General features: G+C 44.4%; 1 protein-coding gene across 1 annotated transcript; it reads left to right on the top strand.

The window, feature by feature from the left end:
• Positions 1-26,438: 26,438 nt before the first annotated feature.
• On the top strand, positions 26,439-51,868 carry LOC148474999 (protein kinase C theta type-like). The gene is made up of 6 exons (XM_088457877.1): positions 26,439-26,588; positions 41,566-41,657; positions 43,240-43,375; positions 46,342-46,533; positions 49,397-49,525; positions 51,719-51,868. Exons 1-6 carry the CDS (start codon positions 26,439-26,441, stop codon positions 51,866-51,868), a joined length of 849 nt encoding a protein of 282 aa, XP_088314003.1.
• Positions 51,869-72,089: the final 20,221 nt, after the last annotated feature.

Here is a 72,089-nt window from a genome sequence, read left to right as displayed (position 1 = left end):
GGGAGAAGCTTTTTAAGATGTGAGACCACCTTTTTTCGTTTAACGGGAGAATTAAGACCCCCCACGTTCCAAGAAACTATCCCAAAATATTTGTCAAAACAAGAGGATAGGACTCTTGGGTTTGTTATAGCTGCATTAGCCAATATCCTGACGTGGATGGATGTGTTGAATCAGAGATATTGTAAAAACCACCTCCTCCCCGTCCCAGCAAGCAGGGAGGTACAGGTGTGAGTACATTCTGCAGTTCAAGTAAGGTAATCTCGTTATAAGAGGGGGGAAGGCCAGACAGACATCTTTATAGACTAACCTAAAAAACATACATCGCTTTAACCAACTTTTTCTCAAATTTTCCATTAGTATCCAAAACCAAGCGAGCACCAATAAACATATTGGCGATCGCTGAACATAATTTTAAATAGATTGTTTGTATTTATTCACTATCATATTTCAGAATTGTGAAAAATAAAACAAAAACAAATTCCAAGTAGCTTGTTATAGTACAAGTATATGAAATCCATGAACCATACCAGGTATATAAGAGTAATTCAATTAATCATGTGGAGGACTGTCTTGACGTCTGAACATACGTGAGACATGTTCTTTAGCTTGATTTGAATCAGTAAAGAACAGCGTACGGCCATTATTTTGGAATCTGAGTTTCGCTGGGTACATTATAGCAAAACGTGTGTTATGATTATGTAGTATCTTACAGACCTCCGAAAATTCTCTACGTTTCTGAGAGACAGATGCTGAAAAATCTTGAAATATCAAGATACGATCCCCATTAACTAGTAATTGAGAAATTTTGCGATAAGCGCGTAAAATATGTTCCTTCATCCTATAGTCCAGGAATCTCGCAATAACTGGTCTGGGTCTGCCTGCTACATCCTGTCTTTCCGGGCCAATTCGATGAGCCCTATCAATATGGGAAAGTAACGTGGCATCTGATATGTCAAGTGATCCCATCACTGAGGTAATAATGTATTCCGATAGCTGTGAATCTCGTATTGTTTCCGGAATTCCTATAAACCAGAGGTTATTCCTCCTGTGTCTATTTTCCAGATCATCTATTTTAGCCTGCATGGCTTGAATGGAATTTGTTAATGTATCTGAAGAATTTTGGAGCGTGTGGGTCTGGTCCTCTGTATCACTCACTCTTTGCTCCAGTGTGTTAATTCTAGTAGTGTTTGCCTCTATTTTAGTAAAAGCCGTATCAAATGATGTTTGAATGTTTTCAAGTTTTTTTTCAATTTTTTCTATTTGGGGCATAATCAATTTGGAAATCTCCTGAACCATTTCCATAATTGATGGGTGGCCACAAGGAACATCATCGTTAGAAATACTAGTTGATGTTTCCTCCCCAGTAGGGTTAGGTGGGGGCTGGGATTTCCCAGTGGATTTGCCAGATCTACTCATTCTAGTATTTGCGTTAGATTGGGGGGTTTTATTTGAAGTATTCTTATGGACGTATTTGTCCATATCCAAGCACCCAGAGATAAGACAGTAAATATTGTAGTTGTCCTACACACCCAAGGCAGTACTCAATACTAGTTAACTTAAAATATTCATAGACTCACAGTATAACAATTAAGGGGTTGAAGCTACCTGGATTTGCACAGTAAAGCTATAACCATAACAATCACATTGTGGTTGTTAGTTTAGAGTATATCCTGTATATTGTCAACAATTCAGCATTGACTTAGTATAACCTATATGCAATTATTCAAATACCAAAGAAAAGAAAATAATGTGATGGATTAGCATCAGAAAAAACATAATGTAATTATAAAGTTTATCCACTGGGTGGAGACAGAATCAAAGAAATCAAAACATTTACAATGTTGAATATTTTCAAGAAAAGTCTTTTGAGTATTAGCACCGGGGTGTGGAATTCAATGGGGATAATGACAGGGGTCACAAACAATTGACGGCACTGATCACCCCTGACCAGTCAGGTCTGAGTAAACAATGATCTTTATCACAGACTTTTTTTTTTTTTGATCCCTGAAGTCACTCAGATTGGGTAGTCAAAGCGCTGGGCAGCGCACACAATACCTGACCCCCGACTTCTGCTGCAATCTCTGGAGTAACCCCCAACAGTTCAGCAGAATGTCAGAAGCGCAGCGGTTCTACAGCTCTTCCTCGCTCCTCAAACAAGGCGGTTGGTTGTGTTTAGTCTCTTCGCAGACAAGGAGCCGCTCTCCCACATTTACAGCTGGCAAAGCTGGTAAGGGCTATCAGTAGAGACAGCGTCTGTGGCCTCAATTAACGGCTGGCAGCACCACCTCCACCCGCAGGTCAGGGGCGATTGGCGTAGATGTTTAGTCGCCTCACAGATAAGGAGTTAATCTCCCACATCCACAGTCGGCTCAGCAGGTAAGGGCAGTCGGGGAAGGCCGTCCTCAGCGTCCACGGTCTCTGTTAGCAGCCGGCAGCACCACCCCCACCTGGGATCAAAAACAGAGCAGTCCAGCAGGTCCACAGCGGAGGTAAGAAGCGGGTACACCCGGCAACAGGCAGCCGCCGATCTGATAATAGATATTGACACTCACGCAGGTCAGGGGCGGCTGGTATAAATACCTGGACGCCTCGCAGATAAGGCGCCGATCTCTCAAGTCCACAGCCGGCACAGCAGGTAAGGGCAGCCGGCGGAAGCCGCCTCCAGCGTATGCGGTCTCAATTAGCGGCCGTCAGCACCACCCCCACCTGGGATCAGAAACTGAGCAATCCAGCCGGTCCACAGTGGACGTATGAAGCGGGTATACACGGCCACAGGTCAGGGACAGTTTATCACTGAATGTCCGCCATGTGCGTGAAGCGTTCTTCCGCACGAGAGGCCCTGTCAGCTCCAAGGGGACCCCGGTAACCTTGTTTAATATCAGTGATGCCAAATCTGCAGCAATTCAGGCGTTAAAGTCTCACAAGGGAAACCACTCTGGTTGTCAGGGCGTGTTCGCGCCGAGCAAACTCTCGGCAGGCACGCATGCCATTAGATTAATGGCTGAATTCCGGGGAAAATACTTTAGACTCCCTGGCAATACAGATATCCCTGGATTCCTCAGGCAAAGAGGGATACTTTGGTGAACACAGTGTGGCTTAATTCTGTGTTTCATGTCTTGATGTTGCAGGATTTAATGTCCTTCACAGGGAGCCAGGTTAAAACGCGGCTATACTTGATGCCCCGCCCACCGGAAGTTCCGAGTCAATCTTACATTTCAGGAATACATATCTACCCCAAGTATCGCATTGAACCTGCTCTAAAGTAAATGGAACAGATTTACGCACCAGTATGGACACGGCCCTAGACGCCGAAGTATGTGATGAGTGATATGTCCAACCAATCCAAGGCTTTTTTAAGGACATCAATTTCCCACCAATCAAATGAGTTTCCATAAGGCAGATTATATCAGAAGCATACAGTTTCACCTGCCTGAACACCAATGATCTCTTGACTTTGTCATTCAACTCTCTAACATTCCAAGTGAGAATATTAATATGTGACGCCATCATTTAATACCGTACTGAAATAATTTATGCAACCATGAAAGCACACAACAAATGTATACATACCAAGGATAAACCATCATATTTGAAATAAAAAAAATACCCCATACAAACTAGTATGGACCCACCCCTTAAAACACCCCCCACCTGTATACCACACCCAACCTAGGCATACCTTGTACCTAAATACCCCTAACCCTTACAACTAAACTAAACTATGCAATATAAATAAGATATTACCTTACCTCAAACAAGATAAATGGAGCAAAATATATAATGACAACAGAGCATAACACAGGGAGGCCTCCGTACACAGATTCATCCTCCGGGAGCAAATAACAAAACCATAAATATTGTGTTATAGAATAATCTGGTGAACAGTCAGCAAAAGAGTAAAAAATATTCTACCCATAAAGTACTATATAGCCCAACAACAATATTAGCTTAGTAAATAGATTATACAATGTATATTGAAGAGCAAACAATAAAAGTATGAAATCTTAACTCGCTGAAAAAGCCATGAGAATACTGTAGGTAGATGACACCAACAAAGGTTGGCCCTCAATAATATATACCCAGACTACATAGACAGCGGAAGCATTAAAACATAAAACACATTAAATATATCAGAAACAAATTAGACATTAGCCATATGGAAATGTAGGATTATTAAAGCTCAGGATATCAATCATTAGCCAATGCATCCCTGGCTGGTCTGTGGCGGTCAAGCCATAGTGCCGCCTCCCTCGGTGGCGTGAAGAATTTGGTTTCACCATCGGCAACTACACAAAGCTTAGATGGATATAGCATTGCGTAGGAGATATTAAGATCATGAAGGCGCCTTTTAATTGCAAAAATTGGGCCCTGTCTTTCTATATCTCTATGTCAAAGTCAGGGAATACAGAGATCCGAGTTCCGTTCCACTGTAAAGGACCATTAGTATGGGCCAATCTAAGAACAGAGTCCCGGTCATGGAAATGAAGGAATTTCGCTATGAAATTCCGTGGTGGCGCCCCAGGTGGCAAAGGTCTAGACGGCACAATGTGGGCTCTCTCGATTGTTATATATGTAGAAAAAGAAGTAGAACCGTGTCTAAGAGCCATTTTTCCAGGAACTTTTCAGGATCAGTACCCTCCTCCTTCTCTGGTAACCCAACGAATCGCACATTATTTCGCCTGAGCTGTCCCACCATGTCAAACATTTTCCTCTGTATGGATGTAAGCTGCAAATCAAGAGAGTTAACTCGAGCACCCAAAGTTGTTACTTTATCCTCCAGAGTGGATGTACGGGTCTCCACCTCACCGACTCTCTCACGAACACATTGCAGATCGTGATGTATAATGGATAGATCTGACTGCACTTTGCCAATCTTTTCTGAGAGCCTGGTCTCACAAGCAGTCACGGCTTCAAGAACTCGCTGATGCCCAGCATCAGAGGACTCAGCTGAAGTCACCAACTCTGCGGGAGATGCAGGAGGAGAATTACATTTCTGATAAGTAGAAGTGGATTGAGCTGGAGGTACTCTAGAGAACTTCTCCAGCTTAGCCGCTGCAGCAGAGAGTTATGATGTTTCACCATCATGCAGTATATATGAGAGGCTCCAACAGAGTATATATATATATATATATATATATATATAGCAGACCACAGTAGTAATAAAGGAGGGTTAAAGAAAGTTCCTTTTGTATATAGCTCAGAGTCAGGTTAAACTGGTATCAACAGCAGCTTACAGGCAGGATATAGTAAGCACAGGCTCCTCATGCATGTCTGTACAGAATTGGAGGAGCGCAGCAGCAGCATGTAAAGGAGCCCTGCACATGACTACCACGGCCAGCAGGGAAGGACTCACCAGCAGCCCCGTATGGGAGATTCCAGTCAGCCCTCCCCCTGATCACCGGAGATGAGCTGAGAGCAAAGTGTGGAGGCGCCGCTAAGACACAGAAGATGGCGCCGGCATCTCACGTGGACAGGCCCCATCGCCGCAATCTTCAACTTTCCGGGTAAGCCAGTCTCCGCAGCCGTGACAGGACGGGTCAGCGCAATCTGCACACCAACTACCACCAGGTTGCCGAATAATAAGCCCGGGAGAGCAGGCAGGATGTGGAAAGTGGATATTTGGGTCCGGAGAGCGCAACAGAAAGTGTGCTATTCCATGCTCTCCGTGGCCACACCCCATCATGCCAACTGATTACTTCCTCCCACTCCTGCCTCCAAGATTTTGCACGCGCTGCTCCCCACCTTTGGAACCCTCTCCCTTTTCCCATCAGACTCTCCACCTCTCTAAAATCTTTCAAACAGGCTCTCAAGACCCACTACTTCATCAAAGCCTTCCAGCTCTCATCTTAACTTGCTGCTACATACTCCTTCCTCCTTGACTACCCCATCTGTGTCACCCCTGTTTGTTTGCCCCCTCCCCTTTAGTATGTAAGCTCAAGCTAGCATGGCCCTCTACCCTCCTGTGGTTCTCCTTACTTTACTTTCATCTACTTCTTACTCCCCAGTAGGGAACCTAACACTTGGTTGTTTATGCTCTGTAGCTTATCTGGGTGTTATGGTCGGTAATGTAGCAATATATATTATCCATGTCCTTGTCCTGTATTGTACAGTAAGTCACTGGTCAACCTATTTGTTTATGTACTTTGTAAGGCGCTGAGGAACACCTGTGGCGCCATATAAATAAATGATAGTAGTAATAATAATAATAATAATAATGGTTGATGTGATCCATTGTGGATCAGAAGATCGGCCAATATATATTGTATAGTCCAGAGTTTGCTAAACTCTGCCATCACAGTCCAGGTTTTTTGTTTTCAAAAACATTTTATTAAATTCTCTCAAAAGGAATCTTGTAATATATAGAGTAATACATTTTACATAAAATTGTCAGAGTTTAAACTGAGTGTTGGTTACAAAATTACAGTATCAAAATCAGATATTCTTTTATATAATACAACAGAAAGAAAAATTACACAAATAAACAAATATAGAAAATATCAATAAAAAAACAAAAAGGGCAAAAAAGGGCATAGGCAAACGCAGGGGGGGTTTCCGTCTGCCTGGAAACCCCCCTCTCTAGCACACACTATGACCACATTAGTAATATAATAGAATGTTACTAGTGCTGCATGTTCTCAGTATCACAAATGAAATGATTAGCACCAACTGTGGATCTTTCAAAATGTGTCAGCCAGTAATAAATATACCTGTCCACCAACTAGGAGATGTGGAAAACATGCACTGTTATAGACCGTCAATAGGGTTAATTATTAATACTGTGTAATAATACACTATCCAGTACATAAGGAGACCAATATGTACATATATGTCCAGGGCAGTGCTAGGTTCCTCTGCTGCTACCCCAGACTCCCAGACTTGCTCGAATGCTCTGGAATGATGCCCACATCTGAAAAAAACCATTCTGCTCAGACAGGATGGACCTTCTGCCGCATATAATAGCTTACTGTGATCGCTGGTCCTGTATATGCTGGAATTATGCAACACAATATACTTTGTATGTAACATATTAAAGCTGGATAAGTGCTATTTATATCCCCTTCATGGACTGGCCACACTCGCTCCAAAATCAAGTATTTGGAAACCCCCCTCTAGAAATCCTGCGTTTGCCACTGTAGGGGTTGTATTTAGGAACACGCAAGAGGGAGGGGGAGGTATGTTAATAGACTATGGCCCTGATTCAGAGCCGGACGCTCTGACCAGAGCGCTCGCTCTGAATCAGGGCCCACCTCCATAACTATGGAGCGTCCTCCAGGACGCTCGTATAGCTGTGGGTCACCACCCACAGCCTATACGAGCGTGCAGGATGGTGGTCGCGATGGTCTTGACCATCGCGACCATCGCCAGTGCGACCAGAAGCCTGCGGTTGAGTTTTTCAACCGCAATGCCAAGAGTGATTTTGGCTCTATCAGTGGTGCCGGCTTCTGATGGTAGGCATTCCCTTGGGAACGCCTCCGTCTGGCAGGCATGCCCCCGGCACGCCCACTAAAGGGGGCGTGCTGTCAATCAACATCGACAGCACGCCCCCTTTGTCTTTCAAAATAAATGATTCGGAGAAGAATATTTTTCAGCTCAGCCAGAGAGGGTGTAGACCTCTTGATCCAGTATTTCAGTATCAACTTTTTTGCAACAGTGAGGATAACAGTTATGACAGGAATAACTTCTTTTCCCAACACACCCAGGTCCCACATCGACAAATTTACCAACATACATGTTATTGGATCTCTAGATAAATCAAATTGAATATCTGATTGATATAAATAATAATTTTATGCCAAAATATTGCTATCTTCCCACATTGCCAAAAATTGTGAAAGAATGTAGCTCCTTGCATTTTACACTTTGGGCATTTGCCGGTTTCATCTGGAACAATATGTGCTCTCTGAGCCTGTGATATAAATGCTCTGTGTATTGTTTTGAGATGTGTTTCCTGCAGTGAAGCAGTTTGTAGATATTTAAATACCATTAAATTATGACTTAATAAGGCATCTAAATCTGAGATATCAGCAATATCAGCTGTCCATTTTTTTTTTTTCATCAATAAATGTTTATTGAATATCTTGCAAAATGTTTATAGGGGTACAGAATAAAGAAAAGGGTATATGCAGGTAAAAAGAAAAATAAAATACAAGGGGGGAAAGATTGACAGTACATTCATAGACATTAATCATAAACAACCATAAATATAAAAGCACATAATGTATTAGGTGTTGTGGTCCTTCTGTGGAAGCTCATTAAGACCAAAAGGAGAAGGACTCTGCTGGTTTGGGGACGATATGGACACAGCCGCACTTCCTCCATTCGTAACATATAGATACCAGGGGTTCCACTTCATAGTGGAAGACGAAGCGGCCACAGAATAAGTGACCTCTCTCGTCTCCATCTCAAAATGGAATTGTGTTTTTGTTATAACCTTAGCAAATGGAGGAGGAGAAGGGGACTTCCAGTGCTGGGCTATAGTGGCTTTAGCGGATATCAGTATATGGCCAAGAACATACCGAGCAGGTTTAGGAACAGAATTTGGATACCAATGGAGAAGAGCAAGGGAGGGGTCTAAGGTCAATTGGAGGCCGAGTACATCATTAATGAGACTGAATACTTCCTCCCAAAAGGGGCGTATAAGGGGGCAATCCCAGAAAACGTGGAAAATAGAGCCTTCAGAGTTACAAAGGCGCCAACAAAACTTAGAGACAGTGGGCCATATTCTATGTAACCTAGAGGGAGTTAAATATAATCTATTTAAAAGTTTTACATACATTTCAATATGGTTGGTACATGTGGATATAGAGAAAGAAGAAAGATATATACTCTCCCATTGTGGAAAGGTAAAGGTACGCTGGAGATCTGTTTCCCAGTGGAGTTGGGCAGGGGACTTAATTGGGAGAACTATGGGAGATAATAAAGAATACCAATAAGATATGGCTCCACTAGATGAGGGTTTAGAGAATTTACTCAAAATATGGTCCGGCGGTGTTTGGTACACCGTGGGACCTGTACTCATCTTGGTATGTATTAATTGTTGGTAAAAAAACCATGCAGAAGGTCCTAGTGAGTATTTAGCACAGAGATCTATGGGGGTCATTCAGACCCACTCGCGAGCGGCAGTACACTCGCAAGTGGGTCGATGTTCCCCACTGCGTATGCGCACGACCGAGGGAGCTCCATCGTGCGCATGCGTGAGACCCGGCGAGCGAAGGACTTTCCTTCGCTCGGAGTGTCTCATCAAAGGGGGCATGCTGTCGATGGTGACTGACAGCACGCCCCCTTTGGTGGGCGTGCCGGGGGCATGCCTGCCAGATGGAGCGGCCCCACTGACATCACTAGTGATGTCAGTGGGAGTGATTTTGGCTCTGATAGAGCCAAAATCACTCCTGGCCTTGCGGTTGGGAAACCCAACCGCAGGCTTTCACTCGCAAGTCTGATGGTCGCGATGGTCAAGAACATCGCGACCATCTTTTTGCACACTCGTATATGCTGTGGGTGGTGACTCACAGCTATACGAGCGTCCAGGAGGACGCTCCATTTTAATGGAAGTGGGCCCTGATTCAGAGCGAGCGCTCTGGTCAGAGCGTTCCGGCTCTGAATCAGGGCCAATATATGTTAAAATTGAGGATGGGGAGAAAAAGTCTGCCAAAGACTCCATACCCAGACTTATCCAGTAGGACATATGGAGATTGGGCAATACTATATTTAATGCTCGAAGGGAAACAGTTCTAGCAGGGAGGGTAAAATCGAAATGGGTTGAGAGGTTACAGTCCCAAACTTTTAAGGCATCTAGGATTGTTTTAGATATCAAGGGGAATCTCGGTCTATGCTGTTGGGGTAGCCAAAGAAGATCGGGGAGAGGGAATCGCCGGATAAGGGCATGTTCTAAGTCTACCCAAACTTTAACAGAAGGGGGAAGAAACCAATCACATATTTGAGATAGAAGGGCCGCTTCATGGTATCTATTCAGATCAGGTAGGTTAAGGCCACCCAGGCATTTAGGCCGAACCATACGGCTATAAGCCATTCTAGAGGGCTTACCCCTCCACACATAAGAAATCATCAGGCGGCGCATCTGCTGCAATAATTTGCGAGGAATAGCATAGGGAATGGCATGGAATAAATACATCAATCTTGGTAATAACATAATTTTGAACGCCGCTATGCGACCCAACGAGGATATCTCGTGACTCATACAAGCAGTGGCCAGGGAAGATAGTTGGGTCAAGAGGGGAACATAATTTTCATTAAATACGGCATTAATAGAGGATGGTATGTTAAATCCTAAATAGGATATAGAAGAATTTTTCCAAACAAATGGAAAACGTCTCTTTAAAGAGCATAAGGATAAAGGTGCAATGGTAATAGGTAAAGCTATGGTTTTCGTAACATTCAATTTATAGAAGGAAGCAGCACTATAAGTATCTAAAATAGTGTAAAGAGGAAGCAACGAGATCTCTGGATCGGTTACAAACAGCAAAACATCATCTACAAACAGACATAACTTGTGGGAGGTATTGTGGATGGAGAGCCCTGGAAACTCAGATGATTGGCGGATTTTTTGTGCAAGGGGTTCGATGGCCAACACATATATCAGTGGAGAGAGAGGACACCCCTGTCTGGTACCGTTAGAGATCGGGAAAGGTAAGGAGAGAAACCCATTACTAAAAACACGGGCAGAAGGGCCAGAATAAACGGCATTGATAGACCGAAGGATGTCACCCTGGATTTCATATCTACACAACCTGGCGCATGTAGTCCCAATGTAGCCGGTCAAACGCTTTTTCAGCATCAAGAGAGAGAAGGAGGAGTTACAGCTTATTAAACGTCACCCATTCAACCAAGTCTAAATCCCTGCGGGTGTTATCGGGAGCCTGCCGCCCATGAACAAAACCCACCTGGTCAGGATGGATCAATTGTGGGAGCAATAGATTCAGACGATTGGCTATCAGTTTAGCAAAAAATTTTACGTCCATGTTAAGGAGCGCAATGGGTCTATAGTTTTTACACACTGAGGGGTCTTTACCAGGTTTCGGAAATGGTGACAATTTGTGCCTCTACCATTTCGGATGGGAAAGAACCTTTATCAGAAGCTTCTGTGAAAAAATTTAAAAGAACCGGGGACAAGGTCTCAGTGAATACAGAATAGAAAGAATTTGAGAAACCGTCAGGACCAGGGGCTTTGCCCTTGGGTAGATTCTTAATTACTTCCTGAATTTCCTTCAAAGACCAGGGGGAATTCAGGGACGCCAGGCCATCCGCATCTAAGGTAGGGAAAGATAAATCATCCAAAAAGGAGGAAATTACATTAATCGAAGGCTGAGGGATTGAGGAGTCATCGCATAAGTTATATAATTTTGCATAATAGTCCGAAAATATGTTTGCTATATCAAGGGGGTTAAGACATTTCGAACCAGAGGGGGTTAAAAGGCACTTAATTCTGTTACGAGCTTGATGCCCACGAAGCTTACGCGCTAAAAGACGAGAGGCTTTATTGCCTGCCGTATAGAATTTATGGCGTAATCGGGTAAAAGCCACTTGCATTCGTGACAAAAAAAGTTTTTGGAGCTGTGATCTAACCTCTTGGAGTTGTTTGCGTAGCACTCTAGTAGGGTGAAGCTGATTTTGGGACTCCAGGGACCGTAAAGTGGATTCTAAGCCAGTTTGTAATTCGCGAGAGCGAGCCTTAAGTTGAGCTCCTTTTTGAATAGAGGTACCACGGAGGACCGCTTTTAAGGTGCACCAGTGTGTGAAAATAGAGGTATCAGAGGGAGAGTTAGTCTGAGTATATAACATAAGGGAGTCGGTAAGGGCCTTCAAAATCTCCGGGTTTTTTAATTGATACTCAGGAAGACGCCAGGGATGGTTGGGAGTCAGATGATAACCTATATCCCAAATCCATAGGACCGGCGCGTGATCTGACCAAGTAATGGGGAGAATTTTAACCTTTTTTGTAGATTGGAGAATTCTTTTATCTAAAAGGACAAGGTCTATTCTGGAGTAGCTATTGTGAACTGAGGAAAAAAAGGTATAGTCTCTCTCATCCGGTAATAGGGTGCGCCAGGCATCATATAGATCATACTCTGCCAGCAATTTCTTAAAAGCCAGCGAGGGGCCTATATCACGAGGGGTGGAGGAAAGGCCCTGGGGGGAAGATCTGTCTATTTTAGGGTCTAAGACCAAATTAAAGTCGCCCAACACAATAAGTGCTCCCTGTCTAACTTTAGATATCTCCTCAAAAGTTTCTCGTAGAAAGGGGATCTGGCGAGAATTAGGGGCATAGAGGGAAACCAGGGTGACAAGAGTCTCTTCAATTTTACCAATAAGAATGAGAAATCTACCGTTCCCATCCGCTATCTTCCTGTGTAATATAAATGGGGTGTTAGCATGGAACAGTATGGCAACACCATTACGTTTAAGTGGACTATTAGCCATGTAGCATAAAGGATATCTGTGATCCTTAAATATGGGTGGAGCTAAGGATGAGAAATGTGTCTCCTGAAGAGCCACAACATTGGCCCCATGTTGGTGGAATGTAGAAAGGGCCAGATGTCTCTTATGAGGAGAGTTAAGGCCCTTGACATTCAATGAAAGGACTTTAACCATTAGGCGTAATAAGATATTGTGTAAGTAAAAATGGCCCAAATGTACCTGTCATATAACGAAAAAGAAATAAACTAAAAAGAAAATAAAACAAAAAGATAAAAAAAAAAAAATGGGAAGTAAAACCAAAACACGTAAAACAGAAGACAAAAACACATATAGAGAATATAGAACCCAAAAGACCCAGTATATCGGGCCTTAGTAGTTGCCGCGAAAAAACATTACGGCAAAATAGTTAACATGTGGGGGAGGACTGTGTCATTCCTCATCCCCGAGACCTATTCTAAAACATAGTATAACAAAGACCAATAAATCACATTTACCATCCCTCTCTTGTCCTAAATACAGAAAAATAATCATAGTAAAAAACTGTAATTTTAAAGGATGAAGGGGAGAGGGAGGAATCTATGGTCATAATTCTGAAAAACATTTACTTTAAGCAAAACATTAATCTGAAATTGTAAGGATACAACAAACCTTACACCGGGAACACTCACATCGTATAAAATGCAGCAGAGAATGTTCACTTTAATGAACCAAAGCTAAATATACAAAAATAATAATGTTCTTGAGGAAGGAACTTAATTGTAGCAAATGCTAAAATGTTCCAAAATGGCCCAATGTTGAACCGCTCTTGGCCAGTAGGAAACCAGGAAATATTGAAAAAGTCCTAAAAGACCAAAATGACCAAAACGACACTGCCTCATCCCACTCGAGACCATTCCGGTTGTAGAAGGGGACCCTGGGAGTATGTTGGGATCGAGACAGGTATTTCCCATTCAGCCAGTAATTTGGCGCCAGCTTCCAAGGAGGAGATAATAAACGTGGAGCCATCCTTTCGCACCAAAAGCTTTACCAGGAAACCCCATCTATATTGAATATCATTATCCCAGAGTGCTTTCGTGAGAGGTTGGAACGTTCTTCGCTTATTAATAGTGTGGACCGAGAGATCAGGAAATAATTGAAGGTTATTAAGAACTTCCGTATCCTCCGATTCGCGGGCAGCCCTTAATATATCTTCTTTGATGTGGAAGAAATGAAGCCGTAGAAGGACATCTCTAGAAGAACCTGCCGGAGCTGATCGGGGCTAAGGTAGGCGGTGGATGCGATTGATCAGCAAATCACGAGCTTCCACGGAGGGCAACAATTTTTTTAAGATATTCAAAGCAAAGTTCTGGAGGTCGGCATTAATTATGGACTCCGGGATGCCTCTGATTTTAATATTATTCCTCCTGGATCTATCCTCGAGGTCCGCCAATTTATCTTTAACAGCAACCAACTCCGTTAAGACAGAGTTATAGGATGTCAGCAGGTCATTGTGGGAGGAAACTAATTCTTGCATCTTAGTCTCCAAGTTATTCGTGTGATCCCCGATACCGGTCACTTCACTGGTCAGCTGTTTAATGGAGACTTGAAAGTCGGAGGTAAGGTCCGTAAGGAATGCCTGAAGCATTTGATGGAGTGTACGGACTGTCAGCGGAGTATCAGTAGTTAGATCAAGAGAATCTGCAGGGCTAGGAGTGGGAGTGGCTTTGGTTGTCAGTGAAGATCTTCCCGCAGACAATGAATCGGCGGTTTTCTGGGGTACAAATTTGATTGGAGGCGCAAGAGTGGCTAGCTTACTCCGTTTGTTAGGCATGATGGCTTCTTCGGTAATTAAGTATAAACGATGATGAAAAGGCAAATGGTTTCCGTTGCGGTCAGTGCATTAAGTAAACATGAACTGTAGAGGTCTCATAGGGATGGAAAATAGATATCACTGAAAAAACATGGCAAAGAATATTTGTACCTTGCTGGTAGAGGAGTGTTGAGGAAACATTTATTCAGCCTCAAATAGCCATATCATATTTTGGTAAGGCAGCCATGTAGACTGCATGGAGAAGTGGTGAAGACAAGGCAGGATATGTGCTGCTTGCAGGTGAGCAGTAACTGGGATGCCCAGATCCAAGATGGCACCCACCGCTTCCCAGGGAGATCTCCAGCAGCCACCAAGTCCAGCAGCCCCTGAGAGGGAAGGAATCAGCCCAGCAGGTCGACAGGCAAGCGTGAAGGCTGTGTCAGGTAAGACCTCTATGCAGAGGAGCAAGGCGGCATCTGTGGGAGTGACGTCACCCGGGTATCCGCCGGGCTCCAAACCTGAATCCGCGGCCTCTGATCGGCAGGTAGGCCGCGAACCACCGGGGGTCACAGCGCACCAACAGAGTCAGCGAGGACTCAGGGAACACGGAGGGCCACGCAGGGGGAATTCGGAGCCTCCAGGGAGGGAGTCAACCAGTCGGCGGTCACAGCTTCAGCCGCACTCGGGACCCGGGCAAGGCTCCAAACTCAAGGCAGCGGCTTCTGGGCGGCAGGTAGGCCACAATCCACCGGGGATCACAGCGGCCACAGGGGAGAAGGAGATCCAGGCAGGAGGGCAGCAGGAACCCCCAGTCATACAGGAGCGCAGCGCTGGTCATAAAATAATAGGATAAAAAGCACTTTTATATGTTAATTATCAGGAGCTCCAGCAAGGCACGTCTGTGCTGAAAGACCATCAGGCCACGCCCTCAGCTGTCCATTTTTTAAGAGTGTTTTCCCAAAATTTACCATACTGAGAATATCTGAGATACATATTATAATATCTAAGTCTATAAGGACTGGTATGGGAAAATGAAAAAATAGTCTGCAAAGGGTCAGGTGTCTCAGCGTTGGACATAGGTTTGGGCATAGAATTAATGAAATGTCTAATTTGCAAATACATGAAGAAATGTCTGTCTACTAACTCATACTTATTTTTTAATTCAGAAAAAGACATCAAGACTCCCCCCGGATCAAAAACATCTCTGATCGATACAATGCCAGCCTCTTTCCATCTCTTATATACATAATTTTGCAGGCCTGGAGTAAAAGCTGGATTTCCCCAAAAGGACGTAAACCTGGAGGAGCAAGTATTTCTTTGTAATTTGATATTGGTGTACCTCCAGGAATGATATGTAGTAAAAAATAAAGTACTGAAAAATATCTGTGCTGGAATGTCTTTTTTGGGTGAGTGAAGTAGTGCCCCCGGGGAGAAAGGGAAAAATAGTTCTACTTCTAGGTCAAAATTTACAAATATAGATCTACACCAAAACCAATCCAGAATATATCTAAAATGTGATGCTCTACTAAATGATTGTAAATTGGGTAAATTTACCCCACCTTCAGAGTGGGGCAGCTGCATCTTAGAATAAGCTATTCTTGGTTTTTTATTATTCCATTGAAATTTTGAGAATAAAGAGTCCACATGGGAAGCATCTTTCTTTGTGAGGTCCAAAGGAAGCATCTGCAACAAATATGCTAGTTTGGGAAAGGCAATACTTTTAATCACAGTAGTTCTACTTAACAAAGACAATGGCAAATTCATCCAACCAGACAATATCTTAGAAATGGTTGATAATACAGGTCTAAAGTTAGCCGTGTATAAATCTATTAATAACCTAGCAATCTGAATTCCCAGGTATGTGAGAGTAGTTGTGACCACTGGAAACAGGGAAAGTATTGGGTGCAAATCAAATCCTGTTACATCTCCTGATAAGGGAAGCATTTCAGATATAGTATAATTTACTTTATAACCAGCAAACTTCCCAAAATCTTCAATTAAAGAGACAATTACTGGAATAGATTCACTAGGCATAGATATTAGTAGAAGCATGTCACCTGCGAACAGTGCCATCTTAGCCTCTACCTTCCCCACCATAATACCAGTAAAAAGTGAGGATTCTCGTAGAGCAATCGCCAGGGGTTCCAAAGCTAGTGCAAAAAGTAGGGGCGACAGTGGGCGACCCTGGCGTGTACCCCTCTTTATATAGAACGGTGAGGACAGATATCCATTATTCATTACCTGTGTCATAGGATCTGAGTATAGATTAGCTATTAATTGAGTGAACTCCGCCGGTTCCCCAAACCTTCGCAATAACTCAAGTAGGTGGTCCCACATGATTAAATCAAATGCCTTTTCGGAATCAGTTGATAGTATTACATTGGCATGGTGAGAACCAGTGAATTCCACCCATTGCATAACTGAAAATACCTTCCTAATGTTTGCAACAGACTGGTGGCCGTGGATGAATCCAGTTTGATCAGCGTGGATGATGGATGGTAGGACTAATTTAAGTTTATTTGCTAGTAACTTTGTGAAGATCTTATAGTCCGTGTTTAATAATGATATCGGACGGTATGAACTTGGGAGTTCTGGATCCCGACCTGGTTTTGGTAGAACTCTGATGGTGGCAGAATTAAAATTTTGTGGAGGACTATTACCCATTAGAATTGAATTATATATTACCATAAGGGTTTCAGAAATTTTTGAGGAGAGAATCTTATAGTAATCATTAGAATAGCCAACAGGACCTGGGGCTTTATCATTTTTTAGAGAAGAAATGATTGCTATTATTTCATCTGTGGTTACTGGTTTTATCAAAGATAGAGCCTGATCTGTGGACATAGCCGGTACATGCAAGTTGGACCAAAAAGCTGTTTTTTTTACTCATCCAGGACCGGATCAGAATATAGTTGAGAGTAAAATGATTTAAGAATTGCTATCATCTCTGCATTGGATCTGACCAATGTACCGTCATCTTTTTTTAAGGCTTTAATAATTGTAGGGGAGTGATGTCCTTTTATTAAGTTAGATAATAATCTACTTGATTTATTCCCATGGGTATAATATCTCGATTCTTTACTGAAAGTATATTTAGACTCCATAGAGGATAAAACATTGTCAAACTGGGCTTTTTGAAGATAATATGATTGTTTGGATATCAGATTAGGATTACTTTTAAAATCTTGGTATGCAGATGTAAATTTTGCCTGGGATTCCAAGTAATCTGATCCTATTTGTTTTTCTCTATGTTTGCAATAAGATAAAATAGCACCTCTCATCACAGGTTTGGAGGCCTGCCAAAAGAGGAACGGGTCAGTATGTTCACAATCTGAGTTATTAAGTTTAAAATCACTCCATGTGAACTCCAACATATTACGAAACTTAATAGAACTAGACAAGTAAGATGGAAAACGCCACTGGCGGATAGGATCCCTGTCTGTAGTACCCAATATCGGTATCCAACACAAAGCGTGATCCGATATATGTATTGGTTCTATTTTAGAGTTTATTACTCTGGAGAACAAATGGTTGGAGATCAATAAGTAATCGATGCGGGAGAGAGTGCATGAGCCGCAGATAAGCATGTAAAATCCTTCTCCACTGGATGGCACACCCTCCACACATCTACCAATCCCAGCTGGTCACATACATAGGGCACACCAATCTTTGGGGGGGAAGGTCTTGTTAACATAGTATTTCTGTCTAATACATTTGAGGTAACTAAATTGAAATCTCCTCCAAGAATAAGAGGTGCATCTGAGCACATATGTAATTTAGAAAGAATATGTAGAAAAAATTTCTTGGATTGTGAATTAGCAGCATATATATTACATAGAGTAAATCTAGAATTATTGATTGATATGTCTGCAATAACATATCGGCCACGTGGGTCGGTAGTAGTTGAGTGGACAATTATATTAAGATTTTTGTTTACCAAGATGACTACCCCCCTAGCCTTAGAAGAATATGTGGAGGAGGCTAAGACTGACCATCCCAGCATGTTTAATTTAATCACTTCAGGAGGGAGGAGATGTGTCTCTTGTAAGAAAACAACATCAAGTTTAAGTTTTTTCGCATAAAGGAGGATTTTCTTTCTCTTTATCGGGGAGCTAATCCCACCCACATTCCAGGTACCATAAACAAAACTAGTCATGATGAAATATGGAAGAAGCGTAGTAACCACTGAGCCACTTTAATATCATCAGATAGTGAGAACACCATATAGATCGTATCATAAGATAAGCAAGACAAGACACATGAGGATTACTAAAATGAAAAAAAAGGGGGAAGACAAACAAAAAACTGTTAGGGTCAAGAAGTTCCCTAAGATTGAATACAGACAGATTTTCAACGCATTAGAGCGCAAAAACATCTCTTTAACAATTTAGGAATGCATTTGACATACCCCGGCATTTGAAGACAAATAAATCGTCATACAGCATAACATAATATAACGTTACCATTATACTTATTAGAACTTCCTAGTCTAATTTTAATAAAAAAGATATGTCTAAGAAATTTATAGAGACCTCTAATAATCAGACAGCATAGAAATAAGTCCCCTTACGTTAGCTTTTTGTATTAAATTAGACTTCAAAAACAAATATATGAAGACATATGAAGAAAACTAAACTGCACTTTGACTTCAGCTCACGTGGATGGCTTAATAGATTCATGGGTCAAATGTAGAGGAAGACACCATCTCCTCGGAAATGAATAGATCCGCATCAGCAACCAAAGTGAAGTCCTTAAAGGAATCTCCATTAAACAATCGCAGTCTCGCAGGGTAAAGCAGAGCAAATTTGCGATTGGCCTTGTATAAACGGGAACAAAGAGGAGAAAACTCTCTCCTTGCCCGTGTCACCTCTGCAGAATAGTCTTGAAATATATGGAATTTAGATCCCTCCCACTGAAGTTCTCCATGTCAGCGTGAAGCGCTCCAAATGGCATCCTTGTGGAGAAAGTTTAAGCATATGAGGATAATAACACGTGGTCTAGAGTCCTTAGAGTCATGCACTGGGCCAATTCTATGCGCCCTTTCCACTACCATATCAGAACATATATCCGTTATATTCAGTAGTTCCGGTAAGGTCGACATAAGAAATCGAGACAGTTCTGTGCCCTTAAGGGTTTCGGGTAGGCCAGTGATGCGAAGGTTGTTCCTTCGTGATCTATTTTCTAAATCATCAAGTTTACTCAATACTTGGTAATGTGATTTTTGTAGAGAAGCAGTATTGGTTTTTAACTCATCAACATCGTGGAACATGACTTCCAGTCTATTCTCATTGGTCTGAAATCTGAGATTTTATGTCCGAGACCGCTTGTGTTAGTTTAGTTGAATGAGTGTCCATTATAGGTCCCATAGCCTCCTGGATCACTTTAACCACTTCTCCATAGGTAACAAGGTTATCTTGATGATCTGAGGCAGGGGAAGCGGGCTGAGATATAGCAGTGCTTGTATCCATGTCTGCAATGGAGCACTGTGACTCAGAGGCAGAAGCCATGTTGATTTCAGCTCTTCTTTTCTCAGAGCGAGCTCTTTGTTGTTTGGGCTGCCTTTGAGAAGGGCCAGAATGCTCCATCTGATGTTAGAGCCTCAACTCCTTTTAACACTGGGATATCTTGCTGTATTTAAGGTGCTGCTAGTGCAGCTTTATGGATTGGAATACCGGGGTTAATGTAGAGCTCTTTAGGTGCCTATTAATTAGGAGCACTAAGGCTGTTGTGGTAATTAATTAGAGAACTTTCAGATAATATTGTGCTCAAATGCCGCTCTGAAAATAGAAGGGGAGCGCTTAGTGAGAAAGTGAGAGTTTGTATAAACTTAAAAAGGCGCCCGGAACTCCTTTCTCCCCAGGGAGTTCCCTCTCTTGAATAACTGTCACCTGTAATGTTGGGACAGGAGCGAGGGCCCGACCGGCGGCATTCTCTCATGTCTCCGCAAGCTGTGGTGAGTAATGAGCGGGGATATAAATCGGCGGCAGGGGATGCGGCAGCTTTTTATCCCGACGTGTCAGGGAGAAGTCAGAGCCTCAGCACTGGCGTCTCCGCTGCTGCTGGCTCCCAGGGCCCTTTGTCTGGAGGCTAGAGAGGCTGTCTGGCAGGTGAATTATCTGCCCGGGGGTCTTTAATTTGTCAGAAAGTGCAGGACTGACCCGGGGAATGGGATAGCACGGCGGCAGGCGCTGTTTGAAGATTAAAAACAGCGGAGCTCCGGCGCCATGCTGCCGTAATCTTCAGCGTCCAAGCCACGCCGCCACAGTCCAGGTTTTAAGGATATCCATACTTGAGTCCAGATAGGTAAATCAAATTGACTAAGCTACTAATTATGTCACCTGTGCTCAAACATAGATATCCTTAAAACTTAGTATGTAGAGGCGGAGTTTGATAAACTCTGGTATAGTGTGTGCCCATGTTTAGACTATATCAGTTTTTCTGTACTCCAGGAGGTCTATTTAGTAAAGTGAGAGTTTTTAGAAATGGAGATGTTGCCCATAGCAACCAATCAGATTCTAGCTATAACCTTCTAGAATATTGGTGGGCAATAAGCGGCCCCCCAGCTGTTGTAGAACTATACATCCCATCATGCCCTGCCATAGTTTTTCTATTTGGCCATGCTAAAACTGTTGCAAGGCATGCTGGGATTTGTAGTTCAACAACAGCTGAAGAGCCGCTTATTGCCCACCCCTGTTCTAGAAGGTGCTAGTTAAATGTTAAGTAGATTCTGATTGGTTTCTATTGGCAACATCTCCACTTCTAAAAAATATATCCCCAGGTCTCAGGAAACAGTGCATGATTCCCATACTCTGTGCTGGATCACAAGTGTATTCATTACTGACTGACTTAACATATTTTAAAATGTACTATTTATTTAACTTGTGATTCTATGAGGAGACCTGGAAAACATGCATTAGGATTACATTTTGGATCAGGTTATTGGCTGCAGCTCATAGTAGAGCAGTGCTCCTCAAATCCAGCCCTCGGGACACACTTACAGTGCATGTTTTCAATATATTCTTGTTGGAGACAGGTGTATTCATTACCAACTGATATGTTTTGAAAGATCCACAGGTAATTCTAATTATTTCACTTGTGAGACCTGGAAAACATGCACTGTTAGTGTGTCCGTGTATTGAATTTGAGAGGCACTGAGAACAGTAACCTATCCATACCTCAGTAACACTGCTGTGTTGTAAATAGGTGAACCATCTGCAGTTCAAGACATGAGGGGAGGCCATTGAGCAAATGTTCAAGTCCTCTCAGATCCATTCCGATATATGACTATTCATTTTAATTTTTAGTATATATGTAGCTTTATAAGTTTATATGGCATCTGGTTTGTATGTTGACTAGTGCTGTAGTTCGTTTTCACCCTAAAGGCAAACTAGGCACATGCAAATATCAGCACATTTCAGGGGGCATTCTTAAAGTTCTTTTTTATTACCATATCATTTTCATCTTGACACTTGGGGCTATATATATGAAGCAGCGGCTTCTTGGCGGATACAGTTACACACTTGTCTGTGGCAGCTGTTCTCCAACACTCAGTAATGATGCGCACACACGTAGCTATCTGCCAGTGATACGATATCGATGGCAGATCGAAATGCACCCTCCCTGGTATGCTCGATGATCAATATCGATCATCCAGCACACCACCAACTTACCGATGACTGTAGCGACCCGCGATCGTCGATCACAGGTCCCTACAGTAACTTATGTGAAAATAACCATAAGGTTACTGATTGTGCTCTTCCCTTGGTGGATTGGTACTTGTCATTGGACAGGAAACTAATGTGTACAATACTAAATGTCTCTAGACCTGTGTTACTCAATCATGACTATGAGATTCAGTGTTATTTTAAGTTCCTTTCCATTGCTAGTGAGTGTTATTGCATGTATGGGTGTTGTGCTTCTTTGGTTGTTTTGCATGCTATGCATGTCCCACAGTAGTAGAAACCCCCTGTAATTGGTTTTGGTTTTAGTGTTGTTTGGATAGTTTTGGTGGGGGGAATGTGATTTTTGATTACTTAGCTTCTCACATCAGGTGCTTTACGAAACACTATCTTTGGTACAGGTGGTAGGATGTCCCCCAAGGTCTCGTCCTGGAGTAATATGTGCCAGTGTTTTTTCAGTACATGTTTGATTTGACTTGCTTGTCTATTGTACTGTGTGATGAAGAGGACTTTGTTTTGCTTATTTGATTCTGTCTTTGATTTATATTCTAGAAGTGGTTCTCTATTTTGTTCTCTCACTTCTTTGTATGCTTGTTGTTCTAGGTCTTTGTTGTAGTTCTTCTCCAGAAATTGTGATCTTACTGTCGTGCTTTGTTTGTCATAGTCTGTTAGCTTTGAACAGTTACGTCTTAGCCTCTTGAACTGCCCAACTGGTATGTTATTCAACCAGTTGGGGTGGTGTTCACTTGAGGCTAAGATCATACTGTTCACATCAACTGTTTTGCGGAACGTGTTTGTCTGGATTTTGTTGTTCTCGATAAAGATGTTTAAGTCTAGGAACTCTACTAGGGATTTGCTATATTTGGTGGGGAATACAAGGTTGTTTTCATTGTCATTGACGTATGTAATGAAGTTTGTGAGTGAAATGATGTCTCCTTTCCAAATAAAAAAGACATTGTCTATGAATCTCGTCCATGTAACGAGGTTCGCGTCGAGTTTAGGATGGGACCAGATGTTTTTGTCCTCCCAGTAACTCATAAAGAGATTTGCAAAGCTTGGCGTGAACCTTGTTCTCATAGCGGTTCCCTTGGTCTGTATGTAGAACTCATCGCCGAACCAAAAGTAGTTGTGTGTTAGGATAAAATTTATGCTTTCAATGATGAAGTCTATTTGTTTTTCTTCCATTTCTGGGTCCAAAGTGAGGTAGTGTCTGGTGATCTCTAAACCCTGTTCATGATCTATGATGGAATATAAAGATGCCACATCACAAGTAACTAACCAATAGTCTTCATTTCATTTCATGCTTTTTAGTCAGTTGAGAATGTCTGTTGTGTCTCGGAGGTATGCTCTTTGCGCCTTTAGATATGGTTGTAGGTAGGTATCAAATTATTGTGAGAGGTTGGCGGTGAGTGAGTTAATTCCGGATATGATGGGCCTGCTTGGTGGTTGTGTCTGGTCTTTATGAATTTTGAGTAAGTAGTAAAATACAGGAATTACCAAATTTTTTATATTAATGAATTCATGTTCTTGTTTCGTGAGTATTCTTTCAAGAAGTCCCTTTTTAAGTAATCTCTGAAGTACTGACTAAAAATTTTTGGTGGGGTCCTGTTTCAGATTACTATATGTGTTTTCATCGCTAAGTATTCTTAACGCTTCTTTAAGGTAGTCAGCTTTGTCTAGTAGGACTATTCCACCCCATTTGTCTGCCGGTTTGATAATGATGTTTTTGTTCCTTTGTATATGGTTCTCCATGATGTAACTGGGGTAGAATTGATAGGTGGGTTTATGATTGGTGTGTTTGTATATGTCGTTACTTGTTGGTTTGTGTTGGGGGCATGGGTGTCTTAGCAAATAATTATTTGAGGTCCATGTATGTGTCAAACTTGTCCATCTTGGCTGTTGGTGCGAATTTTAGTTAGAGATGAGCGGTTCGGATTCTGTGGAATCCGAACCGCTCAGAACAGTAGGGATCCGAGTCCACCTGAGCTGAGGCTCGGGTGTTCCTGCCATCTCTGATCCCCACTGCGAGCCAGACGTCTGCGTCCTGACATGGGATCTTGCAAGAGTGCTGAACTCTCGCGAGAGGCAAGAGTTCGCCTCTACATAAGGTGCCGAGTCCCGCGACTCAGCGCCATGTGTCCTGCACACTCCGATAGTGCGCTACTCTGCAACTGGGCTGAGGGGGCACCGAGTGGCTAGATCACTAGCATTGATCACTGAGTGGCTGTATAAGGGGACACACACTGATGCTGCATTATACTCTGCTAAGTGGCTGCGCTGGCAAAAGTGACTGTGTATGTAAGGGGGCACACTGCATGCTGATGTATGCTGCACTATACTCTGCTGATTAAGTGCGGTGTCCAGAGACTCACAAGTGGAGGTGACTGTTTAAGGGGGCACACTGACTAAAAGAAGTGGCTGTGTGTAAAAAAAATAAAAAATAGCCCTCTGTGTATAACAAATACAAGCACCATGACTTTGTGGGCCATAGCCCTCTGTGTATAACAAATACAAGCACCATGACATTGTGGGCCATAGCCCTCTGTGTATAACAAATACAACCACCTTGACTGTGGGCCATAGCCCACTGTGTATAACAAATACAAGCACCGTGACTTTGTTGGCCATAGCCCTCTGTGTATAAAAAATACAAGCACTGTGACTTTGTGGGCCATAGCCCTCTGTGTATAACAAATACAAGTACCGTGACTGTGGGCCATAGCCCTCTGTGTATAACAAATACAAGCACCGTGACTTTGTGGGCAATAGCCCTCTGTGTATAACAAATACAAGCAATGTGACTTGTGAGCCATAGCCCTCTGTGTATAACAAATACAAGCACCGTGACTGTGGGCCATAGCCCTCTGTGTATAACAAATACAAGCACCGTGACTTTGTGGGCCATAGCCCTCTGTGTATAACAAATACAAGCATCGTGAATGTGGGCCATAGCCCTCTGTGTATAACAAATACAAGCACCGTGACTTTGTGGGCCCAAAAATACAAGCACCGTGACTTTGTGGGCCAAGCTCTTTCATCAATTGATATCAATGATTCAAAGGAGATCACAGTTAGATCCTAGGTGCTATACTTAAATAAGCAGTGTCAAAGCAGCTACCCATTAATGTCAGATAGTGCATAACTAAAAAGTTCTATTACCAATAGTACCTCAGTGCCCAGATACTGGATACTGCCACTGTTTGCTGTTTTTACTCTTCACTCCAGTATTCCCCCGCAAGCTTGCCATACCCCACTAGCTCGGTTCAGTACAGGGAGTGTGTGTGCAGGGGGGTGGGTGCTATGACATACACTTTTTACGGGCGCCATGGTCCCAACTCTGGTAACAACTGACGCAGTGTTGGGCAGCCGACCAGGCAGCACTCTGGGTCAGCGGAGCCAGGACTGCCTAGTTCTATGCATAGGAGACTAAATAACTGCTGGCGTAACTGCGTACTGTGGTAGTGGAGAGCCCACTGCTACTGGTCACACACGCGACCTCTGCTAAATATATGTAGGAGGGGCCTGCCTGTGCCTCCCGCTTGGGCAAACCTAACAGCCCTTGTTTGTAAAGGGGGACAGGGCTCAGAGGCAAATGCAGAATTTCTACAGAGGGGCTTTCAAATGCCTGATTTTTAGCATGTTACCACTAAGAGGGCATAATCAGCACTGAAAACCAGCTATAACAGGCATCATACGAATATACGGAATTAAATAATTCTTCCATATACAGCCAGGACAAACAGCTTCAGTAATCAATTCAATGTAAAAAGTAGAGTCATCCTGTCTGAGCTGAATCTTTTTATTACATATGTGGGCTCTATTACAGATCATTTGAGCAAGTTGGGGAATCTGGGGGAGGACAGAAAAAGAAACATGTACTGCCGTGGACATAGATGCACAGATTGGTCTCTTTATGTACTGGATAGGGTATTATTCAGTATTAATAATTGATCCTATAGATGGGCTATATCAGTGCACCCCAAACAGTACATGTTTTCCAGGTCACCTTGTCGGTGCTCAACTATATTCATTACTGGCTTTCCAATTTATTTACTACTTGCTGCACCACTATATTCATTACATGTTTTCCAGATCCCCTAGTCGATGCACCACGTTATTTATTACTGGCTGTCCAATTTATTTACTACCGGCTGCACAACCATATTCATTGCATGTTTTCCAGATCTCCTAGTAACACATTTTAAAAGATCAACAGGGACTGAAGTGTGCCAGTTAGTTAATTAGTGACATTACTAAGGGGATCCTAATTTTGTATGGTCCCTTATACTATGGGGCACAAATAGGGCAGACTGTGGAACCTGGAAGGATTTCCTGCTGCGCCTAGAGCAGGCAGCAGCAGCCCCCCAGTATTAAGATGGCGGCCGCACTTGGGGCAAAGCCATACCCCCTTCGCCCTTCGCCACCCCAATAGCGGGTGCCCAACGGCCCGCAGGCCGCTCACTGAACCAAACCAGCGGAGCAGCCAATGCTGCTTGCCTCTGGTTAAACAAAATAGAGACGGAGCCAGCGGCAACATGCTGAGCCGCGCTCTGTCTCACAGCACAGGCGGGGCCGAAGTTTCTGGCCTCGGCTCTGCTAAGGCGCGCGGCCACGCCGGGCACCATGTGGAGGCAGCATCGGAGGCGGTGGATACCGCCAGTTGCCTCCGTACAGCAAAGATAAAGGTCAGGACTGACAGCCACGGCCATAGCTGCGGCCCTGCCCTACTGCACAAGCGCTGCCTCAGGCCCTGTCCACGATAAGCGCGGTGGCCTGCTCGGGGGGGGGAAAGAAAGAGCTGGGCAGCATGGGAGCCTGCTGTTTTAGCCCAGCAGCACACATAGCGGGCAGTGTTAACAGGAGTGATGGGGGGACATTATGAAGGGCAAGAGGGAGAGACCAGGAAGGAATCCCAGGGGTATAGAAGATTGAGGGAAAGCATGGAAGAATAGGGGAAAAGAATGAAAGTATAGGGTAAGAGAACAAAAGAATAGCTGGAGTGTAGAGAACAGGAGAAAGAGAAAAGGAAAAAAGGAGATAAATACAGGAGATTCACATCACACATTGTACTTCCCTGTCCTGGAAAAAAACTGTAACAAAGAGGCAGATTTGCATACATCACTCCATTATATACTCTAAAGGTGCATACACACTAGACGATATGCTCCCTGAGCGATATCGTCTAGTGTGTCCCCGGCAGGCTGTGCTCAATGTCGTTCATGACATTGAGCACAGCCGCTGAACAATATCATTAGCGATATCGTTCAGCGCCGGGCTCTCTCACCCATTCCCTGACATGCAGCAACCTGACGAGGTCGTCAGGTTGGCCTGCATGTCAGCCCGATGAACGAGGATGACGAACAACCCGCGGGAACGCGCGTCGTCGTCATCGTTCATCTTTTTTGTGTTAAAAATGGACGATAAAGTGGACGACTGAACGATAACGATATCGTTATCGTTCAGTCGTCCACTTTAATCGCCCAGTGTGTACGCACCATTAGACCACTCCCCATGAAAGATTTATTGGCTGCATAAGACCAGCTACACTTAAAGTGGCAATAACCAACACGTTATTAAACTGGCAACACTCAAAACACTTGTGGTTTAATGTCCCTTAGGCTTAAATTGACAGCCTTCGGTCTTACTTAGGTTAGTATGGAGGTAGTTGTGTGGGTGGCTGTGTAATATCTCCTCACAGGTGCTGACTGACCCTCAATCAAGGTGACAAGTATTACAATGGTGAGTATACACTCCGTGTGTGTGTCCTGTCCTTGTCCCCTTCCTTCCGGTATCAGTGATCCTTGCACACCCACATTTCACCCTCAGTGCACAAGTACTATTAGGTGATACCTGGGTGGCTGAGGCACCAGTGCTTGTGATGACCGTTTATCCTCCCGGTGAAGGTCACCATCACCCGTGACTATTCCCTTGCTTGTCACCCTAAAGGACGAAACGTGCTGAATAGTTAATTCTATTCTTTTTTTCCTTAGTGACAATGGCCGGAGGTCCCTACTGATGGTCTTCAATGGCGCTTAGGAGGAGGACCCTACTAGGGACACTATGACAGTGAGCACCTGTCAGGGATCTTCTCTCCCCGAGTTCTAACATTTCAATAATAAATATTCTATTAAATACTTACAGACATAAGAAATAAAACTTATTGAAGCACCAATAGCACAATGCATGTCAGTATCACCACTGTGTAATATAATTCTCACATATATAATGGTGGACACACCCCATAATATTATTTAGGTATTTGAACTACAAAAATAAAACATAATCAATATTTTGGAAAACTGGGTCCATTTAAGGATCACTCAGTGACCAGACTTACCATCAGTGTTCCCCCTGAGATAAGTAACACACGGCCTGATTCATTACAATTGCTATTGCGATCGTAGGTGCAATTACGCACGGAGACCCACTGCGAAAATATGCTAATGTTTGCAATCACAATCCCGTTACAGCCTAACATAAGGACGCCCACTTCACCTTATTCACATCCGTAACACATTGCAAGTCTGCAAAACCATCGGTAACATCGAGCACCATCGGAACCTAACACACAATTACAGGTCTGACTCAGAATTTGCTAACCTCATCGCATGCAATGTAACCTCAGGCTGTGTCATACTTGCCGACAATCAGCTACCTCCTTCCGGGATGGAGCTGATTGTCGGCTAACAGGGGGGGTCATGTCCGGACAGCTGTGACACGTTTGGTGGTGGAGCCGAGAGCGGGGCTGTGCGATCGCACCATCGTGGCCCTGCCCCCTCTTCACAATGCCGTTATTTTCAGCACTGTGAAGCAGGGACAGGGCCACGATGACGCGATTCAGCGCGAATCGTGTCAACAGTCTCCCCGCTGTGGGGATTTCTTGTGTATTCTGGGGGGAGGTCGGGAGGGTTGGGGAATGTCGGGATGCTTGCCTGCCTTTCTGGGGGGCCGGGAGCAGCACCCGATATTCGGGAGGCTCCCGGCCAAATCAGGAGGGTAGGCAAGCCTGAGCTGTGTACAGGGCTGCCATCAGAAATCATGGGGAGAGAATAGGCAGGGCCCCCACCAAGGAGGGGGGGGGGGAGAGTTGGCAGAGGTGGGTGGAGCTACACCAGAGGGTCGGACACCAATTTGCGCAAACCAATTTGAAAAGCAGTAAAGCAGCATATATATATATATAAAAGAGAGTCACGAGCGGCACTCACAGGTCTTAGTAGCAATAGTAGTAAATAAAGAGACACTACTCCATATACTTATTTACTACAATTGCTACTAAGACCTGTGAGGAGGGGGCAGGACAGGGAAGGCTGGTAGGACTAGGGAGAAGCACAGGGCAAGGAAGAATGGCAGGGACAGCTTGCTGGACTGGGGGGTGAGTAGTATGGTACCTTTTTTCGATTTTTTATCAACTGGCTGCGCTGGTGCAGCCAGCCAACCAGAGTCAGCGCTGAGAGCAGAGAGAGGGAGGGGCCGGGGTGGCTCTAGTAGTAGCGCTGCATCCGTGCATCGGCATTTCCAATATGGCGTGACTGTGAGCCAATCACAGCTTGCGGACCAGCAGCCAATCAGGAGCGGCTGCTCCTGATTGGCTGCCGGTCCGCGAGCTCCGGCTGGCTCACGGCGGCACAATAAATGACAAGCAGCCGGCAGTGTTGTATTTCCATTGAACAGGGCTGCAAGTGCAGGACTGCAGCACCCGGGACCCCTCTCTTTCCGCTGTCTCCGGGCCCGGGACTCGAGGCCTGCCAGTCCCCCCCTGATTTCGGCCCTGGCTTTGTATGGCATCGCAGTGGCTAATTTATGCAGTTGTGATCTATGATGAATCAGGCCCAATATAGGGGTACAAATTCAAAAGATTTAGTACACCCACATGTTTCCAGTTCTTAGTGAAGTGCTTGCAGTTTATTGTCTCATTGTACAAGTTTTAATCTACATTTTTTACTCATAGTCATTCTTTCTACCATGGAAATCACATAGAGGGCCTGATTCAGAGCTGCGATTTTGCATGGGTCGCAATTGCAGAAATATGCTAATGTCTCCAAACCTTGCACAAGCATAGAGACGCTCACTGCTGCCTTCTCATATGCATCCAATGTCTCACACCAGCATAAACATCGGTAACATCGATGTAGATCGGGCAGCCATGCAGCATAGGTGGCAAGTCTGACCTGTCTCAAACACAGCGACTGACACACAGAGAGCTCTCATGCTGCGAAGGAGATCGCAATGGCTTATTTATGCACACCCATGAAATGGCATTTAAACGGTCAGACACACCTGCATATGCCTAGTCGCCCCCCCGTTACCTCCCCAAATGCTGACTACCTGTCACTCACTCTGCGATTGACTCCTCTGTGCGAGCGCAGTCACAAAATAATCTATGCACATGCACAATGCAGCTTACATGCATGTACGATGGTAAACAATCGCTCAATCTGCATAAATATCAGCATGGCGTGCATCTCTGTATAAGGCTCAGAGTTCGGGAAGTTCTTTCCAACACTGTTGCTGAAGTTCTCACAAATGTATTGAGCTTATTGGTTAGTTGTTTTTACCCTTCTGTGCAGTTTATCCCAAGCCAGCTCAATTGGGTTTAACAGGCTGATTCAGCCTTGGGAATATAGTAAGATATAGCAAGTAACTGTGCACCTTGGTAAAACCATGCTGCACTGCAGGTCGGGCAGATGTAAAATGTGCAGATAGATTTAGATTTGGGAGGGATGAGCCCAAACTGTCATCTAAGTTGCAGTGTAAAAATAAAGTTGTGCAGTATTTGTGGGCTACATGCAAAAGCAGCCAGTATTTACCACACAAAATATATGTAATACTATTTGCACCCCTTACATTGTAACATGGTTTGTCCAGGTTCACAGTTACTCGCTATATCTTACTCTATTCCCAAAGCTGAATCAGGCCCTAAGTCTGGAGACTGTGCTGTCCATTCCATGATATGAAGCCTACCGTCTAATTCTTTTCCTCGGAAGGCAGTTCTGACATAGGGGGAGATGTACTAAGCTCTGGAAAGTGTTAAATTGGAGAGTGATAAACTACCAGCCAGTCAGCTCCTGTCATGGTTACAGGCTGTGTTTGAAAAATGACAGTTAGGAGCTGATTGGTTAGTAGTTTATCACTCTCCAATTTATCACTTTCCAGAGCTTAGTACATCTGCCCCATAGCCTGGACATATGTTTCAGGTTAATGTTATAGGATGAACTCTTGACCAATTAGATGCAGAGCAGAGGGTATTGCATGGCACTGCAAATGCTGAGGTCACCCTTTTGGTTCCAGGTGACAGTAACTTCATGCAAGTTGCTGGCTTCGGTTCCAGCAAAAGAGTCCCAGACGATCTTGCTTCCTACTCTGGTGTGTTTCAGCCTGAAATTTAAAAAGGTCAATGCTTTTACTACAAAACATGGAGAGCTTTGCTATTAAAAGCATTGGCCTTTTAAATATTTGGCTAAAACATGTGTGGAAGTGGTGGCTATTACAAGTAAATAAACCCCACATATTGATAAACCATCCTTTTGTCTACTCGATAGTGTACAAAACCCTGCATGATGAGCCAAAGATTTAAAGTTTGGATTCATCAGCCCAAAAGACCTTCTCCCAGTCTTCAGCAGTACACTGACTGTGCATCATGGCCCAGGCAAGCCTCTTTGTCATTGCTGCAGAACAGCTGTAAGGTCTTAGGGCCTGATTCAGAGCCGGAAGCAATTAGCGCTCGCTCGTTCAGAAAAAGGGGGTGGCTATTCAAATGAACCGTTCGCTCCTTGCGGTCTGTTGACGCCTCCATGTCTGAATGAGCGAACAAAACATGCGGACATTTATTTGAAAAATACGCCCCCTGGCCGCTCGCATCATACGTCATGTCCGCTATATATTAGATTAATCGAGTACATTGAACAGCGTATGAACTGCTCGCTATTCTTGTGGATGGTTTTTCCTACCACTATATTGTGAGCAGTTCTGACTATAAAACAACCAACTGACGTGGTCAATGACGCTGCTGTATTAATTATGCACACCCATAAAACGCCCGTTTTGACCTTTAAGCACGCCTGCGTTCTGATCTCCACTCCCCGTTTTCAAGCACCTTCCCCTGTTACCACCCACATATGCCTCATTCTGTCACTCAAAATAGCAGGCATTCGCTATATAGCGAACAAACGATTTTCGGCCGCACTGACTGGTTCGCGCATGCAGGGCTGCCATCAGATATTGTGGGGCCCAGGACTGACAAAATAGGCAGGGCCCCTGGGCCCCCCCTCCCGCTACTGCTAGGTCTAATTAATTATGACTTACCTTATCGCCTTGTGCTTCTTCCTTCTGGCTTCTTCTCCTCCAGGGCTGGCTGGCGCTGCTCCTCACACGCCGTGGCTCATCTGACATCTCCCATCCAGTGGCGTGATGTCATGCACCCCAACGCCAAAGGAAAAGAAAATTTATTAAACAAGTGCAGGGGCAAATACAGGATTTTCTGAGGGAGAGGGAGGGGGTTTCTAATAAAATAATTAAAATAAAATAAATATATATTTATATATATATATATATATATATACTGTGTGTATATATATATATATATATATATATATATATTGTTAAACACACACATACACATATAATATATGCAGCATAACACACATGTACATGTATATATAACACATATACATATATCCACGCTAACATAGGTACATACACATACATCCACACAAACATACATACACATATGTACACTCTAACACATACAGATATATACATACGCATATATACACACTAACACATACCGAAATACATACCCATATATACACACTAACACAGACATATACAGTACATACCCATATATACACACTAACACATAGACATATACAGTACATACCCATATATACACACTAACACAGACATATACAGTACATACACATATATACACACTAACACATAGACATATACAGTACAAACACACTAACACAGACATATACAGTACATACACATTTATACACACTAACACATAGACATATACAGTACATACACATATATACACACTAACACATAGACATATACAGTACATACACACTAACACAGACATATACAGTACATACCCATATATACACACTAACACAGACATATACAGTACATACACACTAACACATATACAGTACATACCCATATATACACACTAACACAGATATATACAGTACATACACATATATACACACTAACACATAGACATATACAGTATATACCGATATATACACACTAACACAGACATATACAGTACATACACATATATACACACTAACACAGACATATACAGTACATACCCAAATATACACACAAACACAGACATATACAGTACACATACACGTATATACACACTAACACATAGACATATACAGTACATACACATATATACACACTAACACAGACATATACAGTACATACACATATATACACACTAGCACATAGACATATACAGTACATACACACTAACACAGACAAACACAAAAATATTTATTACTTACAATTCTGCACAGCACCTGGTTGCTAATGGGTGGCTGGCATCTTGCATTATTAGGCCCCGCCCCCAAGGAACGACGCGATTCGTGGGTGTTCGGGGGGCGGGGTTTGACACTGGCTCCGCACCCATTTCAAGCCGACTGAAGGGGGAAGTAGGGGAATCGTGAAGGAAGGAGTTTCTCAGGTTGGTAGCAGTGCCCCACTCCCTTTTCACTCAAGGGGGTAGTGCAGGCACTGCGGGGGACTATGCAGCAGTTGCAGGAGCAGCACTGGACCCCCTCCCTTTCTGCCAGGGTCCGGGCCCGGGACTCGAGTACCGGCAGTCCCCCCCTGATGGCGGCCTTGCGCGCATGCGTATTAAAAACCCTACGCATGCGCAGATGGGCGAACATCGCTCAGAATGAGCGTACTGCCGCTTACGAGCGGCTCTGAATCAGGCCCTTAGCCCATTGCTTGTTCCCTGAAAAAGGTGTTTTCTTATAACTGTAACATTTACACAGTTTTGGCTAAGCTAAACTCTTTTCCATATCCTCTAACAGCTCAGGGCTTCCCTGTGTAAGGTTATTAACTGGACTTGAATTGCAAAAAAAATGTCAATAAAAACTGAAAAAATGGGGGTGTTGTAAAACTTTTTGACCCCTAGTGTAAATATTAAAGTATCTTGGCCAAATGTAATAGCCTGCGATTTACAGGAGCCGGCACAATTCTGGTGAGATAGTCACTAGGTTTAAAGCTGATATTGCCTTTAAACTAATTATCACTTTAAATGTAAAGACTATCTCGCCGGAATCATGGCGGCTTCCACAATTCGCTTGCAATTACATTTGGCCCTTATTTGCAACACCCCTAATATGAGATAAAGGGGCTGATTCTAAATTTGGAGCAAAGTCAACTAAAACAAAGCCAGTAACTTTGCACCTGGACAAACCATGTTACAATGCAAAGGTACAAATGCATGTATTTTATTAAACTCCCTAATGGTTGATATGTGCACTATATCTTACAGACTTAAAACGACTAAAAACGTATCTAAAAATAAACACACGGACAACAACAGTTGGATTTAAAATTAAAGGTCAATTTTATTTGACAACAGATTATTAATAATTAATAATAATTCATTAAATATTGAATTTGGGCTATCGAATTAGACCATTAGATCTTGCCAATTGAAATTGATTGTGAGCTTAAAGTTAGTATGGTGGTGGACAACAAAGAACGGACACTCCCACAAAAAACAGGCAGACCAAACACATCACTCGTTAGAGTTCAACTCTCCAGAAAAAGCACGCCCGGACGGGCTGTGTCATTTCCCTGTAGGACATTTTGGCCTATAATTGAACAAGGAGAGCGCACCCATCTAACTTGTATAACGACTAAAAACACACTACCGTTCTTTCCGCCACAACACTCATAGCAAACAAACATGCAAAAACAAAAACATTATTTCCAGAAACAAAGAGGCTGAATCTACTGTATGCATATCAGACCGAATATACCAGCAAGGCCACACCCCCTAGGAACCCTATAGGCTAATTCTAATGTCTGACACTAACAACAACATTCTCATAGGTATACTGCTATCACAACCACGGGGTTTAACCTGGCTCAGTCAGATTGCACCTGCCTTACGCTGTCCTTCTGAATGCAGGGTAAATAATGGCTGATTTAGCATGTAGCCTACAATGCTGGGCAGCTTTATTTTTACACTTCAAATTAGAGTTCAGATAGGAGATGCCCCTCCCAAAATTAAATATCTCTGCATATTATAATTCTGCCCCACCTGCAGTACAATATGGTTTGTCCTGGTGCAAAGTGATTCCTTTTTTCTTTGCATTGCACCCAACTCTGAAACAGCCCCAGAAAGTTTTTGAGATATCTCAGGAATAAAAATACAGTAGTTTTTATTTCATAATTTCCTATCTTTTTGACACTAAGGCCCCCATTTCCAAACGAGTTTTATAATCAAAACGAGTGATAAGTTTCACTGTGTATGATAAATGGTGCTCCAGCCAATCAGCTCCCTCCCAACTGTCATTTTTCTAACAGTTGACAGTTGGGAGCTGATTGGCTGGAGCACCATTTATCATACACAGTGACATTTATCACTCATTTTGGTGATAAAACTCGTTAGTAAATGAGGCCCTAAGATTGCTCTATTATTATATTTTGCTAAATTTGAATAATTTTGTATATAATTTTACTGATATAAAATAAAAGCTGAATGTAACCTGTGGATCACACTATAGCAGCCCATTTTTATTGTTTTTTACAAGCAGACAGGTATCACCTGACCCTGATAGGCTAAATAAGTACAGTAATTACATATGAGATTTGGGTGACACATTGGACCCCAAAGATTCCCATCACAGTGCTTGGGACAGGGACCACCAGTAATTTATATAAACATGGTTGTATTATAGGCACTGTGGGTAACAGGCAGTGACACTGGGCCTACAGCAGCTGGTGATGTCACAAAGCTTTATGATGTCAGAGAGCTGTTGGCTCAGTTGCTTACCTGCACAAGATACGTTTGTGTGTTTTCACCTATTGCAGTGTGAAGGCGATTTTATTCGTGCTTAGCGAATTTTTTTTTATTTTTCTTGATTTATCTTGATATGAGATCAAGAAAGAGGAAAAGGCGACCGGATAACAACAGGTCTCCTATTAAGGAGAGTAGTAGGAGTAATAAGGAGGATATCTGTGTGGGAAGAGGAGATTCTCCCAATATCACAGAGGGAGGAGATATTGAGGTGAGAGAGGACCATCAGTGTAAGAACAACAGGAACCAGGCTAGAACATCAAAGCAGCCAGGTAAGGCCCCTAATAAGAGGCCCAAGGTAGACAACACCATCAGCAAGAGATCAGTTGTAAAGAGACCCTTAGACAAGACCGGGGACACTGGCTGCAATAAGAAAAAGAAGAAGGAGCTGAGACATGACAGCCCAGGAGAGGGACCCAGTGCTCCCATCATAGAGCTCACAGCTCGGAGGGGCAATAAGAGAACTCACAAAAGTGAAGCCCCAGACCATCAAAAGAAATTTAAAAAGGGAACAGCAGGTAAAAAGCCTTTTGCTTGAAAACACTAATAAGGGAGAGATGTATCAAATTGTCTAACAATAAAAAGCTTTAAAATGACAGAAGCTGATTGGTTGCTATAGGTTTGATACATCTCCCCCCACATGTAATGTAATAGAGAAGTAAGTGAGGTGTAGGTTAGTACTTACGTGCAATACGGTGACGTCATGTTCTCACCTCTCACCACCATTCACGTCCTTTCCCTATCACCTAACTCTGCAACATCTTTATACCTTGTTATTACTATTCTGCAGCACCTGTGACTGTTACATTGTCCTATCCAATGCTGGCAGCTATTCCCTATTCATGTATTTCATTTCTCTTACACCCCAACAACATATAATTAGGCAACATAACAATATTCTTACCAGATACTATATAATACAGGGTATAAATACTTTCTATGATATAATTATCTCAAACCTTTAAATTAAATATTGCCAAATATCTATGTTTATATCAGTCAATAAATGTGATTTCTCTTTATGCCACAAGGTGTAAGTGGGACCCCTCCAGCCAGCCCCCCGGAAACAGCCGCTGCCTCTCATATATTGGAATGTTTGATCTACCACAGTATTATTGGAGAGGGTGGTTTCGGGAAGGTAAGTGATTAGTACATATTTGGTGACTTACCTGTAAACAATGCAGCAAATATATCTTAAGAACTTTGCTTTAATAACTATATAATATAATTAGGAATGTGCGCAGGACCATTTTTGACGGATTTGGATTTGGTTCTAATTCGTCGTCTTGCTTTGGATTTGGATTTGGATTTTTTTACAAAATTTGACAAACAAAAGCTAAAATCACATAAATTGGGCTTTTTTTTCTTCCTAGAGTATTATTAACCTAAATAACCTTGATTTCCAGTCATTTACAGTCAATTTAGACCACCTCACAGTTTAAATTATAGTTTTCACCATTATTGGCCAAAGGTTGCAGTGATCTTACTGGTTACCAAGCGACAAAGCAGCGGCGCAGACACCACAGTATAAAGCACATCAATGACAGATTGCCACACAGCAGTGGTAGAAATGAAAAGTAGTGCACCCACCCAGTGGGGTACGGCCAGCAGAATCACAGTACTTGTTTACAAAGTGGGCTACGGCCTTAGGAGTCACAGTGCACAATCTTATTCACATTACACAGCACATAGTGCCCCTGATTCACATTACACCATAAAGTAGTGTCTCTTATCTATGTTACGACACAGTAGTGCCCCTTTTACACAATGCCCACAGTAGTGACCCTTTTACACAATGCCCACAGGAGTGCTCCTTTTACACAATGCCCACAGGAGTGCTCCTTTTACACAATGCCAACAGTAGTGACCCTTTTACACAATGCCCACAGTAGTGACCCTTATACACAAAGCCCACAGTAGTGACCCTTTTACACAATGCCCACAGTAGTGACCATTTTACACAATGTCCACAGTAATGACCCTTATACACAAAGCCCAAAGTAGTAATGCCCACAGCAGTGGTGTCCCTTACACAATGCCCCTAGTAGTGGTGCCCCCTATGCAGTCCCCTTAGTAGGAGGGCTCCCTATGCAGTGCCCCCAGTAGCAGTGCCCCCAGTAGTATGCCCCCCAGTAGTAGTGCCCCCATTAGCAGGCCCCCAGTAGTATGCCCCCCAGTAGTAGTGCCCCCATTAGTAGTGCCCCCAGTAGTAGTATGCCACCCAGTAGCAGTGCCCCCATTAGCAGGCCCCCAGTAGTAGTGCCCCCATTAGCAGGCCCCCAGTGTAGTGCCCCCAGTAGCAGTATGCCCCCAGTAACAGTGCCCCCATTAGCATGCCCCCAGTAGTATGCCCCAAGAAGCAGTGCCCCCAGTAGTAGTATGCCCCCCTAGTAGCAGTGCACCCCATTAGCAGGCACCCAGTAGTAGTGCCCCCAGTAGTATGCCCCCCATTAGCAGGCCCCCAGTAGTAATGCCCCAGTAGCATGCCCTAGTAGTATGCCCCCCAGTAGTAGTGCCCCCATTAGCAGGCCCCCAGTAGTAGTGCCCCCATTAGCATGCCCCCAGTAGTGGTGCCCCCAGTAGTAGTGCCCCATTAGCAGGCCCCCAATAGTAGTGCCCACAGTAGTAGTATGCCCCCCAGTAGCAGTGCCCCCATTAGCAGGCCCCCAGTAGTAGTGCCCCCATTAGCATGCCCCAGTAGCAGGCCCCAGTAACAGTGCCCCCAGTAGCAGTGCCCCCAGTAGCAAGCCCCAATAGTAGTATGCCCCCCAGTAGTAGTGCCCCCATTAGCAGGTCCTCAGTAGTAGTGCCCCCATTAGCAGGCCCCCAGTAGTATGCCTCCAGTAGTAGTATGCCCTCTAGTAGTAGTGCCCCCATTAGCATTCCCCCAGTAGTATGCCCCATAGTAGTATGCCCTACGTAGCAGGCCCCCAGCAGTAGTCCCCCATAAGCATGCCCCCAGTAGTAGTATGCCCCCCAGTATCAGTGACCCCATTAGCATGCCCCCAGTAGTATGCCCCCCAGTAGTAGTGCCCCCAGTAGTAGGCCCCCAGTAGTAGTGCCCCCATTAGCAGGCCCCCAGTAGTACTTACCTGAATCCCCGCTCCTGTCTCCGTACACTCTGCTCTACTCTGTTACGCGTGGAGGGAGGCGGAAGACGGAGCTCATGAGTGAGCTCCAACCGTCTCCCTCCGTGCAGCAGCCAATAAGAGTCTGCCTGACTCTCATTGGCTGCTTTTACAAACACACAGCTGCCGCTGGCGGCTGTGTTTGTGTCTGTGTAGGGCAGACAGCTTTCACAGTGGTCTGCCCTACACTAGAGGAGCCCTGACGTTGGATTCTCTCGCGAGAATCTGACATCAGGAGGCTGCGGCTCGGCCTCTAACGGGGATCTGAGTCAGGCAGGGAACACTTGAACAGGGTTCGGGTGGACTCGGATCCCCTATGTTCAGAGCGATTTGGATTCCACAGAATCTTTACCGCTCATATCTAAATATAATTATCATTACATGCACATAGGTGTTTACATTGGGAGCTCTCCATTAAAAATACAATGGGGCCTATGTAAATAGGCAAATATAGAGGATACAGTGGCACATTCCCACACTCACCTCCATATATGGTTTTGGACTGTTGCTTAGAACAGCTGACAGGGGCGTGGCCAGTGTAGGTGTCAGGGCGGAGCTAGGTCACACATGCATGGCAATGATATTAGTTATTATCAAACAGCCTGTTGTACCACTCCCTGCTCTGAAATCCTCTGTTACCTCTGAGGTGCTAGGGGACAGTTCTGCTCTGCGTTTTAACAGAGCTGAGCTACAGTACATGTAATAGGCCAATGTTAGATATGGCATACTTCCCAACATTTGTGACTGGAGATGCACGCCCGAAAAGGGGGCATTATGAGATGGTAAAGGGGGTGTGGCCTAATGGCACACCCCCATTTACATCACTAAAAGGCGTGCCCAGCATCTCCGAGATGCTGGGCTGCCCCCGGGCTTCTCCCCCATGCTGTGAATAGATGCTGTGCTCTGCATATCCGCTGCTCTGCTATGCAGAGCAGTGGTGTATGCTTCCCCCAACTTCCCCCTACCGCTGGACACTGCGGCCCGTGGGTGGGACAGTGGGACAGTCCCAGAAAAACCGGACTGTCCCGCAGAATGCGAGACAGTTGGGAGGTATGGATATGGTGCTGTCTGCTCAAAACTGGGGCTCCATTGTTCTTACATTTTGTTGCCCAGAACAGTCACCAAATAACCTCACTTCAATGTCCTGTTTGTGTACAGGCTATTACAGAGACTATAGGGGCTGAGAAGCTGGTGATGGTTGGTATCTCAGGAACAAGTGAAGACCCACAAGGATCTACTAGATGGGGAGATTGGGCTTTCTGTAATAAATGTTGGGCACAAAAGATCTACAATCCTGGGCTCAGGGAAGACGCTCATCCCCTGTACTTTCCCTACGGGGTGATGGGACATTCTCACCTTGCTGTTGTCAATTTATCTTGCTGTCTCCTGTTTGTACAATGATCTTTGGGAGTGTCAGCCAGGCAGGTTCCACAGCTAAATAACATTGCAAATTTCTTCTAACTCTTATACCTTATCCCACCAAAAACCCAGCTGTGAGCACTGAGCACAGAGTAAGCACGGGTCAGAGCCAGGTTTTACCCCTTTTACACCAGCAGCTGGACCTGAGTTATATCCCGGGTCCGGCATTACAGTGGACTTTTGAAGCTGATGTATTCTCCAAGCGTTACTGAAGCCAGGCCATCCCCTGGTTTGAGGAATGACCCGGGTCATCGTGACTCTGGTCATGCTGTTTATAGTGGACCGATACTCAGTTCCTTTCTGATATCAACTCTGGTCGTGACCTGGGTTAGATTCCTCGGTCACTTGACTTGGGTTATTTTTCCAGGACCATTTTCCACTCAGCAGTGACCTGGATCGACCCGGCAATAACCAGGGTTATTGCAGCAGTGGGAAAGGGGTATTCATACCAGTAAAATTATCTGTCTCATGCAGGTACTGCTGGCATCCCACCCCAACAGCAGAGAGCAGCTGGCAGTAAAACTGGTGAAGAAGAGGACACTACTCAGGGGCAAGAACCCTATATTTATAGAGCGGGACATCCTGCAAGTCACTGGCAACAGCACTTTCTTCACCCATGGCTATGCAGCATCCCAGACCCCGGTAAGAGTCTCTGTATCTGTCATAATTGTAACTAACTTCTGAATATCACAGCTTCTGTAATATAAGACAATTATTTTACCATTACTGGACCCCCGCATAATTCCAATGGCACATATTGTATGACGCATTATTCTGACACAGAGGTTTATTATCCTAATTCTGTACATTTGTGTAGTATCTGGGATCCTTCATCCCGTGCTCCTCACTGTCCAGCACTGACTCAATCACTTACCCCATGTCCTGTGGGCATTATATATGTAGAGGCCCATCTCAGACAGAAGATGGGCTGTATACAGCGTATACATTGGGCCTCATTCACATCACTAGTGGTGACTGAGTATTACTGATTATAATCTGCTGTGTGTCAGAGTAATGTCCATAATGTAACTTATATCATACTCTCTGATTCCTATACAGGAACACATCATATTCATCATGGAGTACCTGAGTGGGGGAGATCTATACCAGCTAATAGAGAAGAGTGCCCCATTAGGTGATGCCACTAGCAGGTAAGAAAGAACGTGGGTATATTATTACTATTATTATTATTATTGATATGACAAATAGTAACATCAGTGTTTCCATCCCTGCACCTGGGCTGCAGTAGGACCCGGCCTATGCGGCCTAACAAATCCAGGCTGGGCCTTTATAGGTGTCCATGGTGACAGGTCTGTGTATAATACAGAGTCTCCTGGACACAGGGGCTCCATTGTGTTACTCAGCTATACAAAGAGCATGGGCGGGATGCATCAAGGGCAGAAATGTGGTCAAAAATGTGCATTTCTCATATGCACCTAGCCTCGGAGGGCGCGGTGGGTAACGACATCTTCCTGTTGGGATTATCAATAGGAGCCCATGGGCTTCTCTCAGCAGAGTGCTGAGAGAGGTTTCCAATTGAATCCTTCCCAGCATCCTCCACAGCACATGCCAGAGGGGCTTCTGGGTCAAAGACCCAAATGTCCCTCCATCGCAAAGGGATGCTCTTACCGACAGAGCGGTCCTTTGCGGTGATCGTCATGCATACCAGCTATACCAACACCAGCATGCATGCGATGACCGGTGGAATGCATCGCGAGTGCAATGCATCATGCATCCCGCCCCATGTGTGATAATAATATGTCACGTGTCACTCTTATACTCTGATACTATATCAGGGGGAATGTACTATCTCATTATTGGTCATTTTACTTTAAAAATATTTGCTATTAATATTTATGTTCTTTCTTCCTCATCAGATTTTTAACAGCAGAAATCCTTTGTGGGCTCCAATTCCTCCACTCAAGGGCCATTATCCATAGGTAACTCATTATTTCTAATGATCACATACAGTAACCCCCTATATGCAGTTACAGTATAGCTATTATGTTGCTGGGGGTCAGGCTATAGAGAAGTGTCGCTGCCCTTTTCTGCAAATGGGGGATCATTCATTCTTGAGTTACATGATATGTAGGGCGAGGTTCTTGTGACTGCTTCACACACCCTCTTATCTCCCTCTTTATCCCACCGCATACATAGGGGCCTATTTATCATAGATTTCCCCTGAAAATACAATTTTTTAGGTGGTACCTGCAAATATTAAGTAACCCCTGAATGTATGTATAGGGAATCTCAGCACATATTGGGGATATCTGCTGCAATCCCCCAGTTTAATCACAAAAGCAGCCCCCATAGGTTTCTATAGGTTTATATGGGGGCTGCATACTGTATATGCCGATTTTACCAAGCTCTGGAATGTGAAGTATTCTGGAGCTTGGCCCCAGTAGCTAACACCATCTTCAGATAGTTATTGGGAAAGGGATCCATAGGATGTCTGCACGGCAATGGCTGCCACTATAGATATAGATAAGAAATTATGTTTATTAGGTCTAAAAGCTGATAACTAATAAATAGGCCCCATAGTGACTCTATGCAGCTGTCAGTCACAGTGATTGCCTCCCTACAGTCACCATGTTTTACACCACTGATCCCTTTTTCCCACTGTGTCGCTGACATGGTTCTTATTGTGTCTCTGGGAATCTTTCTCTGTAACAAACAAAGTTGTACAGCTGGTAGCTGTCTGACAGGCAGAACTTACACTCATTCTCCTCACAGGGACATCAAACCAGAGAATGTGCTCCTGGATGCTGTTGGCCATGCCAAAATTGGTGATTTTGGCCTCGCAGTTAAAAACACCAATGGCCAGAAGATATCAGGAGCTGCTGGGACGGTGGGTTACATGGCCCCTGAGGTGAGTAACAGATTAATTGGCTACAGGCTTCTCATACTGTATCTCCATTTCACTATTAATCGGACAACATCTTGGTTCTTAATGATATCTAAACACAGGGTCTTAGTCAGGGATGGATGCAGGGTCTGAGTCAGGGATGGACGCAGGGCCTGAGTCAGGGATGGATGCAGGGTCTGAGTTAGGGATGGACGCAGGGCCTGAGTCAGGGATGGATGCAGGGTCTGAGTCAGGGATGGACGCAGGGTCTGAGTCAGGGATGGACGCTGGGTCTGAGTCAGGGATGGATGCAGGGTCTGAGTCAGGGATGGACGCAGGGTCTGAGTCAGGGATGGAGGCAGGGTCTGAGTCAGGGATGGAGGCAGGGTCTGAGTCAGGGATGGATACAGGGCCTAAGCCAGCATTGTGTGGTATTGCACAGCTGCAGGGAATTAGCTGTGCAATACCGTACAGCTGATATACTAATGCAGCAGGAAGCGTCTTGTGTACATAGAGGCCTCATGACAGCATCGCATATACAATTTCTGTGCCCTAAGATGCAGCATCAGATGTTCTTCAAGACAACCTGCAATCTGAGTAACCCTGAGGTTACTCAGATTGCCCCTAGCAGCTGCGTAGTCGAGGCCAGGAAGTTTGTGTTGGAAGACGCAGACCCTGGCCTCAACACTCTTACAATAATGGGACAAGACATGGAGGCTAGCTCCACCCACTCCCCACCCCCAAATGGCCACAGCCTGTGAATCAGGCTCTAGCTTTGGGGAACTGTGAGAGATCTTGCAGTAGAGATTGGCGCCTGTGTAGTACAGATCCTGCACATGCACCAGTTTTCTAACATCGCAATAGTACACATACCATCGGGTTTGCATATTACTTTGAATCAGGACCGCAATGCAGATGTTTGCGCAATTGAGCAATTATCGGAATCTGAGCATGTATCAAGTTCCATTACCGCCAGCTGTCGGAGCGTCTATTTTCTTGCAGTGTGATTGACAGGCCGGGAACATTTGGGGGGAGTAAAGGGGGAGGCATTTGGTGACCATTTTGGGTGCATGTCGCTGTCTGTGATCCCGTATGCAGAAAAATGGTTCTCAGTTGCCGTGGACACTCTGTGTGACAATAGGGTTACTCAGGACTCCGATAATCGACTGATCTATGACTAATGCTGGGTCTTTGTACAGTCACTTGGATTTGTGAAGTCACCGGTGGGCGGCTCAATACAAATCTAGGTGACTGTGACAGTTGCATATTCTTGCACAGTCGCTGTGTACACATTTGCAGCATGATTAGGGTCCATCTCTGAATCAGGTTATAGTCCAGAAGAATATTTTCAAGAGGAAGAGAAGTGACACAAAATTATATAAGTACAGACTAATATATCCAAGTAAGCAATGTTACATAGGGGCTGATGCAGAGGTGGCAGCTGTTGCATTCGTACTGTAACTGAGATTTCAGATGCAGCGGACTTGTGAAAATATGTTAATGACTCAGCCGCTGTCTTGTGTACAGAGATGCCCACCGGCCGGCGTCTCGGACCCGCCGCTTACATACAATAGCCCCAACATCGGTCCCAGAATTGAACTTCTGAGCAACCCTACGGTGTCTCATAATGTCCGTCTCAACTAAGAGGCCGGGCCCAGTCCATCTGCAAACAAATGCGCAGAGACTGACTAGGAGGGGCCCAGAATACGGTGGTGACATGCCTGTGTTTTTGTATCTTCACACCCGTTACCTCCCCCCATCGTTACTAATCAATCACAGTATGTGGAAAAAAATCGCTGCACTGCATTCACCTCTGTATTAGGCCCATAGTCACATAGGGGTGTAATTATTAGGCAGTGAAGTGGAGTTTTTGGCCAGAGAAAGAGGCTATCACTGCTTCTTCCTATATAAGATGTCACATTGCATATCACTGTGATATGCGGCAACATGGTGTGGGAACATTGTTATTTATGAATAGACCCAAGCATTGCAATGTTCACTTAGCATAATTATGTAGAGATGAAAAAAGGGGTTAGGAGAGGCCCAGGAGAAGTCCTGACTGTGAGAGTGGGAAGTGGTGATCAGGGAGATTAGCAGAGAGATGAGGGTGGGAGGAAGCATGTGAGGAGATGAGGCTGGAGATGTAGGGAGGAGAGGTGTGGGTGAGAGCTTAGTAGATGAGTGAGTTTACATTAATAAAAACCTTTTACCAAAGAGTAAAAGCCTATACCAGGAATGATTCAGTAACAATATATAGTAAGCAGTACAGTGTATGAATGGCTTCCACAGGGTATTCATTCCCCAAATGAGTCTTATGACCTTGTGGTACATTCAGTCAGGGAGCTCTCACCCCTCTTGATGTTCCCACTTCCATATTTAAATAGCTTCCAAAAAGATGGCCAAGCTGTCCTTCCTCTGCAGTCCCCCAGGTGTACTTCTGCACGCTGCAGCTTATCCAGCGCTTCCTGTGACATAAGTGGCTGAAAGTATCAGTAGCTTCCCCGTCACTTGTGTCTTCTGTCTTCCATCATTCACAGAAGATTCCACTGACGAGTAATGCTGCCAAGTCTCTCCTCCCACTAATGTGCCAGCATCACGCTGCAGCTCCATGTATACCAACTGCTGACTACTCTACTGGGCACCACAGCTTTATGTACATGATCATATTTCTATATAACAGTAACCATTGCACTTTCTCCATATTTATTGCTGTGATTGCCTGATTTGCCTCAGTGTTTGCTTTGGCTCTCTAGTATAATATACACGGTCATTATTTATCATAACAGTTATTTTAATTTAGTAATTGATTTCCCTCATATAAACCCTCAGCTGAATGCTGTCTGTGTAATTGCCTGTATATGTTCATTGATATTCTTCCTTCCATCAGATGTTTCATTGTGCACAAAAAGGAGAGCTGTCAGCATAACCCGGTGCCTCCTGCCAGGTTGGACAATGTACTAATCATCTGTTTCTCCATCATGTTTTTACAGATGCTTAGAAAGAAGCCGTATGATGCCATGGCAGACATTTTTTCCTTGGGTGTCATGGTATTTGAGATGGCCACAGGAGACCAACCCTTTTACTGTGGTGAAGAGTCTGTTGAGGTTATAAAATCTGTCCTCAATGATAACCCAGTCTACCCAAAGGAACTCAGTCCTGGCATCAGTAACATCCTAAAGCGAGTGAGTATGCAGTATACAGGCTTATCACAGGGTCAGGAGATTATACTGTCACAGGGGAAATAAGGCACAGGTCTGAGAACATACATTAATACTAATGAATACACTCCCAGCAAATGTACAGCCATGGCCAAATGTTTTGAATGACACAAGTATTGGTTTTCACAAAGTTTGCTGCTTCTGTGTTTTTGTCAGATGTTACTATGGTATACTGAAGTAAAATTACAAGCATTTCATAAGTGTCAGGCTTTTATTGGCAATTACATTAAGTTTATTTATGCAATGAGTCAATATTTGCAGTGCTGACCCTTCTTTTTCAAGACCTCTGCAATTCGCCCTGGCATGCTGTCAATCAACTTCTGGGCCACATACTGACTGATGGCCGCCCATTCTTGCCTAATCAATGCTTGGAGTTTGTCAGAATTTGTGGGTTTTTGTTTGTCCACCCGCCTCTTGAGGATTGATCAAAAGTTCTCAATGGGATTAAGGTCTGGGGAGCAGGGCTGTAACTAGGGCTCCGCAGGACAAGCGGCAATGTTCAGGCCTGTTAATTTTCTGTTTATTATCATTCTCACTTCTAGCTTCCTCTTATTTCATCCAAGCATTTTCTGGCCTACCCCATCTCTTCCCTGGTCCTTTCCCATGAGGCCTTTCCCCTTTTTTTGGGTGCGTTATGTCCCTATTTGAAAAATGGGGGGTGCTAATGTCCTTTCTGGCTCAGGGCACCAAAAAGTCTAGTTACAGCTCTGCTGGGGAGTTTCCTGGCCATGGACCTGTTCCCCTAGCCACTTAGTTATCACTTTTGCCTTATGGCAAGGTGCTCCATCATGCTGGAAAAGGCATTGTTTGTCACCAAACTGTTCTTGGGAGAAGTTGCTCTTGGAGGATGTTTTGGTACCATTCTTTATTCATGGCTGTGCTCTTAGGCAAAATTGTGAGTGAGCCCACTCCCTTGGCTGAGAAGCAACCCCACACATGAATGGCCTCAGGATGCTTTACTGTTGGCATGACACAGGACTGAAGGTAGTGCTCACCTTTCCTTCTCCAGACAAGTGATTTTCCAGATGCCCTAAACAATCTGAAAGGGGATTCATCAGAGAAAATAACTTTACCCCAGTCCTCAGCAGTCAATCCCTGTACCTTTTGCAGAATATCAGTCTGTCCCTGATGTTTTTTCTAGAGAGAAGTGGCTTCTTTGCTGCACTTCTTGACACCAGGCCATCCTTCAAAAGTCATCGCCTCACTGTGCGTTAATATGCACTCACATCTGCCTGCTGCCATTCCTGAGCAAGCTCTGCACTGTTGGTGCCCCAATCCCGCTGCATCAACTTTAGGAGACGGTCCTGGTGCATGCTGGACTTTCTTGGGCACACCGAAGCCTTCTTCACAACTATTGAACCTCTCTCCTTGAAGTTCTTCATGATCCGATAAATGGTTGATTTAGGTGCAATCTTACTAGCAGCAGTATCCTTGCCTGTGAAGCCCTTTTTGTACAAAGCAATGATGACTGCATGTGTTTCCTTGCAGGTAACCATGGTTAACAGAGGAAGAATAATGATTTCAAGCACCACCCTCCTTTTAAAGCTTCCAGTCTGTTAATTCTAACTCAATCAGCATCACCTGTGTTAACGAGAGAATCACTGACATGTCGCCAGCTGGTCCTTTTGTGGCAGGGGTGAAATGCAGTGGAAATTTTGTTTTTGGGATTAAGGAGCTCATTCAGACCCACTTGCTAAGATGCAAACATTCGCTGCTGCCGATGGTATGCAGTGTGTATGCATCGCAGTGCGCATACCTTAGCGAAAGCTCACAATGTGTTTGCTCACTGCACATAGACAGCCCAGCAGAGTGAGTGACAGGGGAAGCAGTTTGTAGCTGGTAACAGGGGCTGGCCATTAAAAACAAGGGAGTGGAGGTGCAAACACAGGCATGCCTGAGCATCTCAACTGCATTTTAGTAGTGTGCATAATTATAAGACAGCATCATAGTACACGTCACCTGGCTTGTATTTACACAGAAGTGCTCGCAGTGCTTGCGGCAGGGTATGGTCATGTACCGATGGTTGGATACACTTCCTGGGCATGATGTGCACAAGTGAGGATCTTAAGACAGGCTGGGGGGTGTCTGCATACACTATGTGATCGCTCTCTAAAGCTGCATACACACACAACGATTTTTTTAATGATTATCGTTAAACGATATCGTTTAACGAAAATTGATGGCAAAAATCGTTCACTTTCTGAGTCAAACGATGAACGATTATCGTTCATGCGCGTTCACGTTTGTAGTTTGTCGTTCAGTCAGACTTGTCAACTCAACGATTTTCATTAAGGGAATATGCAAAAATCGTTTGTAGTTCATAAAAATCGTTCATGACACTTAGTAAATGAACAACTTTAGTAAACGATTTTAGTACATTTTTCAAGGGAAAAAATCATTTACTCAAATCGTTCATTAAAAAAATCGTTGTGTGTGTATGCAGCTTAAGAAATACTGGGCGTGCAAATGCATTGCTGTGCGATTGCACTGCCTACGCAATTTGCATACACATCTAGCGAGCGGCTCTGAATCAGCTCTTAAGTTCATTGTCATGGCAAAGAGGGACTTTGCAATTAATTGCAAATCATCTGATCACTCTTCATGACATTCTGGAGTATATGCAAAAACTGAAGCAGCAGACTTTGTGAAAACCAATACGTGTGTCATTCTCAAAACTTTTGGCCATGACTGTAGTTGTAAGACAAAATGTAATATTTTATACATGTCATCCTGAGAATAAAGTAGCATAAGGAAAAGGTATGACATTGGTCAGCTAGTGCTTATCTACCATTAACACTCTATACTTTTCTGTTTATTCCTTTGATAGTTCCTATGCAAATCCCCAGAAAGAAGGCAGCGACTATATATTAACATCAAAGATCATCAGTTTTTCTGGCCCATTAACTGGGAAGACCTGGAGGCTGGCAGGATATGTCCCCCATTCATAATGCCGCCGGTAAGTATATGTACAATATAGGAATGTACACAATATGTGCTCCATCATACAGTCCTATTATCTCATAGACAATGCTGGTGATCAGGAGAGATGAATGTTATAGTACAAATGGTCACACAAATGCCAATCTAGAGGGACAATGGGCCTGATTCATTACAGATCGCAACTGCAACAGTGTATGCAGATCGGCCGATGGTGCGTACTGCGCATGCACTGCACGAGTTAGCATTGCGATCACACTGCGTTCACCTTCACAGATAGGAATCCATCACAGAGTGAGTGACAGGCCGTGAGCATTTGGGGATGGTGGCGGGGGAGTGGTTGGTGAAACGCAGGCGTGTCTGTCCATTTTCATGGGCGTGCATAAATTAGCCACTGCAACGACATACACAGCTTGTGCACACACTGCGTGCGATGAGGTTAGCAATTTCTGAGTAAGGTCAACCCTGCTGTAATTGTGCGTGAGGGGCCGATGTTACTCGGTAGCAGTAGGCATCTCTATGCTGGCTGTGTGATGGCATTGAGATAACATTCATTAGCATATTCTCGCAGCGGACAAGTACATGCAATCTCTTACTTGTCATCCTTGCTGGATCAGGCCCACAGTATGGCTAAATGACTGCAGTAAAAATGTTGTGGCCAAATGCAGAATGTGGAGAATATTTTGTAGAATGTTTTTGAAATTCAATTGTAAACACATGGACAGTATATGTTTATTATCAGCCGTATATGTTACTTTCAGCCAATTTATTGCAATCGGTGGCAAATGCAGAATTTCTAGAGGGAGTTTAGAAATCCTTGATTTTGAGCGAGTGTGGCCAGTCCATGGAGAGGGCATCATTAGCACTTACACTGTGTCATACAAAGGGCCTGATTCAGCAAGGATCGTAACTGCGAATGCAATAGCGATTATGCACGCAGACTCACTGCGATAGTAGTATGCTAATCCATTGCGATCACTATGCCATCGCAGAACATAAGGACGCCCACTTTACCTTACACACATACATATGTACTGTTTAGTACGACTGCAAAACCATCTGTACTATTGAGTATCATCGCAGCCTCACGCACACTTGCACAAGCTCTGACCTTACTCAGGAATTGCTAACTTCAGCTCACGCTATGAGGCCTCAGGCTGCATACGGCATTGCAGTGGATAATTTTTACACGCCCAGGCAACGGCGTTCCAACGCACTGGCACGCCTGTGTTTCGCCAACCACCTCGCGTGACCACCCACAAACGGCACTTTCTATCAATCACTCTGCAATGGATCTGCATAGTCACTGCGATCGCAGTGTTCAGTTCACACACTGCGTTCCATGCGCAGAATGCAACGATCGGTCGATTGCGTAAGTAATCTCAGATGCGATCGGTAGTGAATCAGGCCCAAAGTACTGTGTGTGTCATAATTCTGACATATAAAGGGCCAGCAAACATAGTTAACCCATTAGATGTGGCAGTAGGGCCATCCTGCCTGAGCTGAATGTTTTTATTTCAGATGTGGGCACAATTCCAGAGTATTGGAGCAAGTCCAGGAGTCTAGGCGAGCAGCAGAAGAACCTAGCACTGCCCTGGGCATATATGTACACATTAGTTTCCTTGTGCACTTGATTAATGATCCCTATAGATGGTCTGTAGTAGTGCACCCCTTAGTGCATGTTTTCCAGATCTCCTAGTTGGTGCACAGGTGTATTTATTTCTGGCTGACACATTAAAAGATCCACAGATGGTGCTGACCATTTCTGATACTGAGAAGAACATGCAACACTAGTATAATTCTATTAGTTTACTATTTCTATTGTGGTCATGGTGTGGGCTGGAGAGGGGCAACCAAAAAAACCCTTGCATTTGCCTATGGCAATATTCTTCCTTTCACATGCAACATGCATTGATATTGTAGAAGGGTAAATCCAAACTACAATGTAATTATACAGCAACCCAAAGTCAGTGAGGCATCTAGTTACCATTATAAATATATCTGCCACCTAATGTGCAGGTTACAGTATTATCTAATATTAATATACTGATTGCTTATATAATCACACAACATACAGGTATAGCATAATATTAGTAAGCAGAGTTTGCACATTACCTAATTATTTTTCATTATGACACAGTGACAAAGAGCCCAATTACTGTGTATTTATTTTGTGTTTACATGATGGATCTGATTTGTCTCCTGTTCCTAGACCCCAGTTACCACCTGTGAACATCATAAACTGGATGACTTGGTACCACCTCAAGCATCACGGGAGCCACCAATATCTAAGGTGGAGGAGCGCCGGTTCCGTGGATTCTCGTTTGTAAGTGACCGGTGGAGAACCATGGACAACCAGTGATCGGCATAACATCCTGCCTGGTTCCATCACAGCAATTTTCACCTGCTGATTAACATCAAATACAGCAATACCATCTGCTGAATACCAACAATACAGCAATAACACCTGCTGATTAACAACAATACAGCAATAACACCTGCTGATTAACAACAATACAGTAGTAACATCTGCTGATTATCAACAATACAGTAGTAACATCTGCTGTTTACCAACAATCAGAGTAGTAACATCTGCTGTTTTCCAACAATCACAATAGTACCATCTGCTGATTAACAACAATACAGCAATAACACCTGCTGATTAACAACAATACAGTAGTAACATCTGCTGATTATCAACAATACAGTAGTAACACCTGCTGTTTACCAACAATCACAGTAGTAACATCTGCTGTTTACCAATAATCACAGTAGTAACATTTGCTGTTTACCAACAAACACAGTAGTAACATCTGCTGTTTACCAACAATCACAGTAGTAACATCTGCTGTGTCCTCCTCAAGTCTGTAGCAGCATTATTTCTTGCACCTGGATAATCTCGGCATTCCATAAAACTGGCATGTTAGTTGCAGCAGCAGTTCCTCTGTACTTCAAAACTTGGGACAGCAGAGGTAATATTTTTATATACAATCAACTCTATTACAGTATTTGACTAAATTATAACATTTAGATTGTAGAATGATTTGCTGTGTACACAACTCTGTATTTGCTGAGGTCCACCAGTCACCAGCATCTCTACACCCTAATCACAACATGTACAGGATGTGTATAATGGTGCACACCCCAACACAATATACCACATTATAGTGACACTGATGTATCTATGGTCAATATTCCAACAAAATTACTAATAGGAAATAAATGTTCAGTATTATCAGATTACAGAATACATTATTTACCCTAATTCAATGACTGGCTACTCGTACTCATAAATCACAGATATAAACAAGCCTATAATCTAGTCCCATGTAATAAATTGTCTGCTCGACAGATGTAAGATAGAGAGAGAAGAACTGTAAATATATATTACTACTTTGTACATAAGACCTTTCCATACTATGGGCTAAAGTTACTAAGAGTCAGTTTTGGTTGATTTTGCATTCTTGTGCATTTTGCTGTCTTGTGTGCAAAGTGGAGATTTACTAAAGTAAAAAAACGACGCAAAACCAACCAGAAATCTGACTTTACAACAGTTTAGAACATTGGACCAACAAATGATACTTTCACATAGACGACTATAGAAACTGAAGATTTACTAACAGTCGGTTTTGAAATTGACCATTAGCCGTCCACAAACCGACTGAAAAACCTGAACTACTAATAGTATAATAAGTGACAGGTGGGGCAGTATAATGAGGGATAACTGTACTTAGTTGTGGCTAGAGGTAAGTGTGAGGGTCAGTATAATGAGGAATCACTGTACTTAGTTATGGCTGGATGTAAGTGTGAGGGGCAGTATAATGAGGGATAACTGTACTTAGTTATGGCTGGAGGTAAGTGTGAGGGTCAGTATAATGAGGAATCACTGTACTTAGTTATGGCTGGAAGTAAGTGTGAGGGGCAGTATAATGACTGATCACTGTACTTAGTTATGGCTGGAGGTAAGTGTGAGGGGCAGTATAATGAGGGATCATTGTGCTTAGTTATGGCTGGAGGTAAGTGTGAGGGGCAGTATAATGAGGGATCATTGTACTTGGTTGTGGCTGGAGGTAAGTGTGAGAGGCATTATAATGAGGGATCATTGTACTTAGTTGTGGCTGGAGGTAAGTGTGAGGGGCAGCATAATGAGTGACCACTGATGGTAAGTGTGAGAAGCAGTATAATGAGGGATCACTGTACTTAGTTATGGCTGGATGTAAGTGTGAGGGGCAGTATAATGAGGGATCACTGTTGGTAAGTGTGAGAAGCAGTATAATGAGGGATCACTGTACTTAGTTGTGGCTGGAGGTAAGTGTGAGGGGCAGGATAATGAGTGATCACTGGTGGTAAGTACGAGAAGCAGTATAATGAGGGATCACTGTACTTAGTTATGGCTGGATGTAAGTGTGAGGGGCAGTATAATGAGGGATCACTGATGGTAAGTGTGAGAAGCAGTATAATGAGGGATCACTGTACTTAGTTATGGCTGGATGTAAGTGTGAGGGGCAATATAATGAGGGATCACTGATGGTAAGTGTGAGAAGCAGTATAATGAGGGATCACTATACTTAGTTATGGCTGGATGTAAGTGTGAGGGTCAGTATAATGAGGGATCACTGATGGTAAGTGTGAGGGGCAGCATAATGAGGGATCACTGTACTTATTATGGCTGGAGGTAAGTGTGAGGGGCAGTATAATGAGGGATCACTGTACTTATGGCTGGAGGTAAGTGTGAGGGGCAGTATAATGAGGGATAATGGTACATGGTTATGAATGGGGGTAAGAGGGCAGGTATAAAGCACTGTTAATGGTTCATGGAGTCATCTTTCAAAAATTATTGGGTTTTGCTTATGCCCCCTGTATGAATGAGAAATGCCATACATAGTGTGATGTTCTGGGGTATTCTGCTCAGTAGTGTGGTCAGTGGTACAGTATTTGGGTGCTAAAAGAAGAGTCACCATACAGCTTTTCCATGTTTAAATAAACTAATGATTTAATGTCAGTCTCAGAGTAGCCCCATATAAACATGACTGATTTATAACAAAATGATCCTGCCTTCATCTTGCAGAGCAGAGGAGCATTTGGCAGCGGAGAATGACGTCGGGTCTACATGGGAACAGGAGTCACAGAAGAGTCTACTATAAATGGGGAGTCTGGCCTGGACAGGAAACCTATAGTGATCACTGCAATAAGTCCTGGCTCACACTGACACACTCACACAGACTACAGACACACACACTGACACAGACACACACACACTGACACAGACTACATACACACACTGACACAGACTACAGACACACACACTGACAAAGACACAGACACACACACTGACAAAGACTACACTGACACATACCTCTCACTTAAAAACATAAATAAATACAGCTCTGGCATCATTACACCCCACATGTTATACACAGACCTGCAGTGCAGCTCGAGTCCAGGAGAGACTGCCGGCAGTAAGATCAGATCTCTGTCACCCGGCAGCAGCTCCCTCTCAGCCTCTCACAATGCTGGTGCTGCCATGTGAACTGCCTAGGAGGGACTGTGCGCTGCCGCTGCAGCTCCCCCTACAGCCAGCACAGTATGACAGCAGGCACAGTTGCCTGAGCTTCTCTTTAAAAAAAAAAAAAATAGTTCAGCTGCGCAGCGATGGAGCAGCTGGCAGGGGGGGTTTCTAGGTACTCAGAAACCCCCCTGCGTGCGCGGGTGCACACCCACCACAGGCCAGACCCAATTTCCACCAGCTTCTGCTTTATATACTGTGTGAGCTGCTGATATTTGCACTATGTCCAGTTATAATAATAAAAAAATGATATTCTCTATGGTGTAATGACTATCTGTCCATGATTAATGCCCATTTCTTTGTTATCACCCATAAATGTGACCTTCTGAGGACATAGCACTGATTTCCGGATGTAGTTTATATCCTGGCGGTCCAGATGACAGTGCTCAGAATGCCGGTGCCAGAATCCTGACACCAGCATCCCGACCGCCAGAATCCTACTGGTAAGTATTGGGGTTAGGGGGAGGGTTAGACACTAGGGGAAGGGTTAGAATTAGGCTGTGGGGGGGTTAGATTTAGGCTGTGGGGGGAGGGTTTGGTTTAGGCTGCGGGGAGGGAGGGCTAGGTTTAGGGATAGAGGCAGGGTTAGGATACATACCAACAGTTGTCGGTTTCCTAACCCTGTCGGGATGCTGGCATTGGGATTGTGACTGCTGGTATCCTAAGCAGGGCTGCCAACAGCTCTGCCGGGCCCAGGTATAGGGAGGGGGCATGGCCTACTGGGGAGGTGTGGCCAGACCCCCTCCATCCCCAAAAAAAGACTACATTTGCTGCGCACGTACTGCATAGGATGGGCAGGTGTTAGGGGGTGGGGGCGCAATTGTTCCCCACTCCCGCATATAATACAGGAAGGGAGGTCTGACTAACGCATGGAGAGAGGTCTCCCTAGCCCAGCAAACATCGTGACAGCAGCGTGTGTGCTGGGGAGAGGCTGCTTCAGTAGCAGTCAGTCCCCTCTCTCTGCTGTCCATAAGTTGATGGCAGCAACGGCAGCTTTGACGGGGTGGGGGGCGGGCTGCAGGACCCGGGTCCCCACCGGGCCCCTTCAACAGGCCCGGGCTTGGGTAAAAGAGATGATGGTGCTGGGGGCAATCTGTATAAATATGTGTGAAATAGACAGAAATTAATAGAAATCACTATTTAATAATATTGAAAAGTACATGGAGTGCATATATTACTACACACATGTACCATCATCTATAAACCTGAATATCCAAGCTGTATTAGAACATGCCCTATTTTCATATTATCACAGAAGTTAATAACTGTTATAGTTAGTCATATTTCTCTCTCAGATTGATCAAACAACAGATTCAGTAATTTCTTAGGACAACCATTAATATCGGGGATGATTTAGGAGAGGAGAGGGCCCGTGTGCAGCCCACAGGCGGGCCTCCTCTTCTCCGGCAGTATAGTAGACTCTGGCTTTCTACAACGTGATGATGTCACCTGGAAAATGGCTGCCACGCCATTTTCCCAGTGATTTCAGTATACAGAACCGACCGATGTGGAACTCTGGAAAAGTAATTATAATAATTATATGAGTGCATGGTGTGCAGTGTAGGCCCCCCAGGATTGTGGTGCCTGTGTGTACCCTTCTCACAAGAACATATGGACCCCTGCACATTTAGTTACCTTCTGTTCTGCCGATAGCTCATTAGTACCTAAATTTAGTCCTCAGCTTTTCAGTTTCCACTTTTCGAGCTACTAGAATCTGTTGACCTCAAATTCCTTACATGGAAAACAGACTTCATTTTAGCTTTATGCTCAGCATTATGTCTGGATTGGGAGCTCCCCCATCTTTTCCTTGAAGTAGAGACCCTACCTGAGTAGACTTTATTTTCTGACCTACTTTTACTCCTGTGCAATTGTTTTTCCAAGTCTTCCCCTCTTCCTTCCTTTTTAATTGACATTATGTCATCGTCAACATTGTAAATGTTGACACCCCTTCTATGTCGACACTCTGAACATATACCACCCTAACCCTAATTGCATCCTATTCCTAACCCTAATTGCAGCCTATATTTAACCTTAATTTCAGCCTATTCCTAACCCTAATGGCAGTTTATACATAACTCTAATTGCAGCCTAACCCTTATTGCAGCTTATCCATAACCCAAATTGCAGCCTAACCATAATTGCAGTTTATAACGCTATTTTCAGCCTAACCCTAATTGCAATTTATCCGTAACTCTAATTGCAGCCTAACCCTAATTGCAGCATATCCATAACTCTAATTGCACCCTAACCCTAATTGAAGCTTATCCATAACCATAATTGCAGCCTAACCGTAATTGCAGCTCATCCATAACCCTATTTTTTTTTTTTAAATGGTGGCTTTGGTGTAAGCCAGATGTAATAGATTTTCAATCTCAATTACCTGACAAACCCAGTAGTGATTCTGGTGCAGAAATGTACTACATGTGTAAAAAGTCAATACGCGTAAAGAGCTCACTGTGGGCCTGAGTAAGAGTCGTACGCAAATTGGCTGCATCTGCAAGTTTTCGCACTGCGGATGTGTCCGAGGCGGGCATATGTACCTCTGTGGACCTGCAGGCTATTTAGCCACATCTCCACTTCTGGCTAAATGGGTGTAACTGGGTGACAATGAACCCCTGTGGTCCAGTTCTTCTACTGGGGGGGTGCAAGAGGTGTGGACTGTGTTGTGTGCAGTGTGCCGGCTCCCTCACAATGTCAGGAGCCGAGTGCTGCACTTAATACTACAGTGCAGCACTCGGCTTCTGTCACTGAGGGGGAGTCTGTACTTTGGTGTCACCCCGGGTGACATCCGTGTGCGGCCCGTACCCCTCTTGTGATGCCACTCGTGTCTGTGCACCTATAATGAAGAGTGCTACTCTCACAAACGGATGTATAGGGCTGTCTAGTTACATACTGTACAGTAGATGAAGCAAACTCTGAATACAGGCAAAGATCCCCAAATGTTTTAGAGCACGAAATGTGGGCTAATTGCTCACCCCTATCTCCTACTTACTTACTCTCCAGGAATGGTCGGGATACTCACTCATTTTGGGGAACTGTCCTGGTCTCCTAAGAGGTATAACTACTAAAGTGTGGGTTTTAGAAGTGGTGTTGTTGCACATAGCAACCAATCAGCTTCTAGCCTTTATCTTCTAGAAGATGCTAGATAAATAAGTAGAATCTGATTGGTTGCTATGGGCAACAACTCCACTTCTAATAACCCGCACTTTGGTAAATATACCCCTTTAGAGTGCTAGCCACTTTCCTGAATGCTGCCCATTTCCTGAGTGAAGTGGGCAGTCCGGGAGCTTGATGACGCAATTTATTGCGAATCACATTATCCTGGTCCTGCTCACATTGTAAAATATTACATAACGTGACTTTATACCGCGGGGTGATGAGCAACAATGACGCAATTGTGACGCCGTGCCCACCTTCACACCTGCACCTCACATCTGGTTGCCCCCTACGGGATTCTCCCGAATTCTTTGTATTGAAAGTAGGTAAGTTTGCCCCATGATTCTGTGCAAAAATGTAGACCTGAATAAATGAAGCTCCTCAGTGGGGTGAGAGCCGTAAGAAATGAAATTTTTAAATTTGATCACACCAAATATTACACGATGATGGATTCTCATTTTAGGTCATAGAAATCTTTGGCGCCTTGGACATTATTGGAGAAGCCGACCATACCAATATATCTTACCACTCTCCCATCCCGTGTTGAGTGCTTCAATTATTGAATAAATTTTTGTGGAGGAACATGGGCTGAGTTCATTGCAAGTCTGTCTGACAAGCATTACTTGCGTTTTTTTGTACTGCACGTGCGCTGGAACCAATCGTACACAAGTATGGATCATACAGAGTCGTACACGATCCAGTTGCATCTCCACTTGCAGCTGGTGGGGAGTAACTGGATTGCAACGGGGTGTAGGCAAAATTTGGAGGGGGATCGTCAACAGAATAGCAGGATATGTAGAGCATACATGCCTACTCTCCCGGAAGTCACCGTTTTTTTGGGTACCCCCCTGCACCCTCGGTAGAGTAGGCATTTCTCCCGCATTCCTGCCCACTTCCTAGTGAAGTGGGCAGAATGGGGAGAATTTCTACGGCGATCGCGGGTCCCCATGTATGGGGCGGGGCTTAATAGAATCTTGTCATTTGGCTCCACCCCGTATTTAAATATGCGTGCATCACAGCAATTTACCGTGAGGGAGCGGGGCTTAATGATGCGGACCGTCATGTCCCCAACCCCCATTGCCACCCAGCTGCTTCTACTCCCCGGCAAGTATGATGTAGAGTTGTGTGTAAGCGTAATTATAACTGTTTTCAGACAGATCTCCACCAGTCAAGAGATGGTATAAGTGCACACTGATAACGATGATGGCGGTGAACCAGGCACATGGATAGCTGTGGTCCAGACGCAGATGTATACAAATTTGCATATGAACGAATGTACCCATCTAGGGCCCGGTTCAGAGATGGTGTTTCAATCACAGCTGCGATTTTGTATACTGCGAAGGTGCGATTGTTTGTGAAATAACACCCTCCTCTAAAAGTACTGAGATCTCTCCTCTAACAGTACTGAGATCCCTCCTCTAACAGTACTGAGATCCCTCCTTTAACAGTACTAAGATCCCTCCTTTAACAGTACTGAGACCCTCCTCTAACAGTATTGAGATCCCTCCTCTAACAGTACTGAGATCCCTCCTCTAACAGTACTGAGATCCCTCTAACAGTACTGAGACCCTCCTCTAACATTACAGAGATCCTTACTCGAACAGTTCTGAGATCCCTCCTCTAACAGTACTGAGATCCCTCCTCTAACAGTACTGAGATCCCTCTAACAGTACTGAGATCCCTCCTCTAACAGTACTGAGATCTCTCCTTTAACAGTACTGAGATCCCTCCTTATGGTCTTGCAGCATTGCCATTTAGACTGAGACGCTGGTGCCATCTTAACGGTACTGAGATCCCTCCTCTAATAGTACTGAGAAGCCTCCTCTAACAGTACTGAGATCTCTCCTCTAACAGTACTGAGATCCCTCCTCTAACAGTACTGAGATCTCTCCTCTAACCGTACTGAGATCTCTCCTCTAACCGTACTGAGATCTCTCCTCTAACAGTACTGAGATCCCTCCTCTAACGGTACTGAGATCCTTCCTCTAACAGTACTGAGATCCCTCCTATAATGGTACTGAGATCTTTCCTCTAACATTACTGAAATCCCTCCTCTAACGGTTCTGAGATGCCTCCTCTAACGGTTCTGAGATGCCTCCTCTAACGGAACTGAGATCTCTCGTCTAACAGTACTGATATCCCTCCTCTAACAGTACTGAGATCCCTCCTCTAACAGTACTGAGATCTCTCCTCTAACAGTACTGAGATCCCTCCTCTAACAGTACTGAGATCTATCCTCTAACAGTACTGAGATGCCTCCTCTAACGGTACTGAGATCCTTCCTCTAACAGTACTGAGATCCCTCCTCTAATGGTACTGAGATCTTTCCTCTAACATTACTGAGATTCCTCTTCTAATGGTACTGAGATCCCTCCTCTAATGGTACTGAGATGCCTCCTCTAACGGTACTGAGATCTCTACTCTAACGGTACTGAGATCCCTCCTCTAACAGTACTGAGATCCCTCCTCTAACAGTACGGAGATCCCTCCTCTAACAGTACTGAGATCCCTCCTCTAACAGTACTGAGATCCCTCCTCTAACAGTACTGAGATCTCTCCTCTAACAGTACTGAGATCTCTCCTCTAACAGTACTGGCATCCCTCGTCTAACAGTACTGAGATCCTTACTCTAACAGTACTGAGATCCCTCCTCTAACGGTACTGAGATCCTTCCTCTAACGGTACTGAGATCCCTCCTCTAAAAGTACTGAGATCCCTCCTCTAATGGTACTGAGATCCCTCCTCTAACAGTACTGAGACGCCCACTGGAGTAAACGCAAAGAGCACTGTGTACACATTCGCAACCTGTACACAAGATCTCCGATAATAGCCATTGTGCACAACCTTATGGTCATGCAGCATGGCCATCTAGACTGAGACGCTGGTGCCATCTTAACGGTACTGAGATCCCTCCTCTAACAGTACTGAGATGCCTCCGCTAACAGTACTGAGATCTCTCCTCTAACAGTACTGAGATCCCTCCTCTAACAGTACTGAGATCTCTCCTCTAACCGTACTGAGATCTCTCCTCTAACAGTACTGAGATCCCTCCTCTAACGGTACTGAGATCCTTCCTCTAACAGTACTGAGATCCCTCCTATAATGGTACTGAGATCTTTCCTCTAACATTACTGAAATCCCTCTTCTAATGGTACTGAGATCCCTCCTCTAACGGTTTTGAGATGCCTCCTCTAACGGTTCTGAGATGCCTCCTCTAACAGTACTGAGATCTCTCCTCTAACAGTACTGAGATCCCTCCTCTAACAGTACCGAGATCTCTCCTCTAACAGTACCGAGATCCCTCCTCTAATAGTACTGACATCCTTCCTCTAACAGTACTGAGATCCCTCCTCTAACAGTACTGAGATCCCTCCTCTAACAGTACTGAGATGCCTCCTCTAACAGTACTGAGATCTCTCCTCTAACAGTACTGAGATCCCCCCTCTAACAGTACTGAGATCTCTCCTCTAACAGTACTGAGATCTCTCAGCTAACAGTACTGAGATCCCTCCTCTAACGGGACTGAGATCCTTCCTTTAACAGTACTGAGATCCCTCCTCTAATGGTACTGAGATCCTTCCTCTAACAGAACTGAGATCCATCCTCTAACAGTACTGAGATCCGTCCTCTAATGGTACTGAGATCCCTCCTCTAACAGTACTGAGATCCCTCCTCTCACAGTACTGAGATCTCTCCTCTCACAGTACTGATATCTCTCCTCTAACAGTACTGAGATCCCTCCTCTAACGGGACTGAGATCCTTCCTTTAACAGTACTGAGATCCCTCCTCTAATGGTACTGAGATCCTTCCTCTAACAGTAATGAGATCCCTCCTCTAACAGTACTGAGACCCTCCTCTAACATTACTGAGATCTTTATTCTAACAGTACTGAGATCCCTCCTCTAACAGTACTGAGATCCCTCCTCTAACATTACTGAGATCACTCCTCTAACAGTACTGAGATCTCTCCTCTAACAGTACTGAGATCCCTCCTCTAACATTACTGAGATCTCTCTAACATTACTGAGATCCCTCCTCTAATGGTACTGAGATCCATCCTCTAACAGTACTGAGATGCCTCCTCTAACAGTACTGAGATCTCTCTAATAGTACTGAGATCCCCCTCTAACAGTACTGAGATCTCTCCTCTAACAGTACTGAGATTCTTCCTCTAACAGTACTGAGATCTCTCCTCTAACAGTACTGAGATCCCTCCTCTAACAGTACAGAGATCCCTCCTCTAACAGTACTGAGATCTTTCCTCTAACATTACTGAGATCCCTCTTCTAATGGTACTGAGATGCCTCCTCTAATGGTACTGAGATGCCTCCTCTAATGGTACTGAGATCTCTCCTTTAACAGTACTGAGATCTCTCCTCTAACAGTACTGAGATCCTTCCTCTAACAGTCCTGAGATCCCTCCTCTAACAGTACTGAGATCCCTCCTCTAACAGTACTGAGATCTCTCCTCTAACAGTACTGAGACGCCCACTGGAGTAAACGCAAAGAGCACTGTGTACATATTCGCAACCTGTACACAAGATCTCCGATAATAGCCCTTGTGCACAACCTTATGGTCATGCAGCATGGCCATCTAGACTGAGACGCTGGTGCCATCTTAACGGTACTGAGATCCCTCCTCTAACAGTACTGAGATGCCTCCTCTAACAGTACTGAGATCTCTCCTCTAACAGTACTGAGATCCCTCCTCTAACAGTACTGAGATCTCTCCTCTAACCGTACTGAGATCTCTCCTCTAACAGTACTGAGATCCCTCCTCTAACGGTACTGAGATCCTTCCTCTAACAGTACTGAGATCCCTCCTATAATGGTACTGAGATCTTTCCTTTAACATTACTGAAATCCCTCTTCTAATGGTACTGAGATCCCTCCTCTAACGGTTCTGAGATGCCACCTCTAATGGTTCTGAGATGCCTCCTCTAACGGTACTGAGATCTCTCCTCTAACGGTACTGAGATCCCTCCTCTAACAGTACTGAGATCTCTCCTCTAACAGTACTGAGATCCCTCCTCTAACAGTACTGAGATCTATCCTCTAACAGTACTGAGATCTCTCCTCTAACAGTACTGAGATGCCTCCTCTAACGGTACTGAGATCCTTCCTCTAACAGTACTGAGATCCCTCCTCTAATGGTACTGAGATCTTTCCTCTAACATTACTGAGATCCCTCTTCTAACGGTACTGAGATCCCTCCTCTAATGGTACTGAGATGCCTCCTCTAACAGTACTGAGATCTCTCCTCTAACGGTACTGAGATCCCTCCTCTAACGGTACTGAGATCCCTCCTCTAACAGTACTGAGATCCTTCCTCTAACAGTACTGAGATCCCTCCTCTAACAGTACTGAGCTCCCTCCTCTAACAGTACTGAGATCTCTCCTCTAACAGTACTGAGATCTCTCCTCTAACAGTACTGAGATCTCTCCTCTAACAGTACTGACATCCCTCGTCTAACAGTACTGAGATCCTTACTCTAACAGTACTGAGATCCCTCCTCTAACGGTACTGAGATCCTTCCTCTAACGGTACTGAGATCCCTCCTCTAAAAGTACTGAGATCCCTCCTCTAATGGTACTGAGATCACTCCTCTAACAGTCCTGAGAAGCCCACTGGAGTAAACGCAAAGAGCACTGTGTACACATTCGCAACCTGTACACAAGATATCCGATAATAGCCCTTGTGCACAACCTTATGGTCATGCAGCATGGCCATCTAGACTGAGACGCTGGTTCCATCTTAACGGTACTGAGATCCCTCCTCTAACAGTACTGAGATGCCTCCGCTAACAGTACTGAGATCTCTCCTCTAACAGTACTGAGATCCCTCCTCTAACAGTACTGAGATCTCTCCTCTAACCGTACTGAGATCTCTCCTCTAACAGTACTGAGATCGCTCCTCTAACGGTACTGAGATCCTTCCTCTAACAGTACTGAAATCCCTCTTCTAATGGTACTGAGATCCCTCCTCTAACGGTTCTGAGATGCCTCCTCTAACGGTTCTGAGATGCATCCTCTAACAGTACTGAGATCTCTCCTCTAACAGTACTGAGATTACTCCTCTAACAGTACTGAGATCTCTCCTCTAACAGTACCGAGATCCCTCCTCTAATAGTACTGACATCCTTCCTCTAACAGTACTGAGATCCCTCCTCTAACAGTACTGAGATCCCTCCTCTAACAGTACTGAGATGCCTCCTCTAACAGTACTGAGATCTCTCCTCTAACAGTACTGAGATCTCTCCGCTAACAGTACTGAGATCCCTCCTCTAACGGGACTGAGATCCTTCCTTTAACAGTACTGAGATCCCTCCTCTAATGGTACTGAGATCCTTCCTCTAATAGTACTGAGATCCCTCCTCTAACAGTACTGAGATCCGTCCTCTAATGGTACTGAGATCCCTCCTCTAACAGTACTGAGATCCCTCCTCTCACAGTACTGAGATCTCTCCTCTCACAGTACTGATATCTCTCCTCTAACAGTACTGAGATCCCTCCTCTAACGGGACTGAGATCCTTCCTTTTACAGTACTGAGATCCCTCCTCTAATGGTACTGAGATCCTTCCTCTAACAGTAATGAGATCCCTCCTCTAACAGTACTGAGACCCTCCTCTAACATTACTGAGATCTTTACTCTAACAGTACTGAGATCCCTCCTCTAACAGTACTGAGATCCCTCCTCTAACATTACTGAGATCCCTCCTCTAACAGTACTGAGATCTCTCCTCTAACAGTACTGAGATCCCTCCTCTAACATTACTGAGATCTCTCTAACATTACTGAGATCCCTCCTCTAATGGTACTGAGATCCATTCTCTAACAGTACTGAGATGCCTCCTCTAACAGTACTGAGATCTCTCTAATAGTACTGAGATCCCCCTCTAACAGTACTGAGATCTCTCATCTAACAGTACTGAGATCCTTCCTCTAGCAGTACTGAGATCCCTCCTCTAACAGTACTGAGATCCCTCCTCTAACAGTACAGAGATCCCTCCTCTAACAGTACTGAGATCTTTCCTCTAACATTACTGAGATCCCTCTTCTAATGGTACTGAGATGCCTCCTCTAATGGTACTGAGATGCCTCCTCTAATGGTACTGAGATGCCTCCTCTAATGGTACTGAGATCTCTCCTTTAACAGTACTGAGATCTCTCCTCTAACAGTACTGAGATCCTTCCTCTAACAGTACTGAGATCCCTCCTCTAACAGTATTGAGATCCCTCCTCTAACAGTACTGAGATCTCTCCTCTAACAGTACTGAGATACCTCCTCTAACAGTACTGAGATCTCTCCTCTAACAGTACTGAGATCTCTCCTCTAACAGTACTGACATCCCTCGTCTAACAGTACTGAGATCCTTACTCTAACAGTACTGAGATCCCTCCTCTAACGGTACTGAGATCCTTCCTCTAACGGTACTGAGATCCGTCCTCTAAAACTACTGAGATCCCTCCTCTAATGGTACTGAGATCCCTCCTCTAACAGTACTGAGACGCCCACTGGAGTAAACGCAAAGAGCACTGTGTACACATTCGCAACCTGTACACAAGATCTCCGATAATAGCCCTTGTGCACAACCTTATGGTCATGCAGCATGGCCATCTAGACTGAGACGCTGGTGCCATCTTAATGGTACTGAGATCCCTCCTCTAACAGTACTGAGATGCCTCCTCTAACAGTACTGAGATCTCTCCTCTAACAGTACTGAGATGCCTCCTCTAACAGTACTGAGATCTCTCCTCTAACCGTACTATCTCTCCTCTAACAGTACTGAGATCCCTCCTCTAACAGTACTGAGATCCCTCCTCTAACAGTACTGAGATCTATCCTCTAACAGTACTGAGATCTCTCCTCTAACAGTACTGAGATGCCTCCTATAATGGTACTGAGATCTTTCCTCTAACATTACTGAAATCCCTCTTCTAATGGTACTGAGATCCCTCCTCTAACGGTTCTGAGATGCCTCCTCTAATGGTTCTGAGATGCCTCCTCTAACGGTACTGAGATCTCTCCTCTAACGGTACTGAGATCCCTCCTCTAACAGTACTGAGATCTCTCCTCTAACAGTACTGAGATCCCTCCTCTAACAGTACTGAGATCTATCCTCTAACAGTACTGAGATCTCTCCTCTAACAGTACTGAGATGCCTCCTCTAAAGGTACTGAGATCCTTCCTCTAACAGTACTGAAATCCCTCCTCTAATGGTACTGAGATCTTTATTCTAACATTACTGAGATCCCTCTTCTAACGGTACTGAGATCCCTCCTCTAATGGTACTGAGATGCCTCCTCTAACGGTACTGAGATCCTTCCTCTAACGGTACTGAGATCCATCCTCTAAAAGTACTGAGATCCCTCCTCTAATGGTACTGAGATCCCTCCTCTAACAGTACTGAGACGCCCACTGGAGTAAACGCAAAGAGCACTGTGTACATATTCGCAACCTGTACACAAGATCTCCGATAATAGCCCTTGTGCACAACCTTATGGTCATGCAGCATGGCCATCTAGACTGAGACGCTGGTGCCATCTTAACGGTACTGAGATCCCTCCTCTAACAGTACTGAGATGCCTCCTCTAACAGTACTGAGATCTCTCCAATAACAGTACTGAGATCCCTCCTCTAACAGTACTGAGATCTCTCCTCTAACCGTACTGAGATCTCTCCTCTAACAGTACTGAGATCCCTCCTCTAACGGTACTGAGATCCTTCCTCTAACAGTACTGAGACCCCTCCTATAATGGTACTGAGATCTTTCCCCTAACATTACTGAAATCCCTCTTCTAATGGTACTGAGATCCCTCCTCTACCGGTTCTGAGATGCTTCCTCTAACGGTTCTGAGATGCATCCTCTAACAGTACTGAGATCTCTCCTCTAACAGTACTGAGATACCTCCTCTAACAGTACTGAGATCTCTCCTCTAACAGTACCGAGATCCTTTCTCTAATAGTACTGACATCCTTACTCTAACAGTACTGAGATCCCTCCTCTAACAGTACTGAGATCCCTCCTCTAACAGTACTGAGATGCCTCCTCTAACAGTACTGAGATCTCTCCTCTAACAGTACTGAGATCCCCCCTCTAACAGTACTGAGATCTCTCCTCTAACAGTACTGAGATCTCTCCGCTAACAGTACTGAGATCCCTCCTCTAACGGGACTGAGATCCTTCCTTTAACAGTACTGAGATCCCTCCTATAATGGTACTGAGATCCTTCCTCTAACAGTACTGAGATCCCTCCTCTAACAGTACTGAGATCCATCCTCTAATGGTACTGAGATCCCTCCTCTAACAGTACTGAGATCCCTCCTCTCACAGTACTGAGATCTCTCCTCTCACAGTACTGATATCTCTCCTCTAACAGTACTGAGATCCCTCCTCTAACGGGACTGAGATCCTTCCTTTTACAGTACTGAGATCCCTCCTCTAATGGTACTGAGATCCCTCCTCTAACAGTACTGAGATCCCTCCTCTAACATTACTGAGATCCCTCCTCTAACAGTACTGAGATCTCTCCTCTAACAGTACTGAGATCCCTCCTCTAACATTACTGAGATCTCTCTAACATTACTGAGATCCCTCCTCTAATGGTACTGAGATCCATCCTCTAACAGTACTGAGATGCCTCCTCTAACAGTACTGAGATCTCTCTAATAGTACTGAGATCCCCCTCTAACAGTACTGAGATCTCTCCTCTAACAGTACTGAGATCCTTCCTCTAACAGTACTGAGATCCCTCCTCTAACAGTACTGAGATCCCTCCTCTAACAGTACAGAGATCCCTCCTCTAACAGTACTGAGATCTTTCCTCTAACATTACTGAGATCCCTCTTCTAATGGTACTGAGATGCCTCCTCTAATGGTACTGAGATGCCTCCTCTAATGGTACTGAGATCTCTCCTTTAACAGTACTGAGATCTCTCCTCTAACAGTACTGAGATCCTCCCTCTAACAGTACTGAGATCCCTCCTCTAACAGTATTGAGATCCCTCCTCTAACAGTACTGAGATCTCTCCTCTAACAGTACTGGGATACCTCCTCTAACAGTACTGAGATCTCTCCTCTAACAGTACTGAGATCTCTCCTTTAACAGTACTGACATCCCTCGTCTAACAGTACTGAGATCCTTACTCTAACAGTACTGAGATCCCTCCTCTAACGGTACTGAGATCCTTCCTCTAACGGTACTGAGATCCGTCCTCTAAAAGTACTGAGATCCCTCCTCTAATGGTACTGAGATCCCTCCTCTAACAGTACTGAGAGGCCCACTGGAGTAAACGCAAAGAGCACTGTGTACACATTCGCAACCTGTACACAAGATCTCCGATAATAGCCCTTGTGCACAACCTTATGGTCATGCAGCATGGCCATCTAGACTGAGAAGCTGGTGCCATCTTAACGGTACTTAGATCCCTCCTCTAACAGTACTGAGATGCCTCCTCTAACAGTACTGAGATCTCTCCTCTAACAGTACTGAGATCCCTCCTCTAACAGTACTGAGATCTCTCCTCTAACAGTACTGAGATCCCTCCTCTAACGGTACTGAGATCATTCCTCTAACAGTACTGAGATCCCTCCTATAATGGTACTGAGATCTTTCCTATAACATTACTGAAATCCCTCTTCTAATGGTACTGAGATACCTCCTCTAACGGTTCTGAGATGCCTCCTCTAATGGTTCTGAGATGCCTCCTCTAACGGTACTGAGATCTCTCCTCTAACGGTACTGAGATCCCTCCTCTAACAGTACTGAGATCTCTCCTCTAACAGTACTTAGATCCCTCCTCTAACAGTACTGAGATCTATCCTCTAACAGTACTGAGATCTCTCCTCTAACAGTACTGAGATGCCTCCTCTAACGGTACTGAGATCCTTCCTCTAACGGTACTGAGATCCGTCCTCTAAAAGTACTGAGATCCCTCCTCTAATGGTACTGAGATCCCTCCTCTAACAGTACTGAGACGCCCACTGGAGTAAACGCAAAGAGCACTGTGTACACATTCGCAACCTGTACACAAGATCTCCGATAATAGCCCTTGTGCACAACCTTATGGTCATGCAGCATGGCCATCTAGACTGAGACGCTGGTGCCATCTTAATGGTACTGAGATCCCTCCTCTAACAGTACTGAGATGCCTCCTCTAACAGTACTGAGATCTCTCCTCTAACAGTACTGAGATCCCTCCTCTAACAGTACTGAGATTTCTCCTCTAACCGTACTATCTCTCCTCTAACAGTACTGAGATCCCTCCTCTAACGGTACTGAGATCATTCCTCTAACAGTACTGAGATCCCTCTTCTAATGGTACTGAGATCCCTCCTCTAACGGTTCTGAGATGCCTCCTCTAATGGTTCTGAGATGCCTCCTCTAACGGTACTGAGATCTCTCCTCTAACGGTACTGAGATCCCTCCTCTAACAGTACTGAGATCTCTCCTCTAACAGTACTGAGATCCCTCCTCTAACAGTACTGAGATCTATCCTCTAACAGTACTGAGATCTCTCCTCTAACAGTACTGAGATGCCTCCTCTAACGGTACTGAGATCATTCCTCTAACAGTACTGAAATCCCTCCTCTAATGGTACTGAGATCTTTATTCTAACATTACTGAGATCCCTCTTCTAACGGTACTGAGATCCCTCCTCTAATGGTACTGAGATGCCTCCTCTAACGGTACTGAGATCCTTCCTCTAACGGTACTGAGATCCGTCCTCTAAAAGTACTGAGATCCCTCCTCTAATGGTACTGAGATCCCTCCTCTAACAGTACTGAGACGTCCACTGGAGTAAACGCAAAGAGCACTGTGTACATATTCGCAACCTGTACACAAGATCTCCGATAATAGCCCATGTGCACAACCTTATGGTCATGCAGCATGGCCATCTAGACTGAGACGCTGGTGCCATCTTAACGGTACTGAGATCTCTACAATAACAGTACTGAGATCCCTCTAACAGTACTGAGATCTCTCCTCTAACCGTACTGAGATCTCTCCTCTAACGGTACTGAGATCCCTCCTTTAACGGTACTGAGATCCTTCCTCTAACAGTACTGAGATCACTCCTATAATGGTACTGAGATCTTTCCCCTAACATTACTGAAATCCCTCTTCTAATGGTACTGAGATCTCTCCTCTAACGGTACTGAGATCCCTCCTCTAACAGTACTGAGATCTCTCCTCTAACAGTACTGAGATCCCTCCTCTAACAGTACTGAGATCTATCCTCTAACAGTACTGAGATCTCTACTCTAACAGTACTGAGATGCCTCCTCTAATGGTACTGAGATCCTTCCTCTAACAGTACTGAGATCCCTCCTCTAATGGTACTGAGATCTTTCCTCTAACATTACAGAGATCCTTCCTCTAACAGTACTGAGATCCCTCCTCTAACAGTACTGAGATCCCTCCTCTAACAGTACTGAGATCTCTCCTCTAACAGTACTGAGATCTCTCCTCTAACAGTACTGAGATCTCTCCTCTAACAGTACTGACATCCCTCGTCTAACAGTACTGAGATCCTTACTCTAACAGTACTGAGATCCCTCCTCTAACGGTACTGAGATCCTTGCTCTAACGGTACTGAGATCCCTCCTCTAAAAGTACTGAGATCCCTCCTCTAATGGTACTGAGATCCCTCCTCTAACAGTCCTGAGACGCCCACTGGAGTAAACGCAAAGAGCACTGTGTACACATTCGCAACCTGTACACAAGATCTCCGATAATAGCCCTTGTGCACAACCTTATGGTCATGCAGCATGGCCATCTAGACTGAGACGCTGGTGCCATCTTAACGGTACTGAGATCCCTCCTCTAACAGTACTGAGATGCCTCCGCTAACAGTACTGAGATCTCTCCTCTAACAGTACTGAGATCCCTCCTCTAACAGTACTGAGATCTCTCCTCTAACCGTACTGAGATCTCTCCTCTAACAGTACTGAGATCCCTCTTCTAATGGTACTGAGATCCCTCCTCTAACGGTTCTGAGATGCCTCCTATAATGGTACTGAGATCTTTCCTCTAACATTACTGAAATCGCTCTTCTAATGGTACTGAGATCCCTCCTCTAACGGTTCTGAGATGCCTCCTCTAACGGTTCTGAGATGCATCCTCTAACAGTACTGAGATCTCTCCTCTAACAGTACTGAGATCTCTCCTCTAACAGTACTGAGATCTCTCCTCTAACAGTACTGAGATCCTTCCTCTAATAGTACTGACATCCTTCCTCTAACAGTACTGAGATCCCTCCTCTAACAGTACTGAGATCCCTCCTCTAACAGTACTGAGATGCCTCCTCTAACAGTACTGAGATCTCTCCTCTAACAGTACTGAGATCCCCCCTCTAACAGTACTGAGATCTCTCCTCTAACAGTACTGAGATCTCTCCACTAACAGTACTGAGATCCCTCCTCTAACGGGACTGAGATCCTTCCTTTAACAGTACTGAGATCCCTCCTCTAATGGTACTGAGATCCTTCCTCTAACAGTACTGAGATCCCTCCTCTAACAGTACTGAGATCCGTCCTCTAATGGTACTGAGATCCCTCCTCTAACAGTACTGAGATCCCTCCTCTCACAGTACTGAGATCTCTCCTCTCACAGTACTGATATCTCTCCTCTAACAGTACTGAGATCCCTCCTCTAACGGGACTGAGATCCTTCCTTTTACAGTACTGAGATCCCTCCTCTAATGGTACTGAGATCCTTCCTCTAACAGTAATGAGATCCCTCCTCTCACAGTACTGAGACCCTCCTCTAATATTACTGAGATCTTTACTCTAACAGTACTGAGATCCCTCCTCTAACAGTACTGAGATCCCTCCTCTAACATTACTGAGATCCCT

This window comes from Taudactylus pleione, unplaced genomic scaffold (assembly GCF_031769625.1).
Source record: "Taudactylus pleione unplaced genomic scaffold, aTauple2 ptg000790l, whole genome shotgun sequence".
Lineage (NCBI taxonomy): Eukaryota > Metazoa > Chordata > Amphibia > Anura > Myobatrachidae > Taudactylus > Taudactylus pleione.
This window is presented reverse-complemented; position numbering and strand designations above follow the sequence as displayed.

Bases quoted from the DNA above. Each gene is read 5' to 3' on its own strand.
- LOC148474999 (XM_088457877.1), top strand. From the start codon at position 26,439: ATGCTGAGCCGCGCTCTGTCTCACAGCACAGGCGGGGCCGAAGTTTCT. The intron at 43,376-46,341 runs GTGAGTAACAGA...ATGTTTTTACAG, and splicing joins TGGGTTACATGGCCCCTGAG to ATGCTTAGAAAGAAGCCGTA. The intron at 49,526-51,718 runs GTAAGTATATGT...TCCTGTTCCTAG, and splicing joins CCCCATTCATAATGCCGCCG to ACCCCAGTTACCACCTGTGA.